This window comes from Bubalus bubalis, chromosome 18, assembly GCF_019923935.1.
Source record: "Bubalus bubalis isolate 160015118507 breed Murrah chromosome 18, NDDB_SH_1, whole genome shotgun sequence".
NCBI lineage: Eukaryota > Metazoa > Chordata > Mammalia > Artiodactyla > Bovidae > Bubalus > Bubalus bubalis.
In genome coordinates this window covers 2,864,250-2,936,338 of record NC_059174.1, presented here as the reverse complement: position 1 = coordinate 2,936,338, position 72,089 = coordinate 2,864,250, and positions in this window count along the sequence as shown.

Below are 72,089 nucleotides of genomic sequence, written 5' to 3'. Positions count from 1 at the left end.
GCAGGAGGAGAAGGGGACGACAAAGAATGAGATGGTTGGATGGCATCACCGACTCAATGGACATGGGTTTGGGTGGGCTCCAGGAGTTAGTGATGGACAGGGAGGCCTGGCGTGCCGCGGTTCATGGGGTTGCAAGGAGTCGGACATGACTGAGTGACAGAACTGAACTGAACTGAACTTTATATCCTCGTGGTAATAATGATCAGTTTCCACTGACAGTGTAATAACTTCCTGAATGTTTCTGCACTCCTATGAGAGCCCAGAATGACTGGGGTTAGCTGTAATTTGGCTTGTGTGGATCTCTTGCTCCACAGCCTGGTAGAAGCTTTTCTCTTCTAGAAACTGAAACCCAAATTCCTCAAGCCTGGTCATTAGGAGTAACACTTAAAGGGACCACTACTGCTACTCCCGCTCTCAGTCAGACCCTGCAGGTGCCTGATACTCAGGGGTCTTTGGAGTCACCAACATTTTCATAATATTGAGATTTGTCTTTATCACCATGTTGACAACTGCAAAAAGGCAATATGATTGGTGCTATCACTTGGGTTACATTTATGGCAGTTCCTCATAATTTTTCATAATATCCTGATATTTTCAGGACTCAGACTAGCTTATTGAATGGAAATATAATAGGGACTACCGACCCTGCAACCTCCAAGTCTACAAGGTGACACTAAGTCTGCCATTTCTCTCAGGACGCATTATGGATCCTCATTTAGTCTCTTGGCCAGGGAGTAATTTTAAGGGATTCTACTTGTTTTTCCCAAACATTTTGCTTCTTTCTCCAGAAATCAGGCACCAATGTGAGAATTATGCCAAATTATATGTGCCTTTATTATGTAATGAGGGACTGGGGAATTCACTAGAGCGCACTTATGAACCATTGGATTCACAGTGAGACAGTTGAGCCAGGACTTCACATATCACCTGACCTCTGTATTACCCTCCCACACAGGAGGGTCTTAACAATCTTTTTTTAGTCTCCTGAGATTAGGGTAGACTCAAACCCTGAGAGGAGGATTCTGTCAAAAAAGGTTTATTTGAGAGTGAAAGGAACACTAACACGGAGGAAGTGATGCTGGGAAGGGATGGCAACTGATAAAAGATACATTATTATGCTAGCTAAACCCTTAGGGGAAGCTCAAAGTTTTAAAAAAATAGTGTATGGATAAGAAAGCTGTGGTACATATACACAATGGAGTATTACTCAGCCATTAAAAAGAATACATTTGAATCAGTTCTAATGAGGTGGATGAAACTGGAGCCTATTATACAGAGTGAAGTAAGCCAGAAAGAAAAACACCAATACAGTATACTAACGCATATATATGGAATTTAGAAAGATGGTAACAATAACCCTGTATACGAGACAGCAAAAGAAACACTGATGTATAAAACAGTCTTTTGGACTCTGTGGGAGAGGGAGAGGTGGGATTGATTTGGGAGAATGACATTGAAACATGTATAATATCATATATGAAATGAGTCACCAGTCCAGGTTTGATGCACGATACTGGATGCTTGGGGCTGGTGCACTGGGACGACCCAGAGGAAGGGTATGGGGAGGGAGGAGGGAGGAGGGCTCAGGATGGGGAACACGTGTATACCTGTGGCAGATCATGTTGATATATGGAAAAACCAATACAATATTGTAAAGTTAAAAAATAAAATAAAACTTAAAAAAAATAATAAAAAAAATTCAAAAAATAAATCGTGTAAAACACATGCTCCAGGATTATCCTACCCAAATGTGGGAGAACTGTTAAGATTTATATACCAACAAATGCCAGTCATTAGACTTACTTTCAGGGATTTTTAATTCCTGAGCATTTTTAGCACATGAACATCTGGAGCAGCCTTCCAGAAAAATCCATCAGGCATGTATATGCAGATTTAGTCCACTAATGATGTAAAAATTCTGAACGAGGTAAAGGTGAAAACATCACCTACAGGCTCTGAGGAACATTACCTATAGAATCTGAGGAAACTAGCAGAGGTTTCCACATTTTCAAGGAATTGGAAAAGTCAATATGTACCAAGGCATACATCATAAAATCAGCTAGAGAAAAAGACACATCACCCTCAAAGGAACAACAATAAGGCTGATAGTTAACACTTGAATAGAAACTGTGAAGATTAGAAATCAATGGAATGACACTATCAAAGTGCTGAAAGAAAAGTATTTTGATTTAGATAACTACGCCTAAGAGAAAACATCCTTCAAAACTGAAGCAAAATGAAAAGAGCTCCAGATGAGCAAAAATGAGTTTTTCACCAGCATACCAAAAATTTTAAGTGCTAAAATTACTACACATTCAGAAAATATTAGTAATTCAATTGAATTTAAATGTACTACATACTTCTTAAAAGAAAGCTTGTGAGACTGGCTAAATAAAATGAAGCACAACAATAATATATGACTTAAATACAATGATAAAGAGGTTTTCACAGTAAAAGAATAAATTACATATAATACAAACATTGCCCAGAAGGGTGTGTATAGCTTTATCAATAGAAAAAAAAGTCAACTCCAAAGCAAGAAGATTACTCGAGAAAAAAATAAGATATTTTATTGTGATTAAATAATCTATCCATCAGAAAAAATTATGTATCTTATAGACTAGTATATGAAATATAAAAGCAAAGTATTAAATTTTAACATATTGTTCTCAGTAACTAATAAGAGAAGTCAGTATTAGTAGTAAAGACAGAAAAGTTTTGAAGAGCAAAATGACAAAACCAATACAATATTGTAAAGTAATTAGCCTCCAATTAAAATAAATTTATATTAAAAATATATAAAAAATAAATAAAATTTTGATCACATCAGTGTATACAATACCATCCTCACAAACTGGAGAACACACATTTCTCCCAAGGTGATGGGGAGAATTTTTCAACATTGATAATATACCGTTCCATAGTAAGTCTCAACAAATTTACAAGGACTGAGACAATTCCATGTGCATATGTGATCAAAGGGAATTAGAAACAAGTAACAGAAGTATAACAAGAAAATCTCCCAATATCTGAGCCAAAGTTAATGTTACAATGTGATTTTTAAATCAGTGAAATGGAAAGATAATGAATATAATTGTACTGATAGGGGCTTCCCTGGTGGCTCAGATGGTGAAGGGGTCTGTCTGCAGTGTGGGAGACCCAGGTTCAACCCCTGGATTGGGAAGATCCCCTGGAGAAGGCAATGGCACCCCACTCCAGTACTCTTGCCTGGAAAATCCCATGGATGGAGGAGCCTAGTAGGCTACAGTCCCATGGAGTCACAAAGAGTTGGACACGACTGAGCGACTTCACTTTCACTTTCAAGGCATACTTATAAAAAGAATAAACGCTGGTGGACTAGAATGCAAAAGTAGGAAGTCAAGAAACACCTGGAGTAACAGGCAAAATTGGCCTTGGAATATGGAATGAAGCAGGGCAAAGACTAATAGAGTTTTGCCAAGGAAATGCACTGGTCATAGCAAACACCCTCTTCCAACAACACAAGAGAAGACCCTACACATGGACATCACCAGATGGTCAACACCGAAATCAGATTGATTATTTTCTCTCCAGCCAAAGATGGAGAAGCTCTATACAGTCAACAAAAACAAGACCGGGAGCTGACTGTGGCTCAGATCATGAGCTCCTTTTTACCAAATTCAGACTTAAACTGAAGAAAGTAGGGAAAACCACTAGACCATTCAGGTAGGACCTAAATCAAATCCCTTATGATTATACAGTGGAAGTGAGAAATAGATTTAAGGGACTAGATCTGATAGACAGAGTGCCTTGTGAACTATGGAATGAGGTTCGTGACATTCTACAGGAGACAGGGATCAAGACAATCCCCATGGAAAAGAAATGCAAAAAAAGCAAAATGGCTGTCTGGGGAGGCCTTACAAATAGCTGTGAAAAGAAGAGAAGCGAAAAGCAAAGGAGAAAAGGAAAGATATAAGCATCTGAATGCAGAGTTCCAAAGAACAGCAAGAAGAGATAAGAAAGCCTTCCTCAGTGATCAATGCAAAGAAATAGAGGAAAACAACAGAATGGGAAAGACTAGAGATCTCTTCAAGAAAATTAGAGATACCAAGGGGACATTTCATGTAAAGATGGGCTCGATAAAGGACAGAAATGGTATGGACCTAACAGAAGCAGAAGATATCAAGAAGAGGTGGCAAGAATACATAGAAGAACTGTACGAAAAAGATCTTCACGACCCAGATAATCACAATGGTGTGATCACTGATCTAGAGCCAGACATCCTGGAATGTGAAGTCAAGTGGGCCTTAGAAAGCATCACTACGAACAAAGCTAGTGGAGGTGATGGAATTCCAGTTGAGCTATTTCCAATCCTGAAAGATGATGCTGTGAAAGTGCTACAATATGCCAGTAAATTTGGAAAACTCAGCAGTGGCCACAGGACTGGAAAAGGTCAGTTTTCATTCCAATCCCAAAGAAAGGCAATGCCAAAGAATGCTCAAACTACCGCACAATTGCACTCTTCTCACATGCTAGTAAAGTAATGTTCAAAATTCTCCAAGCCAGGCTTCAGCAATATGTGAACTGTGAATGTTCCTGATGTTCAAGCTGGTTTTAGAAAAGGCAGAGGAACCAGAGATCAAATTGCCAACATCTGCTGGATCTTAGAAAAAGCAAGAGAGTTCCAGAAAAACATCTATTTCTGCTTTATTGACTATGCCAAAGCCCTTGACTGTGTGGGTCACAATAATCTGTGGAAAATTCTGAAAGAGATGGGAATACCAGACCACCTGACCTGCCTCTTGAGAAATCTATATGCAGGTCAGCAAGCAACAGTTAGAACTGGACATGGAACAACAGACTGGTTCCAAATAGGAAAAGGAGTATGTCAAGGCTATATATTGTCACCCTGCTTATTTAACTTCTATGCAGAGTACATCATGAGAAACTCTGGACTGGAAGAAACACAAGCTAGAATCAAGACTGCCGGGAGAAATATCAATAACCTCAGATATGCAGATGACACCACCCTTATGGCAGAAAGTGAAGAGGAACTCAAAAGCCTCTTGATGAAAGTGAAAGTGGAGAGTGAAAAAGTTGGCTTAAAGCTCAACATTCAGAAAACAAAGATCATGGCATCCGGCCCCATCACTTCATGGGAAATAGATTGGGAAACAGTGGAAATAGTGTCAGACTTTATTTTTTTGGGCTCCAAAATCACTGCAGATGGTGACTGCAGCCATGAAATTAAAAGACACTTACTCCTTGGAAGGAAAGTTATGACCAACCTAGATAGCATATTCAAAAGCAGAGACATTACTTTGCCAACAAAGGTCCGTCTAGTCAAGGCTATGGTTTGTCCTGTGGTCATGTATGGATGTGAGAGTTGGACTGTGAAGAAGGCTGAGTGCCTAAGAATTGATGCTTTTGAACTGTGGTGTTGGAGAAGACTCTGAGAGTCGCTTGGACTGCAAGGAGATCCAACCAGTCCATTCTGAAGGAGATCAGCCCTGGGATTTCTTTGGAGGGAATGATGCTGAAGCTGAAATTCCAGTACTTTGGCCACCGCATGCTTAGAGTTGACTCATTGGAAAAGACTCTGATGCTGGGAGGGATTGGGGGCAGGAGGAGAAGGGACGACAGAGGATGAGATGGCTGGATGGCATCACTGACTCGATGGGCGTGAGTCGAGTGAACTCCGGGAGTTGGTGATGGACAGGGACGCCTGGCGTGCTGCGATTCATGGGGTCTCGAAGAGTCGGACATGACTGAGCGACTGAACTGAACTGAACTGAAGCATCCAACTCAGTAAGTTATCCAACAAAAGTAAGATAACTGTAAAATTAGATAAGAAATTAATACAATAAACAAGCACACAAAGAAAAAATTTTAACTGCAACATTTGAAAACTACCAGTTTCATAAAATAAACAGTAATTTAATAAAACTATCAATTCCATGTGAAGACTTCAGAGAGAAATACAAAGAGAAAAAAAATCCAAGCAAACAACATCAGGAATGAAAACTACAAAAAAATGCAAAAATATATAAACAACTTTATATAAATTTAGATTAAAAAATGAACAGATTTCTAGTGAAGCACAACTTAGTAAATTTGGCATAAGAAACAGAAAATCTAAGAAATGTGTATCTATTAATTATTGTAGTATTTCATTATCAAACAAAAATCTTCAGAGAAAACTTCAGACTGACATGATTCTATAATTTAATTTCTCCATGTATTTAAGAAATAATTAATATTGATCTCATTTTTAAAACTAGAGAGTAGAAAAAAAGAAATTTCTCAACTATTCTATGAGACCAGCATAACTGCCATACCAAACATCTGTCAAAAACATACATACAAAATTTTATATAAAATATTAGCAAAAATAATCCAGAAATATATACGAGTTGGATTAATTACAGGAATGAGCAACTGGTTTTAACATATAAAAATAAATCACAAATTTCATCACATTAACAGAATAAAGGGTAAAAATGTATGGTCACTTTTACAGTTTCAAAGAAAGTATATGATAAGATTCAACAGTCTTTCACATTTCCATGAGAAAACTTGTTATATACTAACAGAAGTCTTCCTTAAGCTATCTTAAAAAAATACTTTATGTCAAAAAATTATATTCAGTGGTATGGCCAATGAGGAGAGCAGTGTGGAGGTTTTCTCCAAAAACTAAAAATGGAATTACCACATGTCTCAGCAATTCCACTCTTGGATATAAAACAAAAACACTATTTCAAAAAGATACATGCAACCCAATGTTCACAGCAGCATTATTTACAATTGTCAAGATATGGAAGCAACTTACGTGCCTTTCAAATAAAGGTGTGGTATATATAGCTACATTGGGATACTGTTCAGCCATAAAAAAGAATGAAATTGTGCCATTTGAACAACAGGGATGGACTTGGAGGGTACTGTGCTTAGTGAAATGGCAGACAGAGAAAGACAAAGACTGTATGGTATCCCTTATGTGCGGAATCTAAAAAATAAAACAAACTGGTGAATAAAACAAAAAGGAAACATACTCACAGATTTACAGAATAAACTAGTAGTTACCAGCGGGGAGAGAGAAGGAAGGAGGGGCGAGATAGCAGTAAGGAAGTAATAGGTATAAACTATTCTGTATAAAATAAACTACATGGATATATTGTACAACACAGGGACTACAGCCTGTATTTTACAGTAACTATAAATGGAGTACAGCCTTTAAAAGTTGTGAATCACTGTACTGTACCCTTGAAAATTATGTAATATATAATATTTATATATATAATTATAAATATGATACATAATTATATAATAATATATCAACTACACTTCAATTTTTTAAAATTCTGTAATAAAACTCCTTGCATACAAAAAAAAAAGTAAACAGCCAAGAATCTCCTGCAACTCCTTAAATAAGGGTAATGTGTGGTCAATAAACATGAGAAAGTATCCAGTTTCCTTAACCACCACAAAATGTAAACTAACTCCACAGTAATTTACAACTGCATATACATCAATAATGACTGAAATTTAAAAGACCAGAGGATCACCAAGGACAGAAAAGGATGAGGAGAACCTGGAACTCGCATCATTTCCACTTTGGAAAACTGTTTGGTACTCTCTACAAAAGGATGGACTTGCACAAACCCTACCATTCCCACCCTCAAAAATCACAAATCTAAACATGAACCCAAACATCCATACATATATTGACTGAAAGGTTTACATAACTACAATATGATAGCATTCTTTGAATAGCTGCCAACCAGAAACAATGTAAATATCAAAACAGATTAGAGGAATTCATAAAAAGAAATAACTATTTCTAAAACAGAATTACTGTATGATTCCATTCAGGCAAAAACAATGTAAAAGTTAAAGAACCTGTTTCCTCTGGAAGAGGTAGGCAGTAAAACGGAGGGGACATTGTGAAAATTCTTCAGTCTATATTTGGTATTTGTGCACTTTTCTGTATGGACATTGTAATTTGATAAAAATTATTTTAAAATACAGGCTAAAAATAATGGAAGTCATATCATTGAATAAAATTAAAGCATAATATAAAAATTAATCACAAAAGAAACCAGAGGATAATCAGTGTTACGATTTTGTACTAGAAAGTAAATCAAGTTTCCTGACTTATTCTTTAAATGATTTAAGTAAACTTTTGAAAACTCTCTAAAAGATCAAATTATTATTATGAAGTGAAATATTACATATTAAATGCAAAATGAATAAATTGAGTATTAATTCAATATATCCACAGGGTACCCTGGATTAAATGAGAAAATCTCAATTATAGAATTTTACTATTAAAAACAGAAAGTTTGCATGCCTGATGGACTATATTTTTTGCATTAATGAACTTAGACTAGTTTGCCTTAAAACCAGTTGGAAGTACCAGCAACCCCTAAAAGAATTCTGACCCCAATTAAATGTTTTATCTTTTCCCCAAAGCTGCTTTTGCTTCTCTGTTCCCAGTTGCTATAAATGACAGCTTAGTTTTTCTAATCATTTATATTTGAAACCTCAGTACTACCCTTGACGCTGCCCTCTCTTGCACTGACCCTTTTGCCTTATTAGTGTTCACATCTGTCACAACCTTTACATTCCAGTGATCAACCTCTTATTCAAGCCCACAATCACTCTTTCCTAGAATATTGCAAATATTATTTCTACTTCTAGTCTCTGGATGTCAGTCAGGGATATATAAGCTAGTAGATTAGTTTTTTGTGGGCAGCATTAATCACGTTATTCTTCATTTCAAAAATCTTAATTGAGTTCCTGTTATCCAGAGAATGAACCCTGGTATCCTTAGTTTGACTTCCAAGACCAACCTAAATTTAGCCCCAAACTAATTTCTAACAAGCATGCTATATTGCAGTAATGCAGCAGTAATTACATTCACCTTACTTTCCTGCCTGTTTCTTTGATTGTGCTACTTTATTGTTAAGAATTACTTTTTGTCTTTTTTCCACAACTCTAAATTCTCTACACTCCTTAAAACTCAATTTATCATGAAGGTTTTGCTACTGAGTTCATGACCTCACTGTAGGTCATGAAAACTGTAGAATAAGAACTTAAGTGAGTTTTTTTAATTTTTATTTTATATTGGAGTATAGCTGATTAATAATGTCTTTCAGGTGTACAACAAAGTGATTCAGTTCTACATATACGTGTATCTTCTTTTTCAAGCTCTTTTTCCATTTAGGTTGTTACAGAATATGAGCAGAGTTCCCTGTGCTATATAATAGGTCCTTGTTGGTTCACTATTTTAAACATAGTAGTGTGTATATGTCAATCCCAATATCCCAATTTAAATTGATCAGGCTTTAGAATCACTTGAGGAGTTTTTAAAATTAACCAATACGACAAGGGTCAAGAAGCAACAGTTAGAACCGGACATGGACCAACAGACTGGTTCCAAGTCGGGAAAGGAATACGTCACCCTGCGTGTTGTCACCCTGCTTATTTAACTTATATGCAGAGTACATCATGAAAAACGCTGGGCTGGAGGAAGCACAAGCTGGAATCAAGACTGTTGGGAGAAATATCAATAGCCTCAGATACTCAGATGACACCAGCCTTGTAGCAGAAAGCGAAGAGGAACTAAAGAGCCTCTTGCTGAAAGTAAAAGAGGAGAGTGAAAAAGCTGGCTTAAAATTCAACACTCAGAAAACAAAGATCATGGCATCCGGTCCCATCACTTCATGGCAAGTAGATCAGGAAACAATGGAATCAGTGAGAGACTTTATTTTGGGGGGCTCCCAAATCACTGCAGATGGTGACTGCAGCCATGAAATGAAAAGATGCTTGCTCCTTGGAAGAAAAGCTATGACCAACCTAGACAGCATATTAAAAAGCAGAGACATTACTTTGCCAATAAAGATCTGTCTAGTCAAGGCTATGGTTTTTCCAGTAGTCATGTATGGATGTGAGAGTTGGACTGTAAAGAAAGGTGAGCGCTGAAGAACTAATGCTTTTGAACTATGGTGCTGGAGAAGACTGTTGCGAGTTCCTTGGACTACAAGGAGATCCAACACAGTCTATCCTATAGGAGATCAGTCCTGGGTGTTCATTGGAAGGACTGATGTTGAAGCTGAAACTCCAATACTTTGGCCACCTGATGTGAAGAACTGACTCATCTGAAAAGACCCTGATGCTGGGAAAGATTGAAGGCAGGAGGAGAAGGGGATGACACAGGATAAGATGGTTGGATGGCATCACCGACTCAATGGACATGGGTGTGGGTGGACTCTGGGAGTTGGTAATAGACAGGGAGGCCTGACGTGCTGTAGTCCATGGGGTTGAAAAGAGTGGGACACAGCTGAGCGACTGAACTGACTGAAGTGAACTAGGATCGTACCTGCTGAGACTCTGAGAGGGCACAGCTAGAGTTACAGAAGTCTGTGAATCTTGAAAGAAAGTCTTCTCTAGTGTTGCTAAACACCAGAGGGGACTAGTTTAGGGGAAACTGATGGACTAAAATCTGTGGGCACAGAAGTTGGCAGGACTAAGCAAAAAGCTAAGGTTAAATCATGTCAGACTCCCCATGTACGTAGATAACCATGATCCCAAATTGAAGACAGAGATAAGAGCAAATTATCTGATATGGTCAAAAAAACTCCTACCAAGCTGACTATGCTATAGATTACACTTATTAACTCTGGAGAAATTACTAAAAAATAAAAAATTTTTAAAGCAATACAGTGAAGTAAACGGAGCCAGTCCTGGAGAAAAGACAATGTATTGAGGAAAGAAAAAACACAGTTCCAAAAACATCATAGGAAAACAATCTAAATATAAAAATTGCAGATAAAACACTGAAAGAAGTCAGAAAAAAAACAAACAAGCAAAAGTAAAAGATACTTCATAGGCATATCTGTAAAATATTTTCATGAAAGTAGATAGATTTCCAGTTTCTGTCTAAGATGTAGAAAGCTGGTAAGAACATCACTCCCACCCTAACGACAAGAAAATGCAGGATAATGTACAAAATTATAATGTTTTTTGGACACATCAAAAAGCTGTGGTAATAGAACAACCAACTCTAATATCAAAGGAGAGACAGGGCGTGAGCCTTGTTGTAATAGCTGCAGCAGGATGAAGATGAGATCTTCGTACAGACCCAGTGTGAGCAACTGTAAGAGAACAGAAGCCCTAAGAGCTGCTGACACACAGGACTTTGCACCCACTTAGAGACTCTTCGCCATGAACTCATTCAGGTACACAGGACTCACCAAATGCACAAGACAAAGAGCTGGGGGAGGGGGCAGACAGGAGAAAGCCTCTCTCGGTGTTGAGGACCGAGAGGACGGGAAGGCAGCCTGTGGGGTAAGATAAAAAATGCCACCCTGTACCTTCTCCTCTAGGCAACACAAGATTTAACCCATCGGGGAAAGGGCCACAAATGTGAATCCCCAAGGGCAGAGTAAGAGATCCACTGCCACTGCAGAAAATGAAAAACAGAAAAAGAAAATTCCCTTAAGGAATGAGCAGGAAACCATCCTGGACTCGATCCATTAGACAGGTCCTAATACAGGTGCAATGGCAGGATCACTGAGAAAACCCCACCCCAGAATCAAGGACTAAGGATCTGTATAAAACTAAGGCTGGCCCAGGAAAACAGACTCCCCTTGCTTCCCAAAACAGGCCAGCATGCACCAGTAACCATCAAAAGCAATTGACCACTCAGGGAAATGCAAAAGCATATCACAGACCCTCTGAGATTACAATGTATCTATGAAATAGAGTGGTATCCAATCCATTATTTAGATAATTACATAGGAATAATGCATGTCACACTATAATAGATAGATAGATAGACATGGGTTCGATCTCTGGGAAGATACCATGGAGAAGGAAATGGCAACCCACTCCAGTATTCTTGCCTGGGAAATCCCATGGACAGAGGAGCCTGGTGGTCTACAGTCCATGGGGTTACAAAAGACTCGGACACAACTTAGTGACTAAATAAAAAAAGAGAAGTAGTGTGGTGTCCGTTATTTAGATAACTAATTAGATTACTAAATAGGAATAATGGCATGTCACACTATGACTGATGGATACATACATATGTTGCTGCTGCTGCTAAGTCACTTCAGTCGTGTCTGACTCTGTGCGACCCCATAGACGGCAGCCCACCAGGCTCCCCCGTCCCTGGGATTCTCCAGGCAAGAACACTGGAGTGAGGTGCCATTGCCTTCTCCAACATACATATATACATATACAAATATGTACCACAGAAAGTATCTCAGAAGCAAATACAGGGAGCTATAAACATTCACTACTTCAAGGGGTGTATTTTGAGAAGAGGTGAGTAAGGAGTTTTAACTCATTATTTTATTCATCACTACAACATTTGAATTATTATTATTTCAGTAAACTTGTATTTCAAGTATCCTATAAAAAGCTAAAATACTATACTGATGTTGGTAAAGGTGGAAAACCTACTGCTCTGAAGAACTACTGCTTGCTCCTTGGAAGAAAAGCTATGACCAACCTAGACAGCATATTAAAAAGCAGAGTCTTTACTTTGCCAACAAAGGTCCGTCTAGTCAAGACTATGGTTTTTCCAGTGGTCATGTATGGATGTGAGAGTTGGACCATAAAGAAAACTGAGTGCCAAAGAATTGATGCTTTTGAACTGTGGTGTTGGAGAAGACCCTTGAGAGTCCCTTGGACTGCAAGGAGATCAAACCAGTCAATCCTAAAGGAAATCAGTCCTGAATATTCATTAGAAGGACTGATGCTGAAGCTAAAACTCCAATACTTTAGCCACGTGATATGAAGAACTGACTCATTTGAAAAGACCCTGATACTGGGAAAGACTGAAGGAGGGAGGAGAAGGGATCGACAGAGGATGAGATGGCTGGATGGCATCACCAACTCAATGGACATGAGTTTGGGTAAACTCCGGGAGTCGGTGATAGACGGGGAGGCCTGGCATGCCTGGGGTCGCAAAGAGCCAGACACGACTGAGCGAATGAACTGAAGTGAACTGAACCTTTTTGGAAAATAGCTTGATAATACACATCCAGCGTACTGAAAATGTTAATATTTATCTTTTAGGGGAGCATAAATTTTAGTCATGAACATATATCCTAAGAAAATAATCCAAAATATGGAAAAGATGATGTGTGCCACAATATTTAACAAAGTACTCTGCTGAAATTTTTAATGTAATACAATTTTCAACCCTAGAATAGTTCAATTTTAGGCACTTGCATTTAATGGACATAATACAGTCATTAGAAATTATTGTTATAAAGGGAACACAGCAACATGGACAATGAATGTAACATAATTACGTTAGTTGCAAAGTGCAGATTGAAAGAGACAATGATGCAAAATTGTGCATAGGCAAAGGACCAAACTTAGTAAATTTGTGTCCTGGAAAATTTACCACTTTAAGTTTTAGCCTTCACATCTATAAAATGAATGTAATAATACATGTATTAGTTTTTTTCAGTAGAATTGAATGAGAAAGTAATTGGAAGGTACACGTTAGCTGAGTGCTTAATATTACTTATTAGTATTACTATTACATAATGTAAGAATGGATTTTATATAAACATATAAAGGTATGTTTATATAAACATATAGATGTAAATGACATGAGAAGGAAAGAAACTAATGGACACATTCTTTGCCAATATTGTTGGAATTTTCTACTTTTCTGAATGTTTTTTCATAGAGTGAACTATGTTACCATCATAATTTAAAAAGTTATTTTACTGGATAATGTGATTTTCCTTCATAATTGAAATTTTTGTGCTTAGCACAAATCTACTCAATCTAGAACTGTTGTCCACACTTGGAACTTTCTCTTCTGTGTTTTTTCAAACACTTGACTTGAGGAGGAATACAAATTTTTCATATATTCTTCTTAAACTTGACCCTTAGTTTCTTAGATAAAATTTAAATAAAATTCCTAGATAAGATATTCTTAGATAAAATTCTCTTTTGCTAGAATACTTAAGCTTTTAGGAAAAAGCTATACATTCAGTGAACACGTCCACACATACAAACTTCATCTGGGAACACCCTTGGTCCAATCATCTAGAAACGGACAGAAAGACTCCATTAAGTGCAGCTGTGGACCCCGTTCATAAGTGAGGGATTTATTTCATTTTGGAGCCAAAGATCTATGGGGCCACAAAACAAACCTCTGAGACACAAGTGATTGATGACATTGCCCTAGATCGAGGGAGTGTGACTTCATTCAAATATATCCCTGAACCGCTGACAATACCCAAATCTATACTGTTCCAAATGAAGGCTTGAAGGAGCAATTTTCAGGTGAACTGAAGAAGAAAATCATATGTTTTCACCAAGGGAGGTAGCGAATTTATGAAAACACTACGGGTAAAATGACAGGTTTGTGGGAGGATTCTGGTTGATCTGCATATGAGCTCTCACTGGGCAGGAACTGTGAGGACAAAGGGAGAAAGGAACAGTAAACATTCGGTTCTCACCTATAAAGCTGAAACTGCTATAGACAGCAGATAGACATTTGGAATTGAGGTGTGTGTGTGTGTGTGTGTGTGTGTGTGTATCTTCTTCCTAAATACAAATTAAGGAGGAGAAATTACTTTGCTTTTACTTGTGTTCAAAACTGACACTGAAAAACCCGCTGTGAATAATGTGTGGCTGCAGCTTTTTAAGGTTCATTTATTAATTATCTATTCAGCTGTGGTGGGTCTTCGTGGCCGCATGTGCACTCTCTCCAGCTGTGGTGAGGGGGCTTCTCACTGCAGTGGCTTCCCTTCTCGTGGAGCGCAGGCTCTAGGCACACGGGCCTCAGCGGTTGTGGCTCCTGGGCTCTCGAGCGCTGGCTCGGCAGACGTGGCCACGGGCTCAGCCGCCCCGCAGCACGTGGGATCTTCCTGGACCAGGGACTGAAGCAATGTCCCTTGCATTACAAGGTGGCTTCTTAACCACTGGGCCACCAGGGAAGCCCATGGCTGCAATTCTGAACTGAGCACCTACAAAAGTCTTCAGTTCAGTTCAGTTGCTCAGTCATGTCCGACTCTTCACGACCCCGTGAATTGCAGCACGCCAGGCCTCCCTGTCCATCACCAACTCCCGGAGTTCACTCAAACTCACGTCCATCAAGAGGCCATCCAGCCATCTCATCCTCTGTCGTCCCCTTTTCCTCCTGCCCCAATCCATCCCAGCATCAGAGTCTTTTCCAGTGAGTCAACTCTAAGCATGAGGTGGCCAAAGTACTGGAGTTTCAGCTTTAGCATCATTCCTTCCAAAGAACACCCAGGACTGATCTCCTTTAGAATGGACTGTTTGGATCTCCTTGCAGTCCAGGGGACTCTCAAGAGTCTTCTCCAACACCACAGTTCAGTCGTGCTGGACTAAATACAGCCACACATTATTCACAGCGGGTTTTTCAGTGTCAGTTTTGAACACAAATAAAAGCAAAGTAATTTCTCCTCCTTAATTTGTATTTGGTGCTCAGCTTTCTTCACAGTCCAACTCACATCCATACATGACCACTGGAAAAACCATAGCCTTGACTAGACGGACCTTTGTTGGCAAAGTAATGTCTCTGCTTTTGAATATGCTGTCTAGGTTGGTCATACCTTTCCTTCCAAGGAGTAAGCATCTTTTAATTTCATGGCTGAAATCACCATCTGCAGTGGTTTTGGAGCCCCAAAAAATAAAGTCTGACACTGTTTCCACTGTTTCCCCATCTATTTCCCATGAAGTGATGGGACTGGATGCCATGATCTTAGTTTTCTGAATGTTGAGCTTTAAGCCAACTTCTTCACTCTCCTTTTTCACTTTCGTCAAGAGGCTTTTTAGTTCCTCTTCACTTTCTGCCATAAGGGTGGTGTCATCTGCATATCTGAGGTTATTGATATTTCTCCCAGCAATGTTGATTCCAGCTTGTGCTTCTTCCAGCCCAGTGTTTCTCATGATGTACTCTGCATATAAGTTAAATAAGCAGGGTGCCAATATACAGCCTTGACGTACTCCTTTTCCTATTTGGAACCAGTCTGTTCCATGTCCAGTTCTAACTGTTGCTTCCTGACCTGCATATAGGTTTCTCAAGACACAGGTCAGGTGGTCTGGTGTTCCCATCTCTTTCAGAATTTTCCACAGTTTATTGTGATCCACACAGTCAAAGGCTTTGGCATAGTCAATAAAGCAGAAATTGGTGTTTTTCTGGAACTCTCTTGCTTTTTCAATGATCCAGTGGAAAGTCTTATTTGATAACAATTAACTTACATGTTGACTTTTGAATATTGAAAGAATTTCATCAGATATATGAAATACTAATATTTTATGAAAAAAAGATCACAGCTAACAATACATTCTAATATGTAGGCAGTCTATTTCTTTGGGTCCTTCTCCCGTACCTTGGCATTCAAAAATTTAGAACTAGAGTAAAAATAAAGTTATCCTATCTATAGTTTCTGGCAATGCTATTTTTCTAGTCTATGCCTACCATCCCCTCCCTCCCTTGCAGGCCATTCCACAGATGTGCCACTTATATTCAGCAGCACTATAGCACTCCTTATGACTGAATTTTGCAACTGTGGTTCCACTTTATAGCGAGAACTTAATCCAACCTTTTTACACACGCATTCCAACCAGCGAAGCTCAGTTACAGGAGAGTATTTGCCCCTATAATCTCCTTACGGAAGTTGTAGTCCAATCAGGTTGATAGCATACAGTGTGGATGAAAGAGGAGGAAGAAGATTCTGTCATAATCTGCTCTACCATTTTAAGGGCACTGTAGCAGGAATTTAAAAATCAGTATTACTAAAAATTTGCCCAATTTAGCCTTGTGATTCCATTTCTGTTTCCTCATACTAAAGTCCACGTATCATACAAAGATGGGTTTAAACAGGTTCATATGCTCAGCACAGTGGCCCATAGAGGTATTCCAAATTTCTATTAATTGGGAAGTAGATAAGTATGTGATTATTCTTATCCATCATTCTGTGAAATATTATGCAGTCTTTAATAAAAATGGGCTCATGTGTCTGACATCAAAAAATCTGTAAGATTTAACTTAAGAGTAAACTGTGTGGTAAATTTGTGTATTATAACAGTTGTGTAAAAATAAATATATAGTTGTGTGTTTCTTTGTGTGCAAGTTTAAATGCATAGGAAAATGTCAGAAAGAGTGTACACCGAGTTAAAAGTGGGAGAGGTTACCCCAGGAAGTGAGATGGGATAGCACAAGTGTTCACGTGTATGTTCACATGCATGCATGAGAATTCTTTATCCTGTATTTTTCCAATTTGTTTGTTTTCTTCAGTAGGAGTTTACTCCTCCAATTTTCATGGACTTGGAAATAAAATGTTATATGTTTTGAATGAGACTTTTATATATACAAAAAACTCCTAGAAAACAACATATAACAAAGAACAACAATGCCAAACAAACAGAATATGAGCAGTTACTGTGTTAACATTCAGTAACAGGTTTTCAGAGAGTAAAGAGATCACTTATAGTGGAAGAAATACTTCCTAAGGTCAAAACTATAAGGAAATTGGAAATACTTAAAAACTAAATAGAAACAATAAAAATTCCTAATACCTAGCATAGTGCTGATCACATAGTAGCTATTTAATAATCATCTGTTAAATGCTAGTAATTGTCAGGAGATCCTGGATAGTGTACATCTCTGCAATAGAGTTCTTGTGTCTGTCAAACAAACTGGTTTTCCTAGATTATTTTAAAGATCCCATTAAGGTATAAAAATCTTCATTGATGAATCATATCATTTCTATGCCAACATATTACATTCTGAATTTATAACAGATTTTCTGTGACTTTCAATTTTTTTAAAAATCCATCCCATGGTCTGCAGAAGTAGAGCCAAAGGAGTTTTATTTCTTGCAAAATTTAATTTACAAAAAATCTGACCAATGTACATATCCCTCCTACTGATAAGGCATGTAATTTCACTGACAAGGCATCCATTCCAGACCTACAAACTTAAAAAATAATTCTCACCAGACATCAGTCAGTTCAGTCGCTCAGTCATGTCTGACTCTTTGTGACCCCATGGACTGCATGCAGCACGCCAGGCTTCCCTGTCCATCACCAGCTCCCAGAGCTTACTCAAACTCATGTCCATTGAGTGAGTGATGCCATCCAGACATAGGCCTAGGAATTATCCCCAGACATAGGCCTAGGAATTCTCACTTTAGAATTTAATAAGGCAATCATAATATATCAGTAGAAAACTTAAAAACCAGTATTTGTCTACATTAAAATATTAAAAGAAAACAATGCTTCCCAGAAGAAAAATATTTCTTTGAAAACAGGCTAGATAAAGAACATAGCAGTGAATATTGGAGTGAATGCTAAGATTATATATGAGAATCTATGAAAGGAAAGCAACATGCTATATAAGGTAGTTGCTAAATTTGTGAATGGGAACTGGTTTACTCCCCAAGTGGAAATGAGTTGTAACTGCAAGAAAAAGAAATACATGTACTTTGCTTTTTACAAAATAATAAACCAAATAAAAATTTAAAAATGAAAGTAGAAGTTACACAAAAAATACACAATCCCACCATCCACAACAGATAATCATTGCTAACATTTTGTTTGATATCCTTCCAATCACATTTCCCCAAAGCACACACATACACTTTACATGACTGAATTAGTATTTTGTAATCTTCTTTTTCACTTTAAAATATAGCATTATAAAAATAATATAACCTAAGTCATAGTATCATATTCTTCTATTGGTTAATTCATAAATTCTCTCCAACTTTTCACTAGTAATATATGTTACAATGAAATATCTAGAAAACACATGTTTTTACAATTGTTGTAAGAATTCCAAGTCAAGAATCTGAAAAATAAAATAGAAATTACTTTTCTAAGGATGAGATTATTGGATTTCCTGTAGAAACTAAAGGAAATATAAACAGAGCAAAGTCAGGAGAACCCCTGTGGAACATGCATTTGGCCGTTCCTCCAGATGAGAACTGGATATAGAGGGCAGCAAACAGGCGCACGTGAGCCCTGCTTTGGGCTCCCATGGTGGCCCAGCAGTAAAGAACCCACCTGCCAATGCAGGAGACATGGATTCAACCCCTGGGTTGGGAAGATCCCTTGGAGAAGGAAATGGCGACCCACTCCAGTATTCTTGCCTGGGAAATCACACAGAGGAGCCTAGTGGGCTATACTCCATGTGGTCACAAAAGAGTCAGAGACGTCTTAGCAACAGAGCAATAATCCCTGCTTTACTGCAAAATACTTTTGCAGTCAACTAATCAAAACAACTCTGGACATGTATCTGGAGGTAGAAAAGATTTTAAGAAGGAAGGTAAAAAAAATTGACACATCTCTATAGTTATAAATAAAATGTTGATTAACATTTATCAAGGTATAACTGATCAAAACTACACATATTGAATATATACATCATGATGAGTCTGGGCATATTGCATCCACCCATGATACCATCACTACAATCAAGGTACTAAACATATCCATCACGTCCAAAAATGCCCTTATGTTCTTTTGTGGACTTGTTTCATTTTGTTTTGGGGTTAAGAAAACAACAAGAAATCTATTCTCTTAACCTATATTAAAACACACAAAGCCATATTGTTAACTACGGCACATGTTACACAGCAAATCTCTGGAATGTTCATCTTCCATAACTGGAACTTAATACTCCTTGACCAAAAACACCCCCTCCCCCGCCCCAGCAACCACATTCCATTCTCTGCTTCTACGTATTTGACTATTTTAGATACTGAATTTAAGTGGAATCATGAAGGACTGTCCTTCTGTGACTGGCTCAATTCACTTCACATAATGTCTTCTAGGTTCATTCATGTTGTCATATATGACAAAATTTCTTTCTTAAGGCCGAAAAATATTCCACTGTGTATATATGCCACATTTTCTTCCTACATTCATCTGCCAAGGCATATGAATCATTTCCATATCGTGGCTATTGTGAATATTGCTGCAATGAACATGGGGATTCAGGCATCTCTTTAAAATCTTGATTTCAACTCTTTTTACCCAGGGGTAGAATTATTGGATCACATGGCAGTTCTATTTTTAATTTTATAAGAGAAAAAAATAGAACAAAAATAATTAAAGAGTTTCAAGGGTAACTAAAAGGAGAATGCTTATAAACGTATAAATGAAACATTTATTCCTGGAGGAATAAACCAGGCCATGTAAGAGGGACACAAAACAGTTGACAAAGGAAAAATGAAAATTTTAAAGCAACGAATTCATGGAAAATTGATCTACAGTATGTGAAAACATACTTTTGCTTTATTTGATGAAGAAAAAAGATTAAAACCATAACCCTGTAATCATACTGTGTAATTAAAAATCATTTACTGTCAAATGAATTTGGGTGAAGGCATCTTATGAAGTGTTGATAATAAATGTGCCACATTCCCTTATTTCTGTAGGAAAAATCAAAGGCTTACAGTGCTCCTTCCTGGAATAAGAATAGGGACCAGGACACATGGATAAAAAACTTGTGCCTGGATGAAACTGAAAAATATAGAGCAAAGAACTTATGAAATTTAGAAAGCTATGAAAGCTTTCTTCCACATAGCCACCCCAGCCACTTCTACACCAATCAAAATAAAACATCCTGTACTCTGTGAACCTCATCAAAGAAAATGTCCCCACATAAAATTATTGACACCATCAGATAGAGAAAACATACAATGGAATTAAGTGTAAAAACCTTTTAAGTGTCTGACCTAACATCTTTTACTGCATCTTCCTTCCATGGTCTATAGAAGAATAAAAACTTCCAAAACAATGACAGTTCAGAACACCTCTCTGAATTGTCTGTGTAGTGCCAACTCTACTCATCATTTGGAGACAAAAGAGAGGTGGACACAAAAGCTCTGACGAGCAGTGATAAGACCTAAATTAAAGCGTATTCTACCAGGAGGGCTTCTGAAGTGTATTTCAGCGATTTTGAAGAAACAATGCTTCAATTGTTCCCATGCCTAGAAATAATCTTATTGAAGGGGAAGTTTCCCTGTGTCCAACAGCTCTTCACAAAAATGAAACATTTTCTCTTCAAGTAAATCCAAAGCAAGATAGTGAGATTTAGGCTGGGCTGCAAGAGTGACTATAATAGACCTCGAAGAGAAAGCATCTATTACAGTTTTATTTCATCCAATTCTTCATTATCCAAAGTATGTTTTAAAGAATTTTCCTTAAGAGTCCTGAAAACAATTTCAGCAATGACTAAACTTCCACTTCACCAAATAATCTTGGACATCTACATGAAAACTATGCAAAAAACAATCAGGCTGTTAGCAATAGTCTGATTCCCTGGAAACATTTTAGTAATTTTTTAAATTATCAGCGTCATCCTCTTGTTGCTTCATTTGTTACTATCATATTAGTTGATATAGAAAATTCTTATTTTCTGTTCCTTTTTATTAAAAATTTTTTTCCTTTATGGGAAATACCAAAAAAAAAAAAAAGTTTCCATGAATAGTCACCATGAAAATGAATTAAAATCATTTATACCCAGATTTGGAGAAGGAAATAGCAACCCACTCCAGTACTCTTGCCTGGAAAATCCCATGGACAGAGGAGCCTGGTAAGCTGCAGTCCATGGGGTCGCAAAGAGTTGGACACAAATGAACGACTTCACTTTCTATTCTTGCTTTCTTTCTATACCCAGATTGGCTTTACACTTACTTTGCCATCTTTTACTTCCATTAATAATTAAAAAAAAAAAAAAGTCTGTGGTAGGGGAGAGCCACGGGGCTCACTTTCATTTCAATCTCTGATTTCTGGATTTGGAACCTGGTCAAGACATAGAAATGAAGACAGACTTTCCCTGTCATAATACATAGTCTTCCCAGAGCAAATGATTGTATCACATACTTATTCACAGCCTTAGTTTTTGATTCACAAATCTTCTTCTCTATCAAAATATAGAACCCCGTTTCATGAGTTTCAACAAGAGAGCTGGGAGAAAAGGGCAGAGAAAGGATCATAAATGAAATAACAGGCTTGCTCTGTGCGGACCTAGCATAGGATTCTGCGTTTGTCTCTGTGGAGAAATTATAAAATGAAAAGACAGAATGAATTTGAATAAACATATACTAACTATGAGGAGTTCCTAAGGAAATCCGAGATTGCTGCAGCTTATACTATATCTCTTTATAAGGGCATGTGTGCCATGGGTGGGTGTGAGGGCTTTGATAAACACAGCCTGGCCAGAAGACCATGAGACTAAAGCTTGTAGGAAAACTCTTTCAAATTTCTCTTTTAGTCTTTTAAGTTCTCTTTTAGTCTCCATCTTCGCCTCCTCTCCTACACATGGTTCTTTGGAACCACCTTTGCCTGACACTGGATCAGGAATCCCAGTGTTCCCAGAACCGTATGAGAGCAGAACACCAACAAAAACATATATGGGCTACTGTGCTGCCATCTTCCACTGATTCCTCCACTCTCTAGTCTAAAACCCTAAACTCCAAACGGAAGGAGATTCCTACTCCCTAACTCGAGGGTTCACCTGGGGGACAGAGCCCTTCAGAGTTGGGGACAGTGGTTCTGTGGTACCTGCAGCTGTCCATTAGAGAGCGCATCCACCCTCTCATGTCCAAACACACTGTGAACTGCAGCCCAAGCCCTTCCTACCAGACAACGTGCTAATTGAGGGGCACATGAGCAACTCACTGGCCATAAAACTTGGGGGGTGGGGGAGAGTAATGTAAATACAGCAAGAAACACAAAAGCTGAAGAATGCATATCACCCAAAGTATTAAAACATATGGACCAAGAATTTTAAATAAATACAATAAATACCCTCAAAGACAAAAACAGGGAATGGTTGTAACATGAAAGAGGAGCAAGGAAAAAAGTCCCCAAGGAGCGGTTAAATGGAGTTAAACCTTTATTAAATAACAACATCATTTTGGAAGTATAAAAGTATTCATTCAAGATAAATTTTAATGAGTCAAGGCTAAATATTACTATCAACTTATTACTAAAAATGAGGAAAGAACAAGAATAACAAAAACACTTGATCAATCCAAAGATACGCAGTTGAGGAGAGAAAAAGAAACAAAGAAAGAGAAGGGGTAAATAAAGAAAAGCAAGGTAGTAGACTTAGACTTCACTTTCACTTTTCACTTTCCTGCACTGGAGAAGGAAATGGCAACCCACTCCAGTGTTCTTGCCTGGAGAATCCCAGCGACGGGGGAGCCTGGTGGGCTGCCGTCTATGGGGTCGCACAGAGTCGGACACGACTGAAGCGATTTAGCAGCAGCAGCAGACTTAGTAGTAAGTAATTACAGTAATAACTAATTAAATTAAATGTTAATGGAAAAAATATTCTATAAACGGCAGATTTTCAGATTAGATAGAAATAACAAAATCCTGCTATATGCTGTTTACAAGGTGTATGTTTTAAATGACAAAAACTGTCTAAAACAAAGGGAGGAGGAAAGATATACCAAAAGATTACTAACTAAAACAAAGCTGATGGAACTATATTAGTATCAGACAAAGAAAACTTTTAAACAAGCAATAGCACTTTATAATAAAAAGGCATCTTCTTAGGGATAGATAGGTCATAAGAATTAAAGTTTAACTGACCTTAGTCATAGTAAATTCATTTTTAATATACTGCCAATTTCTAATACTCCCTTTAGAATGTACATGCACAGTCATATGAGAAACTGGGCTGTCAAACAGGAGTTGTTTAATTTTTTGTTTCTGTCAATTAGTCAAGCTTTATAATGGCATAAACAGGGAAGCTTGCAGCAGACTCCTCTGGAATAGTGTTAAAGAGCACTAGGATAATAACTAACATTAGGCTCCTTTGGCATACTCACCAAGGCAATGAACGCTACATGTACTGTCTCCTAGAATGGGGGAAAATGATGCTGTTCAGACCTAGAATCTGAAGCTGAATTGAGCTTCACACTCTATCCATGACTAATTTTTGCTTCATTATTAATCCATGGATCCCAAAGGAGCTACAGACATTCCTCTCTTGTTTTCCATAGAAATACACAGCATTAAAGCTACGCATCAGGCCACTTACAGTGCACAGTTCAGTTCGGTTCATTCGCTCAGTCGTGTCTGACTCTGCGACCCCATGGACTGCAGCACACCAGGCTTCCCTGTCCATCACCAACTCCCGGAGCTTGCTCAGACTCATGTCCATCGAGTGAGTGATGCCATCCAACCATCTCATCCTCTGTTGTCCCCTTCTCCTCCTGCCCTCAATCATGTCAGCAGAACAATAAAATGGGACAGCTGTAATGATAATAAATATGAATATTTTCTGACTAACCATCAACAAGCAGAATTATCAAGCGAATATGATTGTCATTGTTTTTAATTATCTTGAAAGAAAAAAAAAAGACTATCTGACTTGAAGAATTATTTCAAAGGATTTTACTATATTAAGAAAACTTTTAATGGACTGAAAATCTCAAAATCTTTCTTTTGAAAAATACACATTGAAACAGTGGTTCTTAAATTCATATATTCCCCAGAATCCCTTCATAGGGAAAACAGATTTCTGGGAGCCACCGAGGAGTTTTTGAATCAGTAGGTCTGGAGTGGGATTCGGTAATTTGCATTTTTAACAAATTTCCAGGTGATGCTGATGCTACTGGTCCCCAGAACACCCTTTAAAAGAGCCACTGCTTCAAACAAATGAATAGACCCATCTGAGAATTATCTAATCTCCAGTACCTGAGTGACTTTTTTTCCTACTCTGAAACATTGAATTAGTCTAATGTGAATGAGATTTCTTCCACACGAAAGGCTAACAAACACTTAATTGGATGTTTCCCATAAAAGGACGGCTGGTACTGATTCAATATGCAGAAACTTTCCATGTGTCTCCACCTCACACCTGCTCAGGGACCTGCAGTGCTTCAACACAATAGTGTTCCATAATGCTCCTTCAAAGTTCCAGAGAGTCCCAAAGGCGAACTGTATTGTGCTGTTTGGCCTTTCAGACTTGTTCACATCATTGCATTTTATGCAGCTCCCTAGTCCCATGAACACTGAGTCTCATCAAAGTAGGAAAACACTGCAATTGAAACCACCCAAAGAAACCAGGGGTATCCACGAGACACTAATACTTGTTTTCCCCCCTTTTATCTGATGTTTAGTGCGTCTAACTTACAACAAGGATTGGAGGTAAACAAAATCTAAAGAGCAGCAATCAGCTGGGAAGAAAATCAAGTGGTACATCGCACACTCAGACACTCTCTTGAGTTGGACTGCCATTTGGGGCAGGACAGAGAGAGATGAATCCTATAGAGGTGTACTTGATAGGATGTGTGCGTACAAAGAAGTGTCCACCACAAGAAAGCAAGCAGAGCAATCAACAAGACCGCTCCTAGATCACGTGGGGAACATAACCGTGGGAGTACAAATTAAATACATTTGTATTTAATGCATTAAATACAGGACAAATTAAATACATTCTAGAGATCTGCTGTTCAAGACTGTACCTAAAGACAATGATAATGTACACTTAAAATGTTATTAAGAGGTTGATCTCATGTTAAGCATTTTTACCAAAACAAAATATACTAATATATATGTATGTATAGAGATGAGGTATCAGCATGAAGCATCACGGATTCTGTTTTGTAGATGAGGTCTTAGCAGTGGCTGATCAGTTGTTTCACTCACAGAAGGTTTGTCTTCCGAGGGTCTGAAAAGATGGAGAAATGACAGAAAGGAAGAAAGACAAGGCGTCATGTGAATTCACTTGCTTTGGGGAGACTCTGAGGAGGACACATGTGCCTGAATGTTTGTATTACAGGGTAGGCCCTCTGCCTAGGCACACACAGGACTGCTTTATTTAAATTCACATTGTTTTGCTTTTCAGCACCTTTGGAATGATGCAGATCCTTAAATATTATTTATTAGCTCAGTTTCCCCAATTTCACACTGGTGCTTTTTCAGGTACTTCGCTGAAAACAGTTACATATGGTATAACTGTTTTAAATGCACTTTGTAAGATTTGCTTAAAATAAATTAAATCACTGTGTGTATCTACAGCCTCTGAGTGAGGAATTAGAAAATATTCTCAAAATAAATAGGTATAATAAATATTATGATCATTTTACCTGTCATTACAAGTTATTTAAATAAAGAAGTTGGAAAGTACCACTTGCAAAAGAAGGGGAGATCATGTTTTCCCCTCAGCATTGCCAAAAAAATTTAGAAAACTTGGTATTTTGACAATATTAAAACTATCAGATGGATGACCTAGAGATTATCATACTAAGTGAAGTAAATCAGAAAGAGAAAGATAAATATCATATGATATCACTTGTATGTGAAATCTTTAAAAATGATACAAATGAACTTATAAAAGAGAAACAGACTCAGACTTCAAAAACAAACTTACGATTACCAATGGGGAAATGTGGGAGGGGAGGGACAAACTAGGAGTGGAGGGTTACACACTACTATGTATAAAAGAGATAATAAACTGAGATCTCCTGAGTAGCCCAAGGAATTCTACTCAATATACTGTAATAACTTACATGGGAAAGGAATCTGAACAAGAATGGATATAGGTATATGTACAGTTATTCAGCTGAATCACTTTGCTGTAGGCCTGAAACTATAGTTGCAAATCAATTATACTTCAATATAAAATAAAACTTTAAAACACCAAAATGATATTTGGCAAAACCAATACAATATTGTAAAGTTTTAAAATAAAATTAAATTAAAAGAAAAAAACAGCACTCACTAAAAAAAATAATAATAATAAAATAAAAAAAGAAAAAAGAAAAAAAATAATAAAATAAATAAAACACCAAAACCAAAGACTGGTTCAAAATGGCAGAACAGAAGGACATGTGCTCACCTCTTCCTGCAAGAGCACTGAAATCACAGCTAACCAGTCATCCACAGGAAGATGCTGGAACCCACCCAGAACGTCAAAACCAATGAAATTCTTAGCTCACTTAAATAATAGAGCAAGTATCAGTAATGTGTTTTGGAAATTGTGTTATATACATCTCATAGGTAGGTAAAATTCACAGTGAGATAAATTTACAAAAATGCTAACTTCGGAGATCCAACCAGTCCATTCTGAAGGAGATCAGCCCTGGGATTTCTTTGGAAGGAATGATGCTAAAGCTGAAACTCCAGTACTTTGGCCACCTCATGCGAAGAGTTGACTCATTGGAAAAGACCCTGATGCTGGGAGGGATTGGGGGCAGGAGGAGAAGGGGACAACAGAGGAAGAGATGGCTGGATGGCGAGTTGACTCATTGGAAAAGACCCTGATGCTGGGAGGGATTGGGGGCAGGAGGAGAAGGGGACAACAGAGGAAGAGATGGCTGGATGGCATCACTGACTCGATGGATGTGAGTCTGAGTGAACTCTGGGAGTTGGTGATGGACAGGGAGGCCTGGCGTGCTGCGATTCATGGGGTCGCAAAGAATCGGACACGACTGAGTGACTGAACTGAACTGAACACAAGATCAAAGCACTCCTCTTGTTTTGCAATTGTATTTAAACGATGTCTAAAAATTTTATATTAGCTCCAAACACCATCCAGATTTGATGTGATTATGTCACCATGTCTTCAGTCACAGAAAATACAATTCTTTCACTTATTATCTTTGTGTCATGTTCTCCTTTTCACTATGCAAACTTTCAAACACAGCAAAAAGTACAGAGAAGACTCTAATCAGCCCTCATATAGTGATTAGTGAAAGTGAAGTCGCTCAGTCGTGTCTGACTCTTTGCTACCCCATGGACCATAGCCTACCAGGCTCCTCTGTCCATGGGATTTTCCAGGGAATAGTACTGACGTGGATTGCCATTTCCTTCTCCAGGGGATCTCCCTGACCCAGGGATCGAACCCAGGTCTCACGTATGGTAGACAGACGCTTTACTGTCTGAGCCACCAGGGAAGTCCTCAATATAGTGATTGTTCAGCTCTAAAACTAATTTATGGCCAGCCTTAATGCAGCTACTGACCCACATATTTTAGCCAGAATATATTAAAGCAAATTCCATATATCACGGCATTTCATTGTAAATACTTAGCAAGCTTCTCTAAGACTGTTTTTAAACAATCATCTTCCTTTATAAGTCAATAACTTCTTAAAACCATGAACCATTCCTGTGTACTTGATTTATTTGAATCAAGATCCTTCAATGTCCACATGTTGTATTAAGTTGTCATATTTTTAAGTTTTATTTACTCCATGGATATGTACTATCAAATGTCCCACACTCTGCATGTGACTGACTACTTCCTCGTGATGTGTATATTCACATTCCTCTCTCCCCAATATTTCCTAAATTTATAGGAATCATTGGAGGACTTAAGATATCCAGGCTCAAGTATTCTGACAAACACACTTCATATGTGGTGCTTTGTACGTCCTATTTCTTCACATCATTGAGACCCCATGATAATCTGGTTGCCCCAGATATTTAATGATATTAAGATTGATCTGTGAATTCAGATGATGATAGTCTGTGCTCATTATAAAATTTTCAATCAAGCTTTCCCCGAACTTTAAAATCCATTGCAATTGTTGCCTAGAGTTGTAAAATGCAGCTATAGAATTCTATCACTCTTTCATCCACATACTTATTAGCTGAATTTTTATAGAGAAGAACTTTCATTCTCCCAACTCATTGTCGTGTTCCCTTTCAAGATCCTTTTCATTCTAACTTGAAGAATATTTTTCTATCTATAGGAGTCAAAAATATTTTCCTGTCCTATTTTGGGATGTATAGCCACGAACTACTGAGAGCCCGGGGAATGTTAAATAATGCCAATAATGAACTAGATCATCCCAATGCATAAATTATCCTCAGGCTCGCATCCCTTACTTTAGAAGCTTCATTAATTGCTCTAGCTGCATTAACTTTTAAAGGCCACTGGGGTCCCATTAAGTTACAGTTATCTTATGACTCCATCTGAGATGCTTAGCCCCAGGGAGTTGTTTGTATGCTAAAAAAATTTGGGGTGACAAAAGAGAGAAAGCATTACATTTAGTTGCAAGTTAACTCAAAAAAGAATAAGATCCGCAAGAATAGCCATAAAATCCATTTATTTAAAGCTTCATAAAATTTGACTGAAGTAGTCTTAATAGGCTAGCCACATGCTTTTTTTAAAATGTGGCCAGTTTTTTTGCAGCTTGATGAAGCACACTGCTTGTGAGGCCCAGGTTTGCTCCCAATGGATGGGCTAGTTAATATCATGAGGAAAAGAGCAAACAACTGTGGTACTTCTGCATCTTGACTCTGATGGCTGTCTTGAAAAATGCATATCATTAAACTTGCAATAGTAGAGAAAGACAGTGCATATTTCAGCAAAATAACTGCTTGAAAGGGATCTGACTTTTGGAGGAAAGAAATGCACATATTTAAACAACAATAGCAAAGATCTGAAGGTACAACAGTAAGTAAAATACATTCAGTGTAACAGAATATGCCTTTAGCTCCCATGAAGCTATACCTCTGGAGGATTCATGATATTTCTTTCAAACGTTCCTATATACATCTTCCCTCTCTAAAAAATACACTCCTTCCAACTCACAGAATTACTTCAAAATGCAATTCTTTCTCTCTTTCTTCATTCATTAATCAGGATTCTCAAAAGACTAATTAGACTTCTGCTTAAAAGAAAAAGACTGAGAGAAGAGAAAGAAAGCGTAAGCAAGTGCATTAGAGAGACAGAATCAGAGCAAGACAGAGAGTCAGAGAAACAAGAGGAATTGCTTTAAGAAATTAATGCGTTCTTTCTCATCAAAAGGCAGGTGGGAATAGTGACACAGCAGAATGGGAAAGCTGAAGTCTCTGGGCTGCAAGGCATCACAGAAAGAGAAGCAGCTGACTCTGCAGACACCTGAGAGGTTCTGCAGAGAGGAGCTCCAGATGTGTCAGGGGTAGGCTCCTCCAGAAATCAGGGTCTTGTTTGAAAGTTTGTGCATAGTGCAATCAGACCTTAAGATTTTCTCCTCCAACCAAGGCAGCCTGGTTCATTCTTTCTTTTACCCCACAATAGTCACAGGTCTATGCTTGGGAAAAACTAAACCCAAAAGGTTCCATGAAATGTTGAGTTCCTTCTGGACTGAAAATCTATCGCAGTGCTTCTCCGCTGCCTTTCTGAGCATCAGAATGTACACATTTCTGGTCCTAAGCAAAAGCAAACAATACTCCTCAGAGATGGGATAAATGGAAGGGGGGTTACGTTCTATTTACGTAAATGGTCAGCTGTCTAGTTGCTGGCTCCATATTCTTTTCTTAGGATTTCATTGGTTTTGGTCCTATGGAAGTAAAACTTGGAACTCTTTCTGCCTATCACACTATTTTTAGATAAAGAATCTGAAATCACATATCTCTACATTAACCTGTTTTCCCCATTACCACCTTGGTCCTTCTGTTTAAGGGAGCGTTTTCTTTTCCTGGTTGGCATAAAGTTTTTGAACAGTTCTACTGTACAATACGAATAAAAACAAATTGCAAAAATCTAAATAGTAATAAAATATAATTAAACAACTATCCAGGTGTCAAGATTTCCACAGAGAATGAGGTGTTCCTTAGCCCAGTGTCTAGGAATTTCAAAGAGGGCACCCAGGCAGACAGGGTTTGTGCTCGTGTGTTCATCAGCTTCATACTTCAGGAATTACAGAAGCCAAAGTGTTTCACATTAGTATGCATTTGGGATATCCATCTTCAGTTTACATTACGTAAATGCATGTTAAAGAGAGTGAGAGCAGGTTTTACAGAAGTATAAAGGACTCTGAAGAAAGAGGTACATCAAGACATTAAACCAATATTTGCAAAATGTCTCTGCTAGTGGAAAGTCCTGGGAATTTTAGCTCAAATATGAATTCAGAGATGACATCTGTGAGTGTATCATCTGCAGAGATCAATGGGTTGATTCTCATTATGGACGTGAGCAAGTCATAGGGAGAAAGCTGGTCATGGCATCAGGATATAGCCATTGCTACTGGAAAAGACCCTGATGCTGGCAGGGATTGGGGGCAGGAGAAGAAGGGCACGACAGAGGATGAGATGGCTGGATGGCATCACCGACTCAATGCACATGAGTTTGGGTGAACTCCGGGAGTTGGTGATGGACAGGGAAGCATGGCGTGCTGCGATTCATGGGGTTGCAAAGAGTCGGACACGACTGAGTGACTGAACTGAACCAATCCTCTGAATGTTTGGGGCTCCCAGCCACCCAAAATTCACATGTTGGATTCCTAATACCCAATATGATAGTATTAGATCAGGCCTTCGGCAGGTGAAGTCATGAGGATGGAACCCTTTTGAATGGAATTAATGCCCTTAAAGAAATCCTGTAAAGCTTCCTAGCCCCTTCTGCCAATGAGGATACACCAAGAAGTCCACCCCAGAAGAGGGCCCTCACCCATTCATGCTGGGACCCCAATCTCAGACTTTTAGATTCCAGAACTGTGAGATATGTTTGTGGTTTTTATAAGCCACCCAGACTGTGGTATTTTGTTATAGCAGCGCAAACAGACTAAGACAGTCACTATAAACTTTACCATCACCATCTATCTGAAACCTGTCTAATCAAGACAGGACCACACATTAGTAACAATAAATTTTCTATGACAAACTAATACCTTCAAATGCTTCCACTGACTTAGAGCCTTCTGATGTGTTGTTCAGCCACTAAGTCGTGTCTGACTCTTTGTGACCCTACAGACTGCAGCACACCAGGCTGCTCTGTCCCCTACTGTCTCTCAGAGTTTGCTCAAATTTATGTCCATTGAGTTGGTGAGGCCATCCAACCATCTCATCCTCTGCTGCCCCCTCCTCCTTTTGCCTTCAATCTTTCCCAGCATCTGGGTCTTCCCTAATGATGATAAGAGTTGGCTCTTATCATCAGGTGGCCAAAGTATTGGAGCTTCAGATTCAGCAACAGTCCTTCCAATGAATATCCAGAGTTGATTTTCTTTAGTATGCATTGGTATGGACTCCTTGCAGTCCAAGGCACTCTCAAGAGTCTTTTCTAGCACTACAATTTGAAAGCATCAATTCTTCAGCAGTCAGCCTTCTTTACGGTCCAACTCTCACATCCATACATGACTACTGGGTTAGATTTTAGTCATTTTGACTCTGTGCAAAAACTGGAGTTGACACTGCACAACACAACAGTGTTAATTAAAATTATAATTATTACCAGAACATGTGTAAACAATCTTGCATACAGACTCTCTGACTCTCTTCTGAGTTGTTTGTGTTTTTTAGGTTGTACTTTTTAGGAAAGGGAGAAATAACTGGAAAAGGACTTCTTGTTTCTCTGCATTTGTTTGTTATTTAAATTGAAGTTTTAAAGGGAAATGGTAGCTATCATTTTAGAGATCTATTCTAGTTAGACACAGACAACTTTCAGAAACCATCCCCTTGCATAGGCTCCTTCATGCTTCCCCTCTCCTGCCACCGCCAACCCAATTCATTTAACAGGACCCAGCGTCAATTTTCAAAATGAAAAGTCTCATTACAATTCCAACAGCTAGTTCCAAATTTTCCTGTTCTGCAATGGTTCTGATAATCACCTCTAGAGTGCATTGTTTGTATGAGAGTGTCCTCCATTATGTTACCTTTACCGATTAAAAAACCTAAACGTCTACCTTTGAATAACTCTAGGTTATTGTCACCTTGTCTCTTATCTTCTCAGACCATGAACAATTCCCCCGCCATCTACATGGCTACCTTGACCGCATTTGTAGAGGGACAATGTGTCTCCCCTGAGCTTCCTCCTTTGTACCTGATGATTGCCTTGCCGGAGGAGGCCAATGGAAAGGAATCATGTATTCCTCACCCTTTAAAAAGTAAAGCAACTCAGATTTAAGATGTCACACTGTTTTATTGGAAAGTATAAAAAGAAACTGTTTTACGGTGTCATTACAATGACACAGTGCAAGGACTGGCTCTAAAAAATACCTCTGCCTTGGGAGACCAACAGTTTAAGGCAGAAACCATCAAACGATGTCAAGCTAAACTGTTTATCTATCATCAGAGAACAGAATTGTTTTCTCTAATGGAGCGTCTTCTCTTGTTATGCATTCACTGAATATTGAAATCACCACTTTGGAAATTAATACTGAGGGGAAAATTCATGTGTCATTTGATAATCTAGTTAAGGACACGTGTTCCAGATTGAACAAAATTTAACATCAAAAACAGGGACAAAAACATTACTGAAAGATTCTACCTTGATCCTAAGGGTTTAGTTGCCCCCAAATGCATAAAATTAATAAAATATGTTTTACTTACTTGTTTTATTTAACAATTACTCTCTTGGACTGACCAATCAAAAATCCAAGCAAACAAAAACTCTAGTTTACAATAGTCTTTACCTAAAAAAGACATTTTCTTGTTTTTTTAAAAAACACTATCTTAATTCACCATATACAACTAGATCCTTGGAAACATCTTTTATACATATGTTTTTACATAGTGTATTCCATGCACCAAAGTGTGGTAAATACGTTCTTTCACTGAAATAACACAGCCCATTTTTTACACAGATAACCAGCATTCTATCCTTCTTTTTTCTTTCTTTTTGGCTACACAATGCAGCATGTAGGATCCTAGCTCCCTGACCAGGGATTGAACCCACACCCCTGCATTGGGGCACAGAGCCTTACCCCTGGACCATCAGGGAAGTTCTGATAACCAGCATCCTAAAAGCAAAATACAGAAGTGAGAGTACATCAAACTAAGAAGTTTCAGCACAAGATAGGAGTCAATAAACTGGAAAAAAAAAAATCCTAAGAAGTGGGAAAAATATCTGTAAGCAATCTATCTGATATGGGGTTAACTTCCAAATTATACAAGAAAGTCCTACAAAAAAGAGAAAAACATAAAAAAAAAAAAACTTAAGTGGACAAAGGATCTCAGTAAACATTTGTCCAAGAAGACAGTAAAATGGCCAACAAGTACATGAAAAGATGTTCACCATTACTGTTCATGAGGGAAATGCAAATCAAAACCACAATGAACTATCACCTCACGCTCGGTAGGGTGGCTGTTATCAAAATTGGAACTCTTGTGCACCGTGGGCAGGAATGCAAAATTGTGCAGCCACTATATATAAAAACAGCACAGAGGGTCTTCAAAAAATTAAAAAGAACTACAATATGATCAGGCAATCCTACTTCTGAAAGAAGTGAAATCAGGATCTCAAAGAAATACCTGCACTCCCATGTCCACGGCAGCATTATTCACAACAGCCAAGACTGGGAAACAACCTAGATGTCCATCAGTGAATCAGCGGATAGAGGAAATGTGCTACGCACATGCAATGGGATATTTTTTAGCCTTAAAAAAGAAGGGAACGCTGCTATATGTGACAACATAAATGAACCTGGAAGACATTATGTTAAATGGGAAAAGCCAGTCACAGGACAAATACTGTGATTCCACTCAGATGAGGTAGCTAAAATAAACTCATAAAAACAGAGAGAAAGTGGGTGTTTGCCAAAGGCTGAAGGGAGACCGAAGTCACTATTCAACAGGGATAGAGCTTCAGTTATGCAAAATGAATACATTCTAGATGTCTGTTCTACCACATTTTGCCTGTAGTTAACAATACTGTATTACACTCTTAAAAGTACAGACAGGGTAGATCTTGTATTAAGTGTATTTACCACAATAAAAATTGTTTTCACTTTAAATTTTAAAAGATGTTTCTAAGAATGCTAGTTGTATGTATAGTTCTGTGAAAGAATGTGTTCAACATGCAGTGCATGGAATAATAGACATCTCTGAAGCAATATGCATAATGAAGATAGTTTTTTTAACATTTTCATTAACAATAATCAGGGAATATGCTATTCTTAGAATCCAAACTGGATCACTGTTAGAAATTCTTCAGTGGCTTTTCTTGCACCCAGAACAAAATTCATCTTTCTGCCATGGTTCATGTTGTTTGCATTATGTGAGTTCAAGTCATTCTCCAGGTTCCTCTCTTGGGCCCACTCCATCCCACCCCACCCCCGCTCACGCTGCACTTACAACTCAACTCTGCTTTCAGCTGCCTCCAGACCCCAGGCTCTCTTCCACCTCCAGCCACTGGCAGATGCTATTCCCCTTGCCTGGAGTGCTTCTCACATCCACCATCCACTGAGACTCACACTTTTCTCTACTGAGCCCTTAATTAACTTGTCCATAGCTTTTAAATCGCATAATTATTTTTATTTTATTCTATATTTGCTTTCATATCTGCCCATGACCCAGAAGTTAACCAGCATAAGTACGAGAGTTCTGTGTGTTCTGAATTATTTCAACATCATAGGACAGTATGTGTAGGCACCCAAGATACATATAAAGAGAGAATGAATGAATGATTTTAGGGAAACTTTTTAAAGCTGAGTCTTTTTTTATTAATTTATTTATTTTAATTGGAGGCTAATTACTTCACAATATTGTAGTGGGTTTTGCCATACATTAACATGAATCCGCCACGGGTTCCATGTGCTATGCAGTAGGTATCTGTTGGTTGCCCATGTTAAACACAGCCATGTGTGCCTGTCCATCCCCAACTCCCTAACTATCTCAGGAAAAGGACATTTTTTTTTTTTTTCTAATTTAATTTAATTTTATTTTTTAACTTTACAATATTGTATTGGTTTTGCCATATATCAAAATGAATCCGCCACAGGTATACATGTGTCCCCCACCTGAACCCCCTCCCACCTCCTTCCCCATCCCATTCCTCAGGGTCATCCCAGTGCACTGGCCCTGAGCACCCTGTCTCATAGGACTGGCGATCTATTTCACATATGGTAATATACATGTTTCAATGCTATTCTCTCAAATCATCCCACCCTCGCCTTCTCCCACAGAGTCCAAAAGTCTGTTCTATACATCTGTGTCTCTTTTGCTGTCTTGTATACAGGGTTATCATTACCATCTTTCCAAATTCCATATACATTAAAGCTGAGTCTTATTCTTTTCCTTGGTATATAAACTCACAAGGCCAGTAAGTATTCACCTTCCATCCATAAAAACAAATAATCACATACTTTTCCAAAATATAAACATACAATCCCCCCTTCCCTACTTCTCCACCTCCTCCTCTTTTATCGTCCTCTTCTTCTCTCAGCAGCAGGAAAACTTCAAAGCTTGTGATGGGAAACAACCATTCCATGAGCACGTGACAGATGTATTTCCATTACATATCTCTTTACTCCACAAATAAGTTTTTTTTCTATAGTCTGTCCATAACAGCAGGCTTTGTCTAATGCCAACTACCTGGATCACAAGCCTCACAATGGGGACTGGATAAAGGTGTGAAGGAGATTGTGTAAATCAATCCTTAACACTAGCAACATGAAGGAGGGGCTTGCTTCTTGATTTGATAGACAGCCAATAATTATCCTAAGGTAGGTTACTCTGTAACCAGAAATCAGAAATTTATCTTTAGAAACCTTCAATTTAGCCTTCCAACTTCAAATGGCATTCTGCTTCAGCAAACTACTTCCATGAAGCTAAAGAATGCTTTCACATTTATCCAAAAAGATGTACCCTAGTTTATAAGTCCTATTCAAAGGTGTATCTTTTTTATTTCAGACTCTAGACACTTTAGAATAATTCTTTTAATAAGCGCTTCATTACACAGCTAATATCTTAACAAATTTCTGTGACAACATTTAAATTAAAATTGGTAAACCAAATTAGTTCTTTTTCTCCAGCCCACCACACCTCAGTCTCCTCTGCCTCAGAAACTACTCTTATCTCTGTGATGTGTGTCCTACAAGACATCCTGGGCCATTTCGGAATGCACACATCATCCTATACTGAAACAAAATTTACTTTTCCATTTTAATACAATACTTTGCATATTTCCACCTTGCATTTTTTCCTATCATAATATATCTTACAAATCAGTCTGCAACAAATGTCATGTTTTGTAACTCTTCCTAGTCATAGAAATATAGTTGCTCCTTAGTTACTTTTTTATGCCCTACTGCTGGACATATAGGTCAAGAACAGAAAGAATGGCAGTATCATAAAGCACGCACATTTAAAATAATACTAGCAAACTTCCCTCCTTAGTGTCTACACCAATTAATAACTACACTTGGACTCAAAATATCTGATATACACCTTTACCCTACTTGATATTAGCAGTATTTTTTAAATTGTCATTCTATACAAAAATTTGTCATCCTATTTAGGGAAAATTTTTCAATTAATTTTCATTATAAAATATATGATTGAATACATATATTTACTATACCTATGTATTTACTGAACCTTGGTGTTTCATCTTTTGCAAACTGTCTTTTCTATCTTTTGTCCATTTTATTGTGTTATGGATATTCTTCTTAAATTTTTGAAATTTTTTTTGGAACTTCTAGATGTGACTATTTACCTGTTAACATGGTAAAGAATATCTCCCCTACCCTCCGTTGTCACTTATATTTAAATTTGTTGACTGCTTCTTCATATATTATTTATCTTAATAGAATCAAATTTACCAGAGGCTCTTCTCATAAAGAAACAACCTGTCAAATTCTATTTTAAAACCTATTAGATTTTTGTTGGGACCATACTGAAATTATATTTTAATTTTCAGAGATATTAATGTATCTTCAAAATACTGAGTCTTCAATTCAGGCAAAATGGCATATCTTTACATTATCTGGCACGTTTTTATGTCCTTCAGCAATTTTTTTAAATCACAACAATGTCTGACTTTGTACAAAACAAAAAATACAATATATGAATACAGATAAGTGCAGAATGTCTATTTTTTTCTTCAAGAGGCTATGATTCTCATTCTTAGTAAAAACAGACATGAGCTGCACACACAGAGAAACAGCCTGGTCATTAGCTTCACCATTTAGCCCCTAATGACCAACAGGTGCATTCCTTTTTGATCTTTCATAAAGTCCAGAAAAATAGCTAAAGGAAAACTTTACACTCTGGCTCCAACTATCTGAAAGATGTTATAGTCTACTGCAGTACAGCCAATATATGCAAATATGCCTATATTAAACACAATTTCAAAAATGAGGCAGTAATGATAATCCTCTTGCTAAAGAGGTCACTGCATGAGAATAGTATATTTTTTATAAATTCAAAATTATAAAAATGCTGTTATAAAAGCCCTCTGGGTACATTCTATGCATATAAATTTTTCCCTTTATGGTGTACATTTTTAAACAATGGAAGTCTCAAAAAAATAGAAGCAATAGTTTCAGACTAAACGACATTATTTTATATATTTCAATGAGTAGAATATTTGAATCATAATTATCCAACAAAATATCAAATTGTGTCACAGTAGAGAATTAAAATATTCTCGTGTACTTCAGTTTTAGAATATCATGTAAACAACCAATCACCAAAACACAATTGTAGATTGTAGAGTAAAATGTGCTTTTGCATTAAGTTGAAGACACTTTTTTAATTAAAAGGAAAAATATAAACGGTACTTTGAGTGCCACTTTCTAAATTCACAAGGTCAAGGGAGGAGAGGCTATGGAGTGACCCCACTTGCTGTGTGAGTCCAGGTCACAGAGCACTGCTCCTGGACACCACACGTGGCCATGCCCTCTGCTATGTGTGGCTTTCCCGAAAGAGCAGACTCACACAAGAACACCACTGGCAGTGTGGAACTTATATATCTAGACAAGGAGATGAGGAGAGAATACGCACAGAAAATAAGGCAAAATCCCCTCAGGCTAGTCTTCAAATCCCCTTCTCAGTCAAGCTTCCAAAAGCCGCCTTATTTTTCCAATGAGCTCTGTTTCATTAGCTCCGCTTGGCTTCCTACAGGGTTTCCCCACTGAAAACTGTTTTTTCTTGCAAAATGGCAGCCCTCCACCTGGGAGAGGTGGATATGGGTGAGCCTCAGCCCTGGGCTTCCAAGGCGGCGCTGGTGGTAAAGAACCCGCCTGCCAATGCAGGAAACATAAAAGATGCAGGGTCAATCCCTGGGTCAGGAAGATTCTGTGGAGAAGGAAATGACAACCCACTCCAGAGTTCTTGCCTGGAGAATCCCATGGACAGAGGAGCCTGGCGGGCTACAATCTAGAGTCGGACACGACTGAATTGACCTAGCACACACACAGCTCTGAAGGCTCAGCCTCTGCCTCCAAGGATCCTAGCCCGAAGCCACTCTGAACACAGGAACAGCTCTCCACCAAGGAACTCTCATTCGAGCAGGCAGGAAAACAAATCTGTCTCCAGAGGTTGTTTTCATGCTATGTTTTCTAAGGAGAAATTTTATAAGAAACACTGTGACCCTAAAAGAGAGGGGAGGGGGACGTGAATCTGAAGAAGGAGGGGCATAGCAATTATTGAAAACCAGTCCATCATCCTAGACCATAACAAAGACATAAAAATAAAACATCTCAAAATGCCGTGTGAGACAGAAAACTTAAACCCTCCACAAAGGGGCTGTTAAAATTGGTTCGTTATTTCACCTAAGATAAGCTTTACTGTTCAAGTATTTCAGTCAGTATTTCCGCTTTTTCCCACTAGATTATTTCAAGTATCTTTTATAGAAAAATTATTAAATGCAAGACAATCCAATGTCTGAGTGGAACAACTAATCCCATGAAAGTTAGGGTCCACTTTCATTGTAACTCAAGCTCACTAAGAGATAATTCCAAAATGGATATGGAGGGTAGAAAGTAATATTAGCTATTACTACTATTATCATTAGTGGCATAATTCTTATTGTTCTTCGCCTTTGTATTCCAGGTTTAATACTTTAGTAATGTTTGACATGCAAGGATATAGACTAATAAAACGTAAATCTTATAATCATTCCCACAAGTGAAAAGTAATATAGTTTGGAAACTGTAGGGGCTGACAGATGTGGTATGATTTCTGTGGTCAGAAAATGGATATTTGACCTTATATGTCAAATTGTGAGTTAATTTTAAATTAATAGGAATTAAGCGTGGCATGTGTGCTTTGTAGCTACTCCTGAACTCTCCCGTTCTGTTATTCATTCCATCACCTATCCACACTGTGTCCCAATACAAGTTCTTTTGGGGAACCTGTTTTTCAGTGCATCACAGAAAATACATAGAACTCTGTTTTCAGTATCAAGGACATCCTGTTTCCCAGGGAATGTGAAATCCTCTGAGAAACCTTTTTGGAACCTCGCACCTGATTTAGACGCTTTTCTTTGTTGCTCTCATGGTAACCTGCGGATACAACGGTGTTGGTGTTTTCCAAACTGTGCTTTGTGACTAATTAGCGGGTTATGAAATCAATTTAGTGGGTTTCAACCAGAATTCAACTTTCAATGGAAATATAGAAAATATCAGATAACATCACATACTATGTGAGTTGTGTGAAATTTTTGTTTCAATTGCACATGCCTATATATGTATTTATGTATGTGACTGGACCATAGGTATGTCTCCTAACATGTCATGGTCAAAAAAAAAACCTTTAAACATTGATGTATATGTTTTTTTCTTTTTTTCTTTTTTAATTTTTATTTTATTTTTAAACTTTACAATATTGTATTAGTTTTGCCAAATATCGAAATGAATCCACCACAGGTATACCTGTGTTCCCCTTCCTGAACCCTCCTCCCTCCTCCCTCCCCATACCCTCCCTCTGGGTCGTCCCAGTGCACCCAGCCCCAAGCATCCAGTATATAAGTTTCATTTTTCCTTGATGATAAGGATTCTTGTAAAAGCAGGCCTCTGATTCTCCTGGCCAACACTAAAAGACATCTGCCTTCCACTGACTTCTGACTCTATATGTACCATGATATGTATCTTAATTTACAACACAGATAACTAGTAGATAACCCAAAACTGGCCACATTCCTCCCAAACTCCATTTTCCCCCAAAGAAGGAGGAACAGTGCTATATATTGGTCAGGTTCAAAGAAATTATAGCTATAGTCTATTAGGAGTTTTCATTATTCTGGGAGATCACAACTCAGGGTCCAAACAGAGACGACCTCCTGTGGTATTCTTCCTTCAGTATGGGAGTAACACAATTAAATATTTCTCTTTTGTTTATTTTTGCTTTTATTTCCAATATTCTGGGAGGTGGGTCATAAAGGATCCTGCTGTGATGTATGTCAGAGAGTGTTTTGCCTATGTTCTCCTCTAGGAGTTTTATAGTTTCTGGTCTTACGTTTAGATCTTTAATCCATTTTGAGTTTATTTTTGTGTATGGTGTTAGAAAGTGTTCTAGTTTCATTTTTTTACAAGTGGTTGACCAGAGTTCCCAGCACCACGTGTTAAAGAGATTGTCTTTAATCCATTGTATATTCTTGCCTCCTTTGTCAAAGATAAGGTGTCCATATGTGCGTGGATTTATCTCTGGGCTTTCTATTTTGTTCCATTGATCTATATTTCTGTCTTTGTGCCAATACCATACTGTCTTGATAACTGTGGCTTTGTAGTAGAGCCTGAAGTCAGGTAGGTTGATTCCTCCAGTTCCCTTCTTCTTTCTCAAGATCGCTTTGGCTATTCGAGGTTTTTTTTGTTTTTCCATACAAATTGTGAAATTATTTGTTCTAGCTCTGTGAAGAATGCTGTTGGTAGCTTGATAGGGATTGCATTGAATCTATAGATTGCTTTGGGTAGTATACTCATTTTCACTATATTGATTCTTCCAATCCATGAACATGGTATATTTCTCCATCTGTTAGTGTCCTCTTTGATTTCTTTCACTAGTGTTTTATAATAGCCAGGACATGGAAGCAACCTAGGTGTCCATCAGCAGATGAATGGATAAGAAAGCTGTGGCACATATACACAATGGAGTATTATTCAGCCATTAAAAAGAATACATTTGAATCAGTTCTAATGAGGTGGATGAAACTGAAGCCCATTATACAGAGTGAAGTAAGCCAGAAAGAAAAACACCAATACAGTATACTAACGCATATATATGGAATGTAGAAAGATGGTAACAATAACCCTGTGTACGAGACAGCAAAAGAGACACTGATGTATAGAACAGTCTTATGGACTCTGTGGGAGAGGGAGAGGGTGGGAAGATTTGGGAGAATGGCATTGAAACATGTAAAATATCATGTATGAAATGAGTTGCCAGTCCAGGTTCGATGCACGATACTGGATGCTTGGGGCTGGTGCACTGGGACGACCCAGAGGGATGGAATGGGGAGGGAGGAGGGAGGAGGGTTCAGGATGGGGAACACATGTATACCTGTGGCGGATTCATTTTGATATTTGGCAAAACTAATACAGTTATGTAAAGTTTAAAAATAAAATAAAATTTAAAAAATAAAAAAAAAATGCAAAAAAAAAAAAAAAAATTTCTCTTGAGTGTCTGAGAAACAGAAGGAAGGACAATGTGCCCAGAGAACAGAATAATGGGAAGAGTGAAGAGAAGAAAAAGTATAGATAAGAGCTAGATCATCTGAAGTTTGCAATGGAAAGCCCTTAAATGGTTTTAAGCAGGAGAGTAGTATAAGACTATCTTTAGAAAACTTTCTCTGGCTGCTGGTTAGAAACTAGGTTGCAGGAGAGCAAGACTGGAGGATATTCAGAGGATGGCACCATGGCCCAGGTGACCAATGGCAGGGACTGGCGGGCTGCGGTCCACGGGGCCACAGAGAGTCGGACACGACTGCGCGACTAACACTGACTGATAACGGCTGTTTTCCTGGGTATACTAAGTTAAGAAAAAAGTACAAGATTAGGAAATGAAGACTGTAAGTATATATTTTAAGCATGATTTTTAGGACTATTGCTGTGAGGAAGAGCAGAGAAATGGGAAGTAGCTGGAGAGCGATGTGTGTTTAAGGGATATTAGAATCAATGCTGCCGCTGCTGCTAAGTCACGTCAGTCGTGTCCGACTCTGTGCGACCCCAGAGACGGCAGCCCACCAGGCTCCTCCGTCCCTGGGATTCTCCAGGCAAGAACACTGGAGTGGGTTGCCATTTCCTTCTCCAATGCATGAAAGTGAGAAGTGAAAGTGAAGTCGCTCAGTCGTGTCCGACCCTCAGCGACCCCATGGACTGCAGCCTACCAGGCTCCTCCATCCATGGGATTTTCCAGGCGAGAGTACTGGAGTGGGTTGCCATTGCCTTCTCCAAGAATCAATGCTATTACCCAACAAATAATGCTGGGGAATGCTGGAACTCAGCATGAAACAGGCCTGTATGTTGACCTAATGAGGTCACTTGACTATTATAATACAAATGTAGGCTGGAGTGGCCATGGGGTAATGGTCCTCAATCCTAACTGCTGGGGCTCAAGGGGCACACCTATGGGACTCATAGACTTCCAAGTCTATGGAAATTCTCTTGGAAATTACTATAATTTACATCAATATGCTATGATTGCTCCTGCCCTCCAGAACAGGTCAAAATCAAACATATCCTGGGATATAGTTAGTAGGAATAGAAACTATTTTAAGTACCCTGTGTCCTCCCCATGGGAGGGAGGTGAGCTCTGCTATGTAACAACACAAAATGGAAAGCAGTCTTAGCACAAGCCTGTGAGATGAGGTGGGGTGATTGATTTTGTCCTCACTTAACTGGGAAGCCAGACATAAATGAGTTATGGCCAATTGTAATGGCATCTGTTCTTTTTAAATTATTCTTCTCTTTATTTGTTTAGTTATTTTTGGTTGCACTGGGCTGGTTGCTGCACATGGGCTTTCCCCGGCTGCAGTGAGCAGGAACTACTCTTCATTGCTGTGTGTGGGCTTCTCATTGTGGTGGCTTCTCCTGTTGAGGAGCACAGGCCCCAGGCTTACGGGCTCCAGTAGCTGCGGCTCGCCAGCTCTAGAGGGATCCGTACCTGCGGTGCACAGACATCGCTGCTCCACAGCGTGTAGAAACCTCCCAGACCAGGGATCGCACCCATGTCCCCTGCATTGGCAGCTGGATTCTTATCCACTGTAGCACCAGGGAAGTCTGGTATCTGTTTTTAATAATATATTGCATATGCGTAACACAGATACCTCTATCATTCTTACATTTGTTCTGGAACAAAACTGAATGGTGTCAGGATCATACCATCACGGTGTAATAGTGGTAATGTTGGTTAAGAGTCAGCTACCTCATGTAAATACATCTTAAGGATAACACTGACCTCAGTGGTCAAATATACTGGGAGGATGATTTAATGCAACTTCAGGATGTAATTAATACCCATGGAAAATGGCTGACCTGAGGAAGAACTGGATCAAGCTAATCATTAGCTGATTTCGGCACCAAACAGTTCTGCACAAGCTTATCATAAGGTACAAATAGCAGTTGTTCAAGGCATGGGGAGAGAATAATCAAGTTTCAGACAAGAAGGTGAAAATGTCTGTAATGCTTCTGTAAGGCAAATTAGTTGTTTCTTTAAATCTATCCCTATCTCCAACAGGCTTCTCCAAATATTAGGCATACTCATATTGGTACTATTGCTCTATCTGTTCTATAAACACTACACCAAATGTAAATGCTCAGAAAAATAAGAGTGTTTTGCCAGAAGAGGTACATGGCCTGAGACTAGAGGGTGGACTGTGACATAACAAGAAATACATATTTGGTCTCTGTCCCTGGTGCCAGGTACAGAGGTCCTAAAACCCTTCTAATTTCCTGAGTGACAGGTGTACTACGTGTATCTTTTGTTCTAACATTTGGTCCTTGACTCTGATTCCTGACACAGACCTCCTAAAACCTTTATGAGTTTCTGAGTGATGGGGGTATAGGAGCATTTTATACAGAGTTCCTAAATCCCTTGGAATTTTCTGGGTGATAGGACCCTCTTTTGTTCTAGTAAGGCAACTCTTGAAGGGCTCTTGAGTGGGAGCCAATCACTAGAAAGACCAAGCATGATTAGAAGCCTGGAACTTTCAGCTTCATTCCCCATCCTCCCAGGAGGGAAGAAGGGCTGGAAGCTGAGCTAATAAGCAGTCATGCTTACATGATGAAGCCTCTATAAAACGTCCTCAGCCAGGAGGTTAGGAGAACTTTCTGGTGAGCACATCCATGTGCCAGGGGGTGGAGCCACCTGGAGGTGGGTTGGAGCCCACCTCCAACGGACAGGACCTCCTTCACTCAGGACCGTTCTGGAACTCACTCCATCTACATTCTTCTCTGGCTCTTCACCTCTATCCTTTTTTATATCATTTCTAATAAAGCAGGAAATGTAAGTAAATATTTCTGTGAGTTCTGTGAGCCATTATAGTAAATTATACAGCTTGAGGCAGGGGTAGAGGGGGATGAGGGGTTGATGCTGTTGTGGGTGATAATGTATGAGGAAAATCCAGTCATTTCCCTCTGCCCTCAGCTCAGCAGAGTGACCCTGTGGACCCACACATCACCCAGAATTCCAAGAGCACTGGAAAACACTGAATGAGGTGGTCTCCATCTTTTTTAATTTTTTCTTATTTTTTGCTGTTTTTTATTTGGGGGCTGGGGGGGTTGGCTGTGCTGGGTCTTCCTTTGCGGCACATGGGCTCTTTGATGGTGTGCGTGGGCTTCTCTTGTTGCAGAGTACGGACTCTAGAGCACAGAAGCTCAGTAGTTGCAGCTCACAGGCTCTCAAGCTGCAAGTGGATCTTAGTTCCTTGAGCAGGGATCAAACCCACATTTCCTGCATTGGAAGGTGGATTCTTAACTACTGGATCACCAGGGAAGTTCTGGTTTCCATCTTTAAAGATTAGTCACCTTCCCCAGAAATGAGTTTGGCAAATGTCAAAGTTGCAGAGAGTTGGACACGACTGAAGCGACTTAGCATGCATGCATGCCTTGGAAAAGGAAATGGCAACCCACTCCAGTATTCTTGCCTGGAGAGTCCCAGGGACGGAGGAGCCTGGTGGGCTGCCGTCTATGGGGTCGCACAGAGTCGGACACGACTGAAGCGACTTAGCAGCAGCAGCAGCAGAGTTGCAGAGGGAGGAGGTGATTCTTCTGTAAACTGTTCACTTCTCCATGCCCAACACCATTGACCCTTACCTGAATAATACATTATTTTAAAGGGCAACAAAAAGAAATATTATTTTACCTGACACCAAAAACAATTCTATTAATGTAAAAACCATCAGATTCATTATAGTAATCCATGAATTAATATCCCTACTTCTTATCAGATACACATCTGAGGTACAGTTCGCACAACTGTTGATATGACAAGAATAAACACAAAGAAAAATGCTTTTAAAACCTCATAAGCCATGTTATTGGAGGTTTTTAACCTTTTTGTTTATTTCCATATTCCTATATGTATTCTATATACAGATAATATTCCTTATTGTTTAAAATGAGAAAATTAAGTACAATTTTTCATTATCTTTCCTTTTTCTGTTATCAGTTTGTTACTCTATTAAGAGTTTTGAGGATAACTTTTGTTGAGGCATCAAATCAAACTAATTACTCAGAGATAGCTTAAAGATAAAGTGAATAGTTCCAAAGATAAAAAGCACACCCACATTCTCTGGAGAAACCTCTGTTGATCAGATTTGAACTGACTCCTAGCAATAACAAAACAACATCCTGAAATAGCAACAGACAGGAATACAAAAGACAGCAGATCATTCATGGAAGGGTCTTCCTTTGAGATCACTCTCAATTTATTTCTGAAGCTTTAGGCAACAATAAACCGCTCTTTCTCCCCATATTTGCAGAAGCATTACCTCCAAGTCCCCACCACAATAGGATGGTGTTACAGTCATAAATTCTTTTCATTAAAAAGCTCTGGTTGAACTCTGTGGGGGAACACACTGTATATGGAAGTTTAGTTCTCAATTCTCTCTCAAAAAAATATAGCAGGTTCCAAGGACTTTTCTTGGACTTAGAAGCTGCAGACTTACAAAAACTTGCTCTATTCACCATCTTAAGAGATAGGTAAAAGCAAATGGTTGTACCTTGAAATTTATAAATTTAGTATTCATGATAGACCTGTACTTATGGATGAGACACAGGACCATGGCTGGCAGTGACTTGTAATTTTGTTGAGGTGTAAACCCTTCAAGTACAACAGAATGGGTCATTCTCCATCTATCATTGGATTTACAAGGTATCATATGAAGTAATTAAAAGTCTGTTACTTCATCTGAAAAATGACCACATGGGAAGACAGAGAACCAAAATAAAGACTTTGAAGCAGCTATTTGTGAAGAAAAGAGTATATAGAAGCAATGCACAAATCTCAATTATACATACGGTCCTAGAACCAGGAACTTGTAACACTCGGTTCATGTTTGTGAAATCCTAAAGATCTTGTTTTCTGTTCCTCACAGATGTGAATTTTTGATTCCAAATATGCTTTTTTTCCTAAATCTGTGATGACAGATGTGAAATTGTAGTGGTTTTTCTCAAATACTTTTATCCCAAAAGGCCTTCTTGAGCTTCCACCATCAACAGAATCAAATTAGTCACTGTAATATGGCTTTACCTATAAAATAATGAAAAATGTTAGACCTTATCAAACCTTACATAGTCTTTTATTTTTAATAATGATTATTCCTATATCAAGTACATGTTTTAAGTTTGTTTTGTAGTTTTCATTCTAATGCAAAATGGAGTTCTGTGTGTGTGTGTGTGTGTGCACGTGTGTGTGTGTGTGTGTGTGTGTTTGTGTGTTAGTTCATATGTTAAGTACAACCCTAGCAGGATAAGCTAAGTGTTGTTCACACAGCCCAGACACGTGCATTCAAAACTGCCAAGATCAGTAGGAAGAGAAGGGAAGCTTCTATGGAAGAAATTACTTTCAAGACATGCTTGGAACTGAGAGGCATAAAAATAGAGACTCACCAAAGAACAGGAAGAATTTTTCCGGCAAAGTTTAGAACATCAAAATACAGAGCTATAAAATCTTGTGATTTATTGCTGTGGCATTGACTTTAGATACAAGGACCTGGTTCAAATCGTGACTTTCTAAATCTTATACTGTGACTACTTTCTGAATTCTGACCATATGCAAGATAATACGTTTTAATGGAATTTTTTTTTGTCTTTCATGTGACATCTTATTTGTGGCATGAGAGAAGATGGGTGAAAATAGATTTTAAATATTTTGCAGATTTAAAAAATGCCTGTCCAGTAATTCTAAACAAATGCAATCTTTATTTTTTTTAATCTATTAGGAAAGTGACCTTTTTTAATGGAGTAAATACACTTAAAGTAATATAAAGATATCAGCTCCATCAAATGCCTCTACCCATTTTATATGCAAATCTGGGAATTTTCCTTGTTAGTATTCCTATTTCAGTGATTAGATACATAGGGCAAACACAGGGTGACATGCAACTGTAGGACTGATAAAAGAAGCAGCTTTTTAAAAGTCTGTCTTTAATTTTAAAAAAATCAAAACTGAGCCTTGGCTACTTTGTTCATTTTAGTTTTATTGCTTTGTTTCACCAAAAGAAATGTAATTATAAAATGTTGATTGAAACATTGATGTTAATCTAACCATTAAAAAAAATAATGCATTTTCTATTGCTAGCATAGTGATCTAAACCATCTTTATACTATTCTGCCCTTCCTATTATTTTCTGAAGTATTTATGTTACAAATGTCTCAATAAATCCTTATGATGCCATCTGACTCATAGCTGAAAACAAGTATTTCAGGCTTGAATCCATTTCAAATCAGGGAAACTGAAGCAACAAGCAACACTGAGGATATTTTGTGTGCTGAGTATTTAGAACACTTTAATGGACAGTGGTTGTTACAAAAGTTGTTGATCTAGTGTAGGATGGCAGTTGTTTTGAGTTCATTCTCCAGGGAGTTCAGGAAAGTTTGTTTTCTACTAGATTTATTAACAATACATGTTTACCACCGACCTTTCTATAAAGGAGACAGGGTCCAGTGTAGAAACAGCACTGTCCTTTGGCTACCACACACCTCATTACACGGGCATGGTACCAGGTCTACAACTTGGTGGCCAAGCACTCTTGAAAGAAGTTGCAATGTACTGGCCTCTCCCTAATCTAATTCTCAATTGACCTTTTCCTGCAAAACTTTTCACAATACACTCCTCTCCACCTTCCTCTCTGTGGACAGGAATCTTTCCTCAACCCTGAAACACTTGAAGAATGTTTCTTATCTGCTTTACTGAAACCCAGCTCCTCCTGGGACACCTCGGCATCTATCCCTACCAGAAACTGGTTTTTGTCACGCCCTCCGCGTAGCTCAATCCAACCCAATCTGCATTCGGGTGTCCTCCCAGGTGCCCCTGCTGTTCCACTCCACACTGCCCTTTCCTCTGGCTCCGAGCATTCATCTTTGTAGCTACAGCAGCCTCTCTAGTCCCACCACTCGCTCTCCTCACTGCACTTCCTTTATAATCGCCTAGACATTCTTCGTTAATTAAAGAAAGAGAGTCCTAACCTAGGCAGGGTCTTCACTTCCCCAACTTCTTGCCAATATTGTCAATATTGTCAATGACTCTAATGTCTACACTGATCGGCCAACATTTTCCACTCGTGGTGCTCTGATCTCCTTCTCGCCAAACTGCCGTCTCCCACACTACCTCCTTGCATCTCATCCTCATCAGATCTGACACCCCTTCTGAAAACTAGATTCTAAGCGCCCACTTTCTGATCATACCAGTTCACTTGCTCAAGTATACTCCCACCACCTGCACACCCCACAACCACCTGAGAGCTCCAGTCCCTTCACCAGCATGCCCACTGCCATTAGCCCCACCCAACTAACACTGTTCCGTATCCAGCCTCCTTCCATGGCCTGTCATTTAAACTCTCCTTGAAAATGCCCTTGACTTGATGCCCTTCACTCTTCCTGAGAATTACCACAGGTTATTCTCTGAACCTTCATATCAATTACACAGCACCTCAACCAACAACTCAGTTGATTGTGCTCCCCTTATAGTCATGATTGCAAGTCTTAAACTGGCACCTAATACTGCTCACTAATCCTGTTATTTTCTGGTAAGCTTACTTTCCCACTCCTGAGAAGAATATTTCATCATTTTCTTATCTGTCAAAACCCTTTCACTTTTCCTCCTCACAAGTGATTTTTCTTGCCTCATATTGCATTAAAAAATGAAAGTAAACACACATGAATACATCTAATTTTCCACCAACAAATATATATACCTATCCTTGAATCTGTTTCCCTCTTCCTTCCTGTCATAAGGCAGTAAGTGTCCCCATATCCCCACAGAATACTGAATACCTTCCCCTAGTTAGCACTTAGATTCCATCTCCTGTTCGCTCCCTTTCTTTCTTTAAACTGGATTATTTATTTCAGCAAACAAACTCAGGTAACTTTCTATTGTCTAAAAAGAAGTGAAACTAAATTAAAACAGCATGTGGGGAGGAGCCAAGATGGCGGAGGAGTAGGACGGGGAGAACACTTTCTCCCCGACAAATTCATCAAAAGAGCATTTAAACGTCGAGTAAATTCCACAAAACAACTTCTGAATGCCGGCAGAGGACATCAGGCACCCAGAAAAGCAGCCCAACTCTTCGAAAGGAGGTAGGAAAAAATATAAAAGACAAAAAAAGAGACAAAAGAGGGAGGGACGGAGTTCCGCCCCGGAAAGGGAGTCTTAAAAAGAGAGAAGTTTCCAAACACCAGGAAACCCTCTCACTGCCGAATCTGTGCCGAGCTTTGGAAGCACAGAGGGCAACATAAAAGGGAGGGAAAAAAAAAAATAAACAATTAAAAATCGCGGATTGTGAGCCCTACGGTAACTCCCCCAGCTGAGAAGCAGCGCAGACGCCTGCACACGGCATTAGCAAGCGGGGGCTGGGCAGGGAAGTGCGGAGCGGGCTGTGTCCCTTAGAGTAAGAATCGGGCCGAATGTCCTGAGCGCTATCTGAGCGAAATAATTTGGGCTAGCAAACCAGACTGTGAGATATCTACCACGCGAAAAGCCGGCCCTAACCCAAGACACCGCCAGGCCCGCGCACAGAACAAAGGACTGAACAGAGATAGCCGGCTGCAGACCTTCCCCCTCCGGTGACAGGCAGCCAGAGCCGGAAGGGGGCAATCGCAGCCCCAGAGAGACACTATCTACAAAACTGTAAGCAGGCTTCTTTGCTAACTAAAACTTCTTGGGGGTCTGGATGGTCAACATCTGCCTGAGAAGGTGCACCGGTTTTACACCCAGATAACCGAGTGGCGGGGAGGCGATAAGTCGCAGCATTGGCGCCCGCCAAACACCTCATCATCTGAGCTGCTCGGATCTGGGAAGAACACAAAACGCAGGCCCAACCGAGTCTGTGCCTCTGAGGACTACCCGAGTGCCTGAACCTGAGCGGCTTGGACCTGGGAGCTCAGCCCAGGGCCGGCCTCGGATTGTTCCCGGCGGAACAACCTAGAGCCCAAGCAGTGTGGGCAGGGAGGCTACACGCGCCGTGAGCGGGGGCAGACCCAGTGTGGCTGAGGCACTGCGAGTGCACGCCAGTGTTATCTGTTTGCAGCATCCCTCCCTCCCTCCCCACAGCGCGGCTGAAAAAGTGAGCCTAAATAAAATAAAAAAAAATAGTGTCCTCCACCATCCCCTTTGTGTCAGGGCGGGAACCAGACACTGAAGAGACCAGCAAACAGAAGAAGCTATAACAGAGGGAAACGCCTTGGAAGCTACAGGCCATAGATTAAAACCCTGTGGTTACTACGGATTACATAGGAAGGGGCCTATAGATCTTGAGAAATATGTCGGACTAAGGAACTGCCAAAAATGAACTGAACCCACAATACTCACAACAAAACCAGAGAAAGACCTAGATATATTTTTACTATTTTTACGATCAATCTTTCTTTCTTTTTTTTTTAATTAAAAAAAAATTTTTTAAGTCCTCTATTGTCCTTTAATTTTCACTTTTATAACTATTACTTTGCAAAAAAAAAAAAAAAAAGACCCTATTTTTTTTTTCTTCTTCAGCAAACTTCATATATATATTTTATAATTTTTTGACCGTGGGTTTTTTTTTTTTTTTTCTTTTTCTTCTTTTCTTTAACATTGTATTTTTGAAATTCCAAACTCTACTCTAGATTTTTAATTTTAGCCTTTTGATATATGTTATCAATTTTGTACCTATAGTTTTTTTCATTATTTCTGTGACTTTTTTTTTCCTCCGTTTCTTTCTCTTCTTCTTTTATATAACATCGTATATCTGCAATTCCAAACTCTACTCAAGATTTTTAATTTATGCTTTTTGGTATTTGATATCAATTTTGTACCTGTATTTTCTTTATAATTTTTGTGACATTGTTTTTGTTGGTTTGTTTGTTTTCTCTCTTTATTTTTCTTCTTCTTCTTCTTTTTTTTTTTTTTTAACGTTGTATTTTTGAAATTCCAAACTCTACTCTAGATTTTTAATTTTTGCTTTTTGGTATTAGTTATCAATTTTGTACCAGTAGTTTCTTTATAATTTTCACGACCTTGTTTGTTTTTCTTTTTTCGTTTTTTCTCTCTTTCTTTTCCTTCTTCTTTTCATTAACATCGCATTTTTGAAATTCCAAACTCTACTCTAGATTTCTAACTTTTGTTTTTATGTATTTGTTACCAATTTTGTACCTTTAAGAACCCAATCTTCAGGACCCATTTTTCACTAGTGTACGAGATTACTGGCTTGACTGCTCTCTCTCCCTTTGGACTCTCCCTTTTCTCCACCAGGTCACCTGTATCTCCTCCCTAACCCCTCTCTACTCTACCCAACTCTGTGAATTTCTGTGTGTTCCAGACGGTGGAGAACACTTAAGGAACTGATTACTGGCTGGATCTGTCTCCCTCCTTTTCATTTCCCCCTTTTATCCTTCTGACCACCTCTGTCTCCTGCCTCCTTCTTCTCTTCCCTGTATAGCTCCGTGAACATCTCTGAGCGGTCCAGTTGTGGAGTGCACATAAGGAAGTGACTACTGGCTAGCCCACTCTCTCCACTATTGATTCCACCTCATCTCATTTGGGTCACCTCTAACTCCCTCCTCCCTCTTCTCTTCTCCATGTAACGCTGTGAACCTCTCTGAGTGACCCTCACAGTAGAGAAACTTTTCATCTTTAATGTAGATGTTTTATCAGTGGTGCTGTATAGAAGGAGAAGTTTTGAAACTACTGTAAAATTAAGACCGATAACTGGAAGTAGGAGCCTTAAGTCCAAACCCTGACTCCAGGGAACTCCTGACTCCAAGGAACATTAATTGACAGGAGCTCATCAAACGCCTCCATACCGACACTGAAACCAAGCACCACACAAGGGCCAACAAGTTCCAGGGAAAGACATAACAAGCAAATTCTCCAGCAACAAAGGAACACAGCCCTGAGCTTCAAGATACAGGCTGCACAAAATCACCCCAAAACCATAGACATCTCATAACTCATTACTGGACATTTCATTACACTCCAGAGAGAAGAAATACAGCTCCATCCACCAGAACATCGACACAAGCTTCCCTAACCAGGAAACCTTGACAAGCCACCTGTACAAACCCACACACAGCGAGGAAACGCCACAATAAAGAGACCTCCACAAACTGCCAGAATACAGAAAGGACACCCCAAACTCAGCAATTTAAACAAGATGAAGAGACAGAGGAATACCCAGCAGATAAAGGAACAGGATAAATGCCCACCAAACCAAACCAAAGAGGAAGAGATAGGGAATCTACCTGATAAAGAATTCCGAATAATGATAGTGAAATTGATCCAAAATCTTGAAATTAAAATGGAATCACAGATAAATAGCCTGGAGGCAAGGATTGAGAAGATGCAAGAAAGGTTTAACAAGGACTTAGAAGAAATAAAAAAGAGTCAATATATAATGAATAATGCAATAAGTGAAATTAAAAACACTCTGGAGGCAACAAATAGTAGAATAACAGAGGCTGAAGATAGGATTAGTGAATTAGAAGATAGAATGGTAGAAATAAATGAATCAGAGAGGATAAAAGAAAAACGAATTAAAAGAAATGAGGACAATCTCAGAGACCTCCAGGACAATATTAAACGCTACAACATTCGAATCATAGGGGTCCCAGAAGAAGAAGACAAAAAGAAAGACCATGAGAAAATACTTGAGGAGATAATAGTTGAAAACTTCCCTAAAATGGGGAAGGAAATAATCACCCAAGTCCAAGAAACCCAGAGAGTCCCAAACAGGATAAACCCAAGGCGAAACACCCCAAGACACATAGTAATCAAATTAACAAAGATCAAACACAAAGAACAAATATTAAAAGCAGCAAGGGAAAAACAACAAATAACACACAAGAGGATTCCCATAAGGATAACAGCTGATCTTTCAATAGAAACTCTTCAAGCCAGGAGGGAATGGCAAGACATACTTAAAATGATGAAAGAAAATAACCTACAGCCCAGATTATTGTACCCAGCAAGGATCTCATTCAAGTATGAAGGAGAAATCAAAAGCTTTTCAGACAAGCAAAAGCTGAGAGAATTCTGCACCACCAAACCAGCTCTCCAACAAATACTAAAGGATATTCTCTAGATAGGAAACACAAAAATTGTGTATAAATTCGAACCCAAAACAATAAAGTAAATGGCAACGGGGTCATACTTATCAGTAATTACCTTAAACGTAAATGGGTTGAATGCCCCAACCAAAAGACAAAGACTGGCTGAATGGATACAAAAACAAGACCCCTGCATATGTTGTCTACAAGAGACCCACCTCAAAACAGGGGACACATACAGACTGAAAGTGAAGGGCTGGAAAAAGATTTTCCATGCAAATAGGGACCAAAAGAAAGCAGGAGTAGCAATACTCATATCAGATAAAATAGACTTTAAAACAAAGACTGTGAAAAGAGACAAAGATGGTCACTACATAATGATCAAAGGATCAATCCAAGAAGAAGATATAACAATTATAAATATATATGCACCCAACACGGGAGCACCGCAGTATGTAAGACAAATGCTAACAAGTATGAAAGAAGAAATTAACAATAACACAATAATAGTGGGAGACTTTAATACCCCACTCACACCTATGGATAGATCAACTAAACAGAAAATTAACAAGGAAACACAAACTTTAAACGATACAATAGACCAGTTAGACCTAATTGATATCTATAGGACATTTCATCCCAAAACAATGAATTTCACCTTCTTCTCAAGCGCACATGGAACCTTCTCCAGGATAGATCACATCCTGGGCCATAAAGCTAGCCTTGGTAAATTCAAAAACATAGAAATCATTCCAAGCATCTTTTCTGACCACAATGCAGTAAGATTAGATCTCAATTACAGGAGAAAAACTATTAAAAAATCCAACATATGGAGGCTGAACAACACGCTGCTGAATAACCAACAAATCACAGAAGAAATCAAAAAAGAAATCAAAATTTGCATAGAAACGAATGAAAATGAAAACACAACAACCCAAAACCTGTGGGACACGGTAAAAGCAGTCCTAAGGGGAAAGTTCATAGCAATACAGGCACACCTCAAGAAACAAGAAAAAAGTCAAATAAATAACCTAACTCTACACCTAAAGCAACTAGAAAAGGAAGAAATGAAGAACCCCCGGGTTAGTAGAAGGAAAGAAATCTTAAAAATTAGAGCAGAAATAAATGCAAAAGAAACAAAAGAGACCATAGCCAAAATCAACAAAACCAAAGCTGGTTCTTTGAAAGGATAAATAAAATTGACAAACCATTAGCCAGACTCATCAAGAAACAAAGGGAGAAAAATCAAATCAATAAAATTAGAAATGAAAACGGAGAGATCACAACAGACAACACAGAAATACAAAGGATCATAAGAGACTACTATCAACAATTATATGCCAATAAAATGGACAACGAGGAAGAAATGGACAAATTCTTAGAAAAGTACAACTTTCCAAAACTCGATCAGGAAGAAATAGAAAATCTTAACAGACCCATTACAAGCACGGAAATTGAAACTGTAATCAAAAATCTTCCAGCAAACAAAAGCCCGGGTCCAGACGGCTTCACAGCTGAATTCTACCAAAAATTTAGAGAAGAGCTAACACCTATCCTGCTCAAACTCTTCCAGAAAATTGCAGAGGATGGTAAACTTCCAAACTCATTCTATGAGGCCACCATCACCCAAATACCAAAACCTGACAAAGATCCCACAAAAAAAGAAAACTACAGGCCAATATCACTGATGAACATAGATGCAAAAATCCTTAACAAAATTCTAGTAATCAGAATCCAACAACACATTAAAAAGATCATACACCATGACCAAGTGGGCTTTATCCCAGGGATGCAAGGATTCTTCAATATCCGCAAATCAATCAATGTAATACACCACATTAACAAATTGAAAAATAAAAACCATATGATTATCTCAATAGATGCAGAGAAAGCCTTTGACAAAATTCAACATCCATTTATGATCAAAACTCTCCAGAAAGCAGGAATAGAAGGAACATACCTCAACATAATCAAAGCTATATATGACAAACCCACAGCAAACATTATCCTCAATGGTGAAAAATTGAAAGCATTTCCTCTAAAGTCAGGAACAAGACAAGGGTGCCCACTTTCACCATTACTATTCAACATAGTTTTGGAAGTTTTGGCCACAGCAATCAGAACAGAAAAAGAAATAAAAGGAATCCAAATTGGAAAAGAAGAAGTAAAGCTCTCACTGTTTGCAGATGACATGATCCTCTACATAGAAAACCCTAAAGACTCCACCAGAAAATTACTAGAACTAATCAATGACTATAGTAAAGTTGCAGGATATAAAATCAACACACAGAAATCCCTTGCATTCCTGTACACTAATAATGAGAAAACAGAAAGAGAAATTAAGGAAACAATTCCATTCACCATTGCAACGGAAAGAATAAAATACTTAGGAATATATCTACCTAAAGAATCTAAAGACCTATATATAGAAAACTATAAAACACTGGTGAAAGAAATCAAAGAGGACACTAACAGATGGAGAAATATACCATGTTCATGGATTGGAAGAATCAATGTAGTGAAAATGAGTATACTACCCAAAGCAATCTATAGATTCAATGCAATCCCTATCAAGCTACCAACAGCATTCTTCACAGAGCTAGAACAAATAATTTCACAATTTGTATGGAAAAACAAAAAACCTCGAATAGCCAAAGCGATCTTGAGAAAGAAGAATGGAACTGGAGGAATCAACCTACCTGACTTCAGGCTCTACTACAAAGCCACAGTTATCAAGACAGTATGGTACTGGCACAAAGACAGAAATATAGATCAATGGAACAAAATAGAAAGCCCAGAGATAAATCCACGCACATATGGACACCTTATCTTTGACAAAGGAGACAAGAATATACAATGGATTAAAGACAATCTCTTTAACAAGTGGTGCTGGGAAATCTGGTCAACCACTTGTAAAAGAATGAAACTAGAACACTTTCTAACACCATACACAAAAATAAACTCAAAATGGATTAAAGATCTAAACATAAGACCAGAAACTATAAAACTCCTAGAGGAGAACATAGGCAAAACACTCTCTGACATACATCACAGCAGGATCCTCTATGACCCACCTCCCAGAATATTGGAAATAAAAGCAAAAATAAACAAATGGGACCTAATTAACCTTAAAAGCTTCTGCACATCAAAGGACACTATTAGCAAGGTGAAAAGACAGCCTTCAGAATGGGAGAAGATAATAGCAAATGAAGCAACTGACAAACAACTAATCTCAAAAATATACAAGCAACTCCTACAGCTCAACTCCAGAAAAATAAATGACTCAATCAAAAAATGGGCCAAAGAACTAAATAGACATTTCTCCAAAGAAGACATACAGATGGCTAACAAACACATGAAAAGATGCTCAACATCACTCATTATCAGAGAAATGCAAATCAAAACCACTATGAGGTACCATTTCACACCAGTCAGAATGGCTGCGATCCAAAAGTCTACAAGTAATAAATGCTGGAGAGGGTGTGGAGAAAAGGGAACCCTCTTGCACTGTTGGTGGGAATGCAAACTAGTACAGCCACTATGGAGAACAGTGTGGAGATTCCTTAAAAAACTGGAAATAGACATGCCTTATGATCCAGCAATCCCACTGCTGGGCATACACACTGAGAAAACCAGAAGGGAAAGAGACACGAGTACCCCAATGTTCATCGCAGCACTGTTTATAATAGCCAGGACATGGAAGCAACCTAGATGTCCATCAGCAGATGAATGGATAAGAAAGCTGTGGTACATATACACAATGGAGTATTACTCAGCCATTAAAAAGAATACATTTGAATCAGTTCTAATGAGGTGGATGAAACTGAAGCCCATTATACAGAGTGAAGTAAGCCAGAAAGAAAAACACCAATACAGTATACTAACGCATATATATGGAATTTAGAAAGATGGCAACAATAACCCTGTGTACGAGACAGCAAAAGAGACACTGATGTATAGAACAGTCTTATGGACTCTGTGGGAGAGGGAGAGGGTGGGAAGATTTGGGAGAATGGCATTATACATGTAAAATATCATGTATGAAATGAGTTGCCAGTCCAGGTTCGACGCACGATACTGGATGCTTGGGGCTGGTGCACTGGGACGACCCAGAGGGATGGAATGGGGAGGGAGGAGGGAGGAGGGTTCAGGATGGGGAACACATGTATACCTGTGGCGAATTCATTTTGATATTTGGCAAAACTAATACAGTTATGTAAAGTTTAAAAATAAAATAAAATTAAAAAAAAAAAAAAACAGCATGATATAAAATGATATATATGTGTATATATATGCACATACACATACATACTCATACTCCTATAGCTTATGCCTCATTTTTTGTTCCCCTTTACATCAAGACATCTCAATAGATTTATCTCTGGAACTTTCCCCAATTCCTAACCTGCAACCCATCCTAATCAAGCTTGAATGCCCACTTCTCAACAGACACCACTCCCATTAGGATCATCAGTGACCTAACTACCTAACTCAACCTAACAAGCAACAAGGGTTAGAAAAAGCCTTCTCTTGCCTTAGTTGCTGAATGGACCATTCACAGTGATCCTGCAAAGACTAGGGAATGAACAATAGGACAGATTCACAAGTTTCTCTGCAACAGAGTTGAGCCAGACAGTGGCTCAGTCAGAGAAGGAGTTAGGAGGAAGTAAATAGAAAATGAAGGTCAATACAAGGCCCCAGTCAAAGCCAGAAACATGGTCAGGAAGATAAAAAGGTGAAAGAGGGGGCCAGAGACAAGCAGGCTTTGCCATGATAACAAGACTGAAACCAGTGACTGGTTCTGTCAAGTCCACGGGCATCTTGGACATGAACATAGAAGTCCAATGCCATTAATGTAATAAGAATAATACATATACATACATTTGTGACCTTTGAAAGTGATACAGTCCTGTATAAATTTATCCACTCTTCTGTAATAATTACTTGCTGTATATATAATGGGCTTCCCTTGTGGCTCAGCTGGTAAAGAATCCGCCTGCAGTGGGGGAGACCTGGGTTCGATCCCTGGGTTGGGAAGATCCCCTGGAGAAGGGTACGGCTACCCACTCTAGTATTCTGGCCTGGAGAATTCCATGGAGAGTCCATGGGGTTGAAAAGAGTTGGACACAACTGAGCGCCTTTCACTACTGCTACATCACTGCTGCTGCTGCTGAGTCACTTCAGTCGTGTCCGACTCTGTGCGACCCCACAGACGGCAGCCCACCAGGCTCCTCTGTCCCTGGGATTCTCCAGGCAAGACCACTGGAGTGGGTTGCCATTTCCTTCTCCAATGCATGAAAGTGAAAGTGAAAGTGAAGTCACTCAGTCGTGTCCGACTCTTCCCAACCCCATGGACTGCAGCCCACCAGGATCCTCCATCCATGGAATTTTCCTCCATCCATGGGATTTTCCAGGCAAGAGTACTGGAGTGGTTTGCCATTGCCTTCTCCGACTACATCACTATATATATATATATATATAAAATTCTATTTTTATAACAGTGTTTATTTTTAAACACATATACAAATTAGGTCATTGTAAGTATAGTATAAAAAAATGAGCTTTGGTGTACTTGTGTCTGTCTACATATAAATGGAATATTTTGGACAAATAAATACATTTCTATCTACTGTTTGTGAGAATGTAGCAGTCTGTGTACTGGCACTGTTCTGTTTTGTGTCAAGCCCATCTGTTGCAATTATCCAAATGTCTATTTTTATTATTCAATTTCCCAATAACATGTGTCTGCCTTCCTTGTCCCATTAACTCTCTATTCTTTTATGGGCTTCCTATAGAATCATCAGCTCTATTCATTATATTCCACTGCCAAAAAATATTTTAGGAAAGAAAAGGGTATATGAACAAAGGGCAGTTTTACGTAGTGCTGATAATTATTGTGCTCTTTCATACACAACACCTATTTACACTTTAAACAACATTGACCCAGACAGAATAATCTTTTCCTAAATTTGTATGTAGTAGTAACAGTAATAGAAACATCAAAAGTAACTATATTTATCACTGTATCTGTGTGCTGTGCTCAGTCGCTTCAGTCATGTCCAACTCTGTGCGACCCTATGAACTATGGCCAAGGAGGCTCCTCTGTCCATAGAATTCTCCAGGTAAAATACTGGAGTCAGTTGCCATTCTCTCCTCCAGGGGATCTTCCCAACCCAGGGGTCGAACCAGGGTCTCCTGCATTGCAGGTGGATTCTTACTGCTGAGTCACTGGGAAAGCCATGCCACTGTATCTAATTTGTTTAAATTATACTGTACAATGTAACACCACCAAAATTAAAACGCAGATGAACAGAAAGACTGTTACTGAAATATGGGACTATGGTAGTTGTCACAGATTTTCAGATAGAACCCACGTTTCCTCTTTCTTGGAAAATTGTCTTGGTGTATGCAATCAAGTCTCCACACCAGGTAATGAGCAAGCTCCTGCACACTTTCCCGGGCCTTCCTTATATTCAAAGCAGGAGACAAAGCCACATAGTGACCATCAGCCGCCCTGCCCACCCAGTGATCCCAGACTCATTGTTAGTTTTAGCAAAGAATGCTGAAAAAACCTCACAACTGGATCTGGCCTCAAGTCAAAACTGACTTCCAACCTAGCACTGCATTTGTGAATCCTGTGTGCTGTGAGAGCCCTATAATCAGAGCAGAGTCTTCGATCTGACCTACAAAGCGTGTCAGTAAAACACCAAGGATCCAAGGACCACTTTTAAATGATTTCATCAAAGAACAAATGTTCCTGAAAACAAATATATCAAGAAAATATCTTTCTTTGTCCTTAAATATTTACCTCATTTCAAAAGTCAAACAGCTTATACATAACTATTTATTAGTTTATTATAATAAACTATATGTTACATTTTCCATAACATAATAGAAAACTAGATTTGGCATCTACTGCTGGTTCAGATACTAACTAAAGTTTTCCCTTAAGGAAGAGATTTAACCTCTATTCATTGAAAATATATTTATTTACCATCTACTTGACCTTTTGTAAGAACATGTTTTGGGTATCCTTTTAACCAAGCATCTACCATAAATAATGTTCTTTAGAGCACAAAAGCAACATCTCTCAAACTACATGTTATTTTTCTAATAGACAAAAAAACAGTTTCATTTCCCACAGGAGCAGATATTATGGTTTTAGGTCTCCTTAGCACTTGCATAAAAAAACTTGCAGATTTTTTTTTTAACTGTACTGAAAAGATATCAGAATGTCCCTCTTCCAAACAAGCTACCCACAAGCAGAGATTAGGACTTCGTTTTCCATCAAAACAGAAATACTTCCACAGGAGAAAACTCTAAAAATAAATCAAAGAGTTTACCACCAGATCATATCAGTACTAAGGAAAGCATAATACGGACATATATCCAGTATCATGTGGTTTTTCTAGATGACAAATATATTGCCTCTCAAGAATATAACCTATCCCTTCTGCCAATTATCCTTGCTCAGAGGCCAGGATGATCTGACAAGCTAAAGAAATCTTCATTCTCATTCCATTAAACATAATTTTAAGCCACTTTATTAAGGTATTAATTGACACACAAAAAGCTGTATATATTTAATGTATACAACTTTCTGAGTTTGAGGTGTATACCCATAAAACCACCATGAAACATACTTGTGAAAACAATTGTTTCTTGGATCTTGGGTCATCTCCTCATCTTTTATTTTAGAATGGGGCATCTAAGAAAAGAATGCAAATACCAAGTCATAAAATATAAATATTTGCATCAAAAGGACTAATAATTTCCCTACAAATGTATTTTGATGTCATTTCTTGAATTACTTGCATAATAAATACAGAAATTATGTTCTTTGAGTTAGTAATTAGCAAATAAATCCCCCAAATTACATGATGATGCAGAAATGATACACAGAACACACCCACTCTGGGCAGGTAATGTTCATAGCATCTGAGACAAAGACTTTCTAAGCCACGTGCCAAGAGGAATAATAACAAGGCAAATTAATAACAAGGTAATAATAGGGTAAACTTGCTCACCATTTTGTTTATGAAACATACACATCTTATTGCATATAACTATAGTTCAAAAAGATATTTCTGTGTAATCTATTCTCCAGATAGTCTTGTTTAAATTTTTATTTAGGATCCACGATCCATCTGAAACTGATTTTGGATAATGATGTGATATACTTTTTTCCATTTGGGCACACAATTGACCAAGCATCATTTTATGAAAAGACTTTCCTTTGTGACTGCAAAGAGTAAACTTTATCCATAGCCCACATAAGTGTAAGTTCAGTTTCTGACTATTTTACCCTAATGACCTAATCATCTATGCTAGTACCAATATCACACTGTATGATTTACAGTAAGTATCTTTATCATGACTATCATCATTTAAATAGAATAAGTCTTCCAATTCTGTTCATCAATACTCTTGGATATTTATGCTCCTTTGCAATTTTGGCTATATTTTAAAATAAACTTGTCAAAGTCTATCAACAATTTTAAGGATAAGTTTATTAGATCTATAATTTTGTTCAGAAAATTATCACTTAACAATACTGAATCTTCCAATCCTATCATCTATTTCAGCTTTCTGTAATTATTCTTATAAATGTTTTATAATTTTCTTTTAGATGGTCTATGTATGCTTTCGCACACTTATTCTAGCACTCAGTGTATCTATTTTGTTATCAGTAGCATTTTTTACTATGAGATTTAACATTTAAAATACAATTTATATTCTAACTATGTTTATGACTCATAAGAGTCCCTATTTTTCTACTAATATGTTGTCTAATGTATGTAGTAAGTAGAAAAGATCAGAGCTATGAGCACAAAGATATTTACCAGAAAATCATTTTGTTGTTTTGGGTTTATTGGTCCATGTCTGATTATGATGAGGGGACAAAAGAAAGTTGGGGTTGATCCACAAGACTCAGGGAGTCTTTATCACCATTACTTGGATTTAAGGGTAAAAAGAATGGGCACAGTAGCTCAGAAGCTGAAAGTTCAGTAAATGTAAAGATATGTTTCATCAATAATATCATAAAAGAAAATTTTCCAAAATCCACATCCTGGAAAATTCTCACTCAGTGTAACTGGAGATTTACCCAAAGGAAGTCCATGCTCAGTGCTGGCCAAAAAGTAGCTTTTTTGTCTCAGACTTAAGGTCCAGAATCCAAGCTCTGTAGACAGTTGGATCTCTCCTCATTGGTGAACATATTCTCCGCAGACTCCCAGGTCCCATTCTTTGCTTTGTCCCACGTTGTCTCCCAGTAACGGCAGCCAGAAATGAAGCCAGGGGAGCTCAAGACACATAATGAGTAGCTGAACATCTCAACACATGCTTACACTCTCTGTCTGAAGTTCCCACACTGTACATTCCTCAGGTCATCTGAAATGATGAGGAGTTCATAGGTTGTGTCAACATTCAAGGTCACATTCATTTAGAAGTTCAGCATCCTTGGATTCATCTGCAGAATAGCTCTCAGCTGGAGCTCTTGTTTCTGGAACTTAGAAACCAGTTCCCCCATCTGGCAATTGGATCTGATGTTGTTCTTCTGAAAGACCAAAGAGCAGAAGGGGCACAATAAACCCTCTCCAACTGAGCTCCTTCTGCAGTGAATTGACGCTTTGGAGGCAAGATACCCACATTTCAGGTACATGGGTTTTTCAAGATAAATTAGGCAGACAAGACATCTGTTTGCTTCTTCTAAGTGTTCAGCCACAGCAGCTGTGTCTTCTCCACTAGATTCTCTTCTGGCTTCCAGCTGCTTCCACTGACAGCTCAGTCCTGGACTGAGAGTGACCTACACGAGGCTTTTATCAGAGGGGGCCTCTCCTTCCACCTCACTCACATATGCCTCTCCTCTGTTAAAATTAAAATCTAATCAGATTTTCATTCTGGCATAGGGAGATTTTTGCTAAAGGCTTAGATTACCAGAAATGAAAAGATTGTAACTAGAGATTGCTACTTTTTTAACCAATGTGGACAATACATTATCCTATTATTATTCTACATTAGTTCTTGAATATTATGTCTGTTGATGATAAAACATAGAATTCATATGGAAAGTTTTAAAATATGAGGTATTATTCACTTCAGCTCAGTCACTCAGTCGTGCCCAACCCTCTGCAACCCCATGAACTACAGCACGCCAGGCCTCCCTGTCCATCACCAACTCCCGGAGTTTACACAAACTCATGTCCTTTGCGTCAGTGATGCCATCCAGCCATCTCAAACTCTGTCGTCCCCTTCTCCTCCCACCTTCAATCTTTCCCAGCATCAGGGTCTTTTCCAATAAGTCAGCTCTTCATATCAGGTGGCCAAAGTATTGGAGTTTCAGCTTCAGCATCAGTCCTTCCAAAGAATATTCAGAACTGATTTCCTTTAGGATGGACTGGCTGGATTCCTTGCAGTCCAAGGGATTCTCAAGAGTCTTCTCCAACACCACAGTTCAAAAGCATCAATTCTTCGGCACTCAGCTTTATGGTCCAACTCTCACATCCATACATGACTACTGGAAAAACCATAGCTTTGACTAGATGGACCTTGTATGGCAAAGTAATGTCTCTGCTTTTTAATATGCTGTCTAGGTTGGTCATAGCTTTTCTTCCAAGGAGCAAGCGGCTTTTAATTTAATAGCTGCAGTCACCATCTGCACTGATTTTGGAGCCCAAAAAAATAAAGTCTGACACTGTTTTCCATTGTTTCCCCATCTATTTGCCATGAAGTGATAGGACCAGATGACATGATCTTGGTTTTTTGAATGCTGAGTTTTAAGCCAGCTTTTTCACTCTCCTCTTTCCCTTTCATCAAGAGGCTCTTTAGTTCTTCTTCGCTTTCTGCCAAGAGGGTGGTATCATTTGCATATCTGAGGTTATTGATATTTCTCCCGGCAACCTTGATTCCAGCTTGTGCTTCATCCAGCCTGGCATTTCACATGATGTACTCTGCAAATAAGTTTAATAAGCAGGGTGACAATATACAGCCCTGATGTACTCCTTTCCCTATTTGGAACCAGTCTGTTGTTCCATGTCCAGTTCTAAGTGTTGCTTCTTGACCTGCATACAGACTTCTCAGCAGGCAGATCAGGTGGTCTGGTATTCCCAACTCTGAAGAATTTTCCACAGTTTGTTGTGATACACACAGTCAAAGGCTTTGGCATAGTCAATAAAGCAAAAGCCAATAGATGTTTTTCAGGAACTCTCTTGCTTTTTCTATGATCCAGCGGATGTTGGCAATTTGATCTCTGGTTCTTCTGCCTTTTCTAAATCCAGCTTCAACATCTGGAAGTTCACAGTTCACGTACTGTTGAAGCCCGGCTTGGAGGATTTTGAGCATTACTTTGCTAGTGAGATGAGTGTGTGATAGTCAACTGAGTGATAGTTTGAGCATTCTTTGGCATTGCCTTTATTTGGGACTGGAATGAAAACTGACCTTTTCCAGTCCTGTAGCCACTGCTGAGTTTTCCAGATTTGCTGGCATATTGAGTGAGGCATGTTCACAGCATCATCTTTTAGGGTCTGATATAGCTCAAGGGAATTCCATCACCTCCACTAGCTTTGCTCGTAGTGATGCTTCCTAATGCCCAGTTTACTTCGCATTCCAGGATGTCTGGCTCTAGTTTAGTTAAGTGATCACACCATTGTGGTTACCTGGGTCATGAAGATCTTTTTTGTATAGTTTTTCTGTATATTCTTACCACGTCTTCTTAATATCTTCTGCTTCTGTTAGGTCCATACTGTTGTTGTCCTTTATTGTGCCCTTCTTCGCATGATATGTTCCCTTGGTATCTCTAATTTTTTTGAAGAGATCTCTAGTCTTTCCCAGTCTATTGTTTTCCTCTATTTCTTTGCAATAGAACTAGAGAAATAGAGGCATTATTATTAACCCTTAAAAAATAAAAGGAATTAGTTTTAAATAGTTCTTGACTATAAAAGCAAAATCACCTCATATTCTGATCAAGGAAATTAATTAAACTTACTGAGAAGGCAATGGCACCCCACTCCAGTACTCTTGCCTGGAAAACCCATGGATGGAGAAGCCTGTTAGACTGCAGTCCATGGGGTCGCTAAGAGTCGGACACGACTGAACAACTTCACTTTCACCTTTCACTTTCACGCACTGGAGAAGGAAATGGCAACCCACTCCGGTGTTCCTGCCTGGAGAATCCCAGGGATGGGGGAGCCTGGTGGGCTGCCATCTATGGGGTCACACAGAGTCGGACACGACTGAAGTGACTTAGCAGCAGCAGCACTGAGAAGTCTCTCCTAAAGCCACACATAATAGACACAGTCACTTCTTCAAAAGGGTTTTTCACCACAAGTGCAAACATCCTCTTTTAGAAGTTTGGTAAATAAATCCCTAACTGTTTCCTGACAGCCAAGATTCTGGAAGCTTTTTTGTTATATTTCCAAAAATAAAAGATATTTTTATAATCTTAGATTCTTAGAACATAACATATACTAGATACTTTTTACTAATGTTCAAAAATGTTCCTTACTGACTTACATGACTCACAGATGATCAGTGATGGAGGACGAAGAATGAAAATTTGGGCGGAGAGAAGATTTGGGATAAGGGTGAAAGAGGCATTAGTTTACTTTTTGATAATTAAATTAAGTAGTCTTTCAATTAATTATTTCCACAGTGATCATTAGAGACCCTCATCACTTTACACCCAAAGCAAAGGCATCTTCCAAGCTCTCCAGTCACAGTGTCTCATTGAGGCAGAAAAACACACAACTGTAAGTATGACTGAGACCCACTTCTATTATTTTTTTCACACTGCATTTCTCCATTGATTTGGAAGTATCATAATGTGTCATATAAACATATCTATGCAATTTGAATTTATTATTTTATTATGAAATTTCAATTAATTTATAACTTCTTTTACAATGTTGTCACATTTTTAGAAATATTCTCACATCTGTAGTTTAATTATTAATAACTCTTGCTCATGAACGACTGGTCCCTGGTATGTAGTTAAGAACACTTTTTCTTCTTGTGGTATGAATACTTTACGTGCTATCTACTCTCTTGACAAAATGTTAAGTGCATAACATAGTATTAACTACAGGCACAATGTTGTACAACACACCTCTAGAAGTTATTCATCTTTCAGTACTGAAGTGGTATACCTGCTGAACAGAAACTCCCCATTTCCCCCCTCCTTCAGCCCCTGGCAACCACCATTCTACCCTCTGTTTCTATGAGCTTGACTATGTTAACAGCTATGATATAAACAGAACCGTGCAGTATTTGTTCCTCTGTGACTGGGTTATTTCATTTAGTATGCTGTCCTCAATCCATCCATGTTATTGTATACGGCAGGATTTCCTTGTTTGTAATACTGAATAATATTCTGTTGTATGTATATACCACATACATATACATTTGCTTACACATTCATCTGTCAATGAACATTTAGGTTGCTTCCACTCACTATTGTGATTAATGCTGCAATGATTATGAGAATTCAAATATTTCATTGCGATCCTGATTTCAAATATTTTGTATAAATACTCAGAAGCAGAAATGCTGGATCAACACCAGTTCTGTTTTTAATTTTTTAAGGAAATGCCATTCTGTTTTCCATAGCAGCTACACAATTTTGCATTTCTACCAACAGTGTACAAGATTCCAATTTATCCACATTTTCATCAATACTTAATATCTTTTTTGTGTGTTTTATGGTTTTGATTTTTTGTGAGTTTTTCTTTAATAGCCATCCTAACAGGTATGAGGTAATACATCACGATGGTTTCAATTTGCATTTCTCTGATGACTAGAGATGCTGAACATTCTTCATACACCTGTTGGCCATCTGCATATCTTCTCTGGAGAAATATCTATTCAAATCCTTAGCCTATTTTTTAAACAGGGCATTTGTTTTTGTTTTGCTAATAAGTTCTAAAAGTTCTTACATATTTTGGAGATTAGCTCTTTATCAGATAAATGGCTTGCAAATATTCCCCCCCCCCCCCCCATTCTGTAAGTTGCCTTTCCACTCCGTTTATTTTTTCCTTTGCTGGGCAGAAGTTTCTTAGTTTAATGTAGTCCCACTTGTCTATTCTTACTTTTGTTGTTTATGCTTTTGGTATCTTATCCAAGAAACCATTGCCAAGACCAATGTCATAAAGCTTTTCTCATTTTCTTCTACCAGTTTCACAGTTTCAGGCCTTACATTTAAATCTTTAATGCATTTTGGGAAATTTTTTATGTGTTATAAGGGTCCAATTTCATTCTCCTACATGCAAATCTCCAGTTTCCCAACACCATTTACTGAAGACACTATCCTTTCCCCACTGTGTTTCCTTGGCAGCCTTGTAGGAGATAAGTTGACCATATATGTGCAGGTTTATTTTGGGACTTTCTATTCTATTCTATTGTTCTATGTGTCTTTTAGTACCAATTAAGCACTGTAGTTTTGCAATAAGCAACTATGATGCCATCAGTTTTGTTCTTCTTTCTCAAGACTGCTTAGGCTATTCTGGTTTTTTTCTGGATCCCTATGAATTTGAGGGTTATTTTTTCTATTTCTATAAAAATGCCACTAGGACTTTGACAGACCTCACACTGATTGTATAGCTTGTGTTGAACAGTGTGGACATTTTTACAGTATTAAGTTTTATAATCCATGAACATGGAATGCCTTTAAATTTGTGTGTCCATTTTAATTATCACTGTTTCAGTTTTAAGTGTACAAGTATTTTACCATCCTAGCTAAATTTATTCTATATAATATCTAGGGCCCATTTTGAGTTAATTTTTGTGTACGATGTGAAGCAGGGCGTCCAAATTCCTTCTTTTGCATATGGATATCCAGTTATCGACAAGATTATTATTTCCTCCACCACATTTTCTTGGCATCTTTATCAAAAATCAACTGACCATTTATGTATGGGCTTCTTTCTTCATTCTCAATTCTATTCCATTGTTCTAGATGTCAATCTTTATGTCAGTGGCACAATGTCATTTACTGTAGCTGTGCGGTAACTTTTGAAATTACAGAGTGTGAGTCAAGACTGTTTTGGCTATCAGGGTCCCGTGCATTTCTATATGACTTATAAGATCTGCTTGTCAGTTTCTGCAAAACACCAGCTGGGATTTTGTTAGACACTGTTGAATCCTTAGATCAATTTGGATAGCATTACTATCTTAAAAATGTTAAATCTTCTGAACCATGAACATAAAATATCTTTTCATTTATTTGGGTCTTCATTAATTTCTTTCACTAATGTTTCACAGTTTTTGGTGTATAAGTGCTGTACTTCACTTTTTAAACTTATTCTTGAGTATTTATTCATTTTTACATTACTGGAAATGTAAATTTTTCTTAATTCCCAGTTCAAATTATTGATTGCTAGTGTATTATATTGGAGAAGGCAATGGCACCCCACTCCAGTACTCTTGCCTGGAAAATCCCATGGATGGAGGAGCCTGGTAGGCTGCAGTCCATGGGGTCGCTGAGGGTCGGACACGACTGAGCGACTTCACTTTCACTTTTCGCTTTCATGCATTGGAGAAGGAAATGGCAACCCACTCTGGTGTTTTGGCCTGGAGAATCCCAGGGACGGGGGAGTCTGATGGGCTGCCGTCTATGGGGTCACACAGAGTCGGACACGACTGAAGTGACTTGGCAGCGGCAGTGTATTATATATAGTGTATTATATCTTGCAAACTTTATTACTAGATGCTACATAATTTCATCTCTATTTTCACAACAGTGGTGCACAAAGGATTATTATGCCATTTTTACAGATGCTGCTGGGAATAGCAAAGAGGAATTCTGAGACTCAGAGAAATTAAGAAGAATGTACGTTAAACAAAGATAGGTAAGTTGTAAAGACTGTAAACCAATCTTAGAGGTTCAAATAACCTCTAATATCATCTACTTTCTAATTCCTCATGTGCCCTCCAGTAAGCCTCTCTAAGGAAGGAAACCTTTAACAAATTATTCTGAACATTATCTTACAAGCAGTTTTGCCTATTTGCGCACCTCACGTGTGCCACATCTCTTTGTTTTACTAAGTAAATCTGCAAAATTATAACCACTTGGATTATCTTAAAATAAACTCATCCTTAGTAAAATGTCCAATATGATGGTTTTTACTCTTGAATAACAAATCAGTTATTTCATACAAAAGACATTTTATCTTTTTCTCATTATTTAATACTCTTCAAAGATCTAAAAGGATATGATGCTTGAAAATTAGGAAAAAGGAAGGAAGGAATTATTTTTAAATGTTTACAGCATTGTTGATCTGTTCAGATCAGATCAGATCAGTTCAGTCGCTCAGTCATGTCCGACTCTTTGCAACCCCATGAATCGCAGCATGCCAGGCCTCCCTGTCCATCACCAACTCCCAGAGTTCACTCAGACTCATGTCCATTGAGTCAGTGATGCCATTACTGAATGCATTTGCTCCATATTAAATAGAATTCTGAACACAGGGAAACACAAAACTGTGGGAGTGTGGCACGCCAGAAGCACGAAAATTAATGAAAGCCCAAATGATCACCTTGCTGCTGCTGCTGCTAAATCATTTCAGTCGTGTCTGACTCTGTGTGACCCCATAGACAGCAGCCCACCAGGCTCCCCCGTCCCTGGGATTCTCCAGGCAAGAACACTGGAATGGGTTGCCATTTCCTTCTCCAATGCATGAAAGTGAAAAGTGAAAGTGAACTCGCTCAGTTGTGTCCAACTCAGCAACCCCATGGACTGCAGCCTACCAGGCTCCTCTGTCCATGGGATTTTCCAGGCAAGAGTACTGGAGTGGGGTGCCATTGCCTTCTCTGAATGATCACCTTGATAGGCATTAAATACAACTCCTGTTTTCTCAGTTTTTATTTCAGGCCACTGGTTGTCTCAGACTCTAAAGTTCAGACAGTATTATAGACTCAGTACAGCAGTGAAATCAGCTTTCAAGTAATATTTTATTTCATTGGATTTCAACAGCTCTTTAATGCAGCCCCTTTTATCTGGAGTCCACGTGAGAAAGATGGTGTGCCACCACTCAGAATAACAAACAAATCCCTTGGCTATATTCACTTCTACATTGTATTCTGACTGAAGTCCCCTGGAAAAGGAAATGTGCTGCATTACAATTTCAAAAATAGCCAGAGATTGAAAATTAATGCATCACAGAGCACGTTGTTTTGGCCTTTTGTCTAAAGGGCAAACGCAGACAAATCAGAGTCTAGAGCTGTGTGCCATATATAGGGATTTGTTTCCTGCACAAAATTCCAAAGAAAACAGTGCATTCAAATGGTAATGAAGAGAGGGCCTGGGTGCAGATAATGGTATATTAAACTTGGATGAGCTAATTGTGCATTTTCATGTGAATCAGCCTCCTGCTAAGACTCATTAGGAATTCACATTAAAGATATAGACAAGTGTGCTGCCTTTTAATCAAGTGTTTCATTTCTAACAACACTATTAGTATTGTGAACATTCTGGTAAGTGGAATTTTTGACTGAAATTTAATTGTACCTATGGGAAATATGATTCTGTTTCAAAGCTGTAAGAATATCTTTATGTGAGGGTAGAATGGGAAGTGCGGGTCGGGGGAAGAGGGTGAACTTACAATAGGAATTGATGGATTACTTTCTTTTTATCTTAAAAACTAAATACATTGGACTGTTGAACTCAATTCTCACTTGGAATCCATACAGATTCTCACAAAATATCGGTCTACAGATGGTGCTAAGGAAATGGCAGTCAAGACTGTAGCAGCAATGCTTAGGAAAAGTGAAAGC